A 51,023-nucleotide genomic window follows, 5' to 3' on the forward strand; every position below is an offset into this window, starting at 1 on the left:
TGTTTAACCCTTTAAACGTGTGAACGGGAAGTTTCACTGTGTTTTAGGCAACTTGGTTGATAAAAGAATAAATATGGACTACAAACCAGAGTAAATATTGTCATACTCGACACCTTCCGAGATGTCCTTTGACGACCTTTATGTATTTTTTGTTTGAAACAACACTTTTGTATATTAATTTAAAGAATGATGCCTTTCTACATATAAACACAGTCAGTACTTTTTGAATCATGCAGTTAACCCTCAAAGTTGTGTGTGATCTTTAATCATTCAAAAAACCGGCTGAGGCAGCACTCCTGACCACACAGAGTTGACAGCAAAAGGTCAAACGTTAAACTGATTGTTTTCAAAGGCAGTGTTTTTTCTCATGGATAGGACAAGTAATGTGGGGGATCTATATGACTTTGGCACCACCATGTGGTTATAGCCAGATGACATTGTGCTTCTTTTCATAGCTCTGATTTATTTCATCTGTTGCAATCTAGTTGCACAACTAATCAGTGCTTTATCTCCATTTACGATTTGTTACAACAGTCCAGTGATTGAAGGCAATGGAGTCACATTATCAAGGTGAAACAATGAAATACAACAAAATGTTGCTGATTGCATTACTTGAGGCAGTTCAAGGTGAGAGTATCGCCTTACTATTGTAACTTTTCTATGCATCAGAAGACTTTGGTATGATTGCAATGCCTCAAATCCTTTAGGTGGGGATAGTCATATGTCTGTGCAATTATAATCTTGCTGAAAAATTTTAAATATTTAATATTGTATGAATTTTGTGAGTTTTGAGTATCAGAACTGATGTTCATAGGTCAGTTGTAATACTTAGCAGTCATCTTTCTTTTTATTACTTACATTCAGTTTTGTGTGTTTATGTGTGTCAGAGGCCCAATTTTTGATCCTTTTACTAACTTATTTACATCTGTAATAAAAAGTGTTTGAGGGGAAATATCCTTTGGATTAGAATGAAAGAAGGAAATGCTTCATTTCAAAGCCTACTTAATTTGTACAACAAAGCATTACCTGGTATTGTTAGATGACTCTCTCATATAACACTGTGTACTTTCATTTCCCATTCATTGAAGATGGAATTATAGAACTAAACAGAATGTTTGGAATAGCACACTAACTCTCCTTCAATAGAGACCTGCCCACATTTAATATGTCATGTTTGAGTGGCAGCAGTAAAAAGAAAGGGAGAGAGTACACACTGCTTTCTATGCACTTATCTTATCAACTTTTCGCCAAAACAAATGTGTAAAAACCACACAATCTGTAAACTGCAAACACTTTAGTCTCACTTACTGTACATTACAAATACTTTTCTATGGTCTGTGAGTTGCAAATGGCGAGGACTTCTTATGTGACACCATCTGAAATGTTATGAAGTATAAGAACACCCATCGGGCTAGCATTAACCTTTCCTATGAACTGGATTTCAGCCAGCAGGACTGTTACGCCTCTGTGTAGATAAATATGATGCAATTAGTTGATAATGATTAATACTCATATGGTTGTCCGCTGCAAATCTTTAACAACACAAATGCATCAAGGTTTTCCAGGATCAGTCAATTCAGCTTTGGTTGATAAGGACTTCACTTCTACCACCCAGGTTTCACAACAGGTCAGATTCTACAGTTCCACTCATTATTTTATCAGCACACTTATAAAACATAAAGAACTGTATTTGTTCTTTGAAATTTTGGATCAACGAGGAGAGAATTTAAATATAGCTCCTCACATGACATCATTAACTTGTTAAAGAATAAAAATCCTTATACCATTCAGTTCATGTCACAAACCCCTTTTGATTAACCGTGATGCGTATAAGGCAATCTCAACGTCTGCACATTTAGTCAGATAGTTTTGTACAAGGTAATAAAAAACTTTAGCACAATAGTTTCTAATGAAAGGTTGTTTATTTTTTATTTTTTGTTTTTTTGCATGACTTCAAAGCAATTAGCAAATGAGATGTCTCTTGTTTTTATTTTTATTTTTTCAAATCCCGTTGTGAATGAACATTTTGTAATAAAATGCTCAACTTGCAAAATAAAAGTAGACAAATCCCTAAAAGCAGATTGTCCTGCATTATTGAGATGAAATGAATTATGATTTTTACTTTGAGGCAGATATTAGTGACAGGCATCATATCGCCTGCAACAGACAAATTAGTCAGTCTTCTTGTTTTACAAAATGGTAGATTGTATCAGGTTGTTGGTATGTTGTAAGACTTGTTAGGGATGGATCAGCGGTGTTCATGAGCAGGTTAGAATTTCATTAATAATAATAATATTTACTATTTACACAGCTTCTCTATGAGCTACACGTCAATACACTGCTGGAGCTGAAACTGTTAATTACATGAGATCTGTGCTGTTGTAATGGCATGCAGTTTCCCATGCACCTTGTCTTATGGTCACACACACACACACACACACACACACACACACACACACACACACACACACACACACACACACACACACACACACACACACACACACACACACACACACACACACACACACAATCCCATATTCTCAATAAAAAAGCCTGATCTAAACAGGAAAGCCTTGTGTGGTTTGGAGGTTTCACATTGTAACCTTTGTTATTGCAGAAAAATATGACCATGGCATATTCTTAAACTGTATATATCCCTGCTGTCAACACAGGAAGTGTTTCAGCTGCATTTTTCCATTGTCTGTCTCAGAGAGAACAGATACATTTTAACCAAAGCTGTCTACACAGCTTCAACATGTAAATGCAACCCAAAGTTTATGATTCTGTTTTGGCTATGAGTGCTGTCAAAGCACTTCTGCATGCACAACAACATTGTTACTGAACCTTGACTCCTTACACTGCTCTCACGAAGTAGCGTGCAAGACTGGATGGTGGTTAGTGTTGGCACCTCCCACTATGGTAATAACACAACAGAAGTGGATGTGAACATTGTCATACTACTCTTCCAGAAGATTAGGGGACATTAATATAAAAAGTCATACTCTGAACTGGCTCATGACTCTAATACTGTTCCATATCCTCCTGTAGTCAGGCACAGAGTCAACAAAACAAAGTGAAAAATGTTTTAATGTGGAGAACCGCTTATAATCAGATTAGTTTCTGGCCACAGACTTTTGTTGCATGCCACACCCTTCTCTCTGTGTGGGAAATATTTTTATTCCCCAGGTCATTCGCTGGTCATTTTCTGAGCAGTAGATCATGACCTGTCATGACCCTGGGATATAGGATAAGGATCGCTGGCTGTCTCCTATGGTAACCAGGGTCAGGTGGGGAAATTCTGTGCTTTGTGCAGATGGTCAGACTGGTTTCCTCATAGAATAGATAGCAAGTAACCTGTGTACAGACTATGTGACTTCAGGTAACATTAGTCAGCATAGATGTGTGAAGGATACATTTATTTGGAGGTAGAAAGAGTAATAATTTGGTGAGGGGTTTAAATAAAAATAGTAGAAAAGGACATTAGAGGGGGTGAACAGAGAGACTACTCCAACGTGAGATCTTTTGGATGGAACTGTTGATGGTGACAGTGATTTTGTAGTCACTATGTGGTTGTAGCCATTAACAGAAACATATGGAACTTATTAGGTCTACATTGGTGCAGTAACCGCATTATATCTATCCTCTTTTTAAAATGTAAGTGTGCCCCCTCCCCACGCCATCCCCCTTCACATCCCTTTCTCTTGCCCAGTCCTTTCTTAACCTTTCTTTTGATGATGTGTCACTTCCTCTTTTTTTGACTGGTAGCCTTGCATATTGATTGAGAACCATTAAACTCAACTCATTATACAATTGTTGTGTTAATTATTGGGTTTAAATACTCTTGTCCAGAAGTAGCCAGCAGAATTGAGAGGCATTGATCTTGATGTATTTAGTTTAGTTTAGTTTAGTGTAGTTTAGTTTAGTTTAGTTTAGTTTAGTTTAGTTTAGTTTAGTTTAGTTTAGTTTAGTTTAGTTTAGTTTAGTTTACATATGTTCTGAGCCAACTGAGGGCTGTACCAGGTAAGTCCACACACTTACCATTGTATTAATAAGTACTCTTTGGTCAACAAAGAGTACTTATTAATCAAAGGCTATCAAAGTCTGCACAAAGATCAATCATCATCAAATCTAATCTTTTTATTTGAGTAAGTACTCTGGCAAATGTTATTTATCACCTTTATCAGTGCAGTCAGTTAAAAATTAACAATAAGCCCATCACAAGATTAAATATGCACAGTACACCTGAAACATCCAAAGACCCAACAGCACTTCTCTGCCATTGTCTTCCCCTTCAGCAGGAGTAATTTTTTAGGCATCTTCAACATGGTCTTCAATAACACATTTTTCTTTACTAATGAACAAGGCAAAAACATAATAGTGCAAGAAACTGTTAGATATAGAAGCCAGTGGCCAAACAATTGATGTGAGAGAATTATATCACATTCTGAGGAAACTTTAAGAAAAGGAGAAAAAGTTGGATTTACACACAATCATATTATAAGACTACTGGAGAGAGGAGATAATCCCAAGGGTAATGAATGAATAATCCTGTCATTAGACTTTGACAATACCAAATTCAAAAGAAAATGGGTAAGTGACAGAAAGGTGACCTACAAAATATCAGAAATAAAGGAAATCGAATCACTAAGAGTCCATCGATCCCTCTGAACAAAACCCTCAAATTTGAGAACAAACTAAAGGAGGAGATGGAAAATAAAAAAATCACTGTAAAGAGACAAACTGGCCAAATTTCAAACGGCCCAAAATAATTACAAAGAGAGCAATGTGTATTCTTGGACCCAACCCCCTCATAAGAACAAAAGGGTCTGTTCTGTCTCATCCATCCCATGTAACAACCCCTGGAGACAGTAACAACAACCCTGATCCAACCAAAACAAAAAATGATGAGGGGGAAAAGGAAGAAGAATGGGACAACTCAAGGGAAGGGACAAACACAGAGACCCCACACATGCAACATCCACTGGAGGATACACTGCAGCAAATGTGATCGACATCTTTTTATATCCTTTTCCAATGAATGCATGTCAGTACTATCTAAAGAACTAAGCTAAGCTCTACTTGGACAAAATGAAATGGTTTGGACACTACATAGACACTCTAATATTCTTTATGCAACATGAAGAACATGTTAAGGGCTGACAGTTTCCATCCAAAGACTCTTATCAGTACCATTTCATTTGGCCAGTTCCAATGACTAAGACATGTGACAAAGAGGCATAGTTATATGACAAGGCAGACTTGGCAAAACGCTTGACTGCATGTGGATACAAAAGAAATAGTGGATAAATCACTTCAAAGAGTCAAGTCCTTGAATAGAAAACAGTTACTCCAACCAAACCAAAAAGAAACCACACCAGTCCTCACAAATTATTTTGTGACACAAAACAGCAACCAAGCATCTCATATAAGAAACATCATTAAACACAATTAGAGCATTCTTTAGAGTGATGTATTTCTTCAACCACTGTCGACAGAACCACCTCAGTTCTCATTCAGACGTGCAATGAATCTGAGAGACTAGGTGGTACAGGGCTATCTTCCCCATCCCAAATGAACAACATGGCTACAAATGCTCCATGGAACCATTTTCAAGACGGGAGCACATCTCATAGATGTCAAATGTGACATGTTGCCAGTTGCAACACTGCACATCTGTTTATCTCCTGTTTAGAGACAGGAGTGCCATTGTGGTTCTTTCAATATAGGACAAACATGAAGATGACTGAGAAAGAATGAGTTGCAGAACATAGAAATGCCATCAGCACAAAAAGTGTTGATTATGCTAAAGGCTTCACATTATGTGCAATTGGGACGTGGAAACCCTAGTACACTAAAAGCCATGGTTTTTAAAATAGTAGAAAAGGACATTAGAGGGGGTGAACACCAGAAAGACTACTCCAACATGAGATCTTTTGGATGGAACTGTTGATGGTGACAGTGATTTTGTAGTCACTATGTGGTTGTAGTCATGAACAGAAACATATGATTAGGTCTACATTGGCTCAGTAACCACATTATATCTATCCTCTTTTTATAATTTAAGTGTGCCCCCTCCCAACGCCATCCCCCTTCACATCTTTCTCTTGCCCCGTCCTTTCTTAACCTTTCTTTTGATGATGTATCACTTCCTCTTTTTTTGACTGGTAGCCTTGCATATTGATTGAGAACCATTAAACTCAACTCATTATACAATTGTCGTGTTAATAACTGCTAACAATGATCCTGATGAAGACCTAAGAGGGTTGCAACACATTGGTCATGTTAAATACAAAGCCATTTTAATTTTGCACAAACCCTCCAGTGTGTCTTGGATCTTTTTGATGGATTTTTGCTTTTGACATTTTTGATTAAGACCATATTCCACTCACGCAAGGAGCCCTACAGTCACTTTCATAAGAGGTTTCCAGGGGTAAATTCCACAAATTACATTGTTTTGATGTTATCACCCCCTCCGAAGAGGACGGTGTCAGGTTCCTCCTACAAGAGGCTTTGCACGCCACTGGTCTCATTTTACAATGGTTGTAGGTATGTGTGTGCGTGCTGGTGTGTGTGACTAGAGAGGGTGAAAAAAAAGAGGGCAGTTTCAATAGCCCATTAAGCACGCATGTGTCTCTGTTTCCAGGAGAGTAGAGAAAGGAACAGCCAAAGTAAACAGAGACTTTACACGACTTTGCACTAATCACAGTTCAAGCTGGAAGCAGAGTCATCATGAGTTGCAACTCTAACCCTGATCTTTAGCCTACTGTTGAAAAAAACTAAACAAATAAGACTACAAACAGATATTGAACTTAAGTAAACTACATTTCATTAAAAAACTACTACTACTACTACTACTACTATTGGTATCACAAAAGTGTAAACAGTGTATTTATAGTACTTTTGCACTATTTTACATACCATGAGAAAAAACTGAATCACAACTTACAATATAAAAGGTGAAAGTTAATTTATGTCAATTGCAAACTGCAATTCATGTCAACTGTAAATGTGCCAAGTGTTAATGAATACACAAAAACAATAATCAAAGTCATGTTAGACAATGATTAACCGATTAAGTCAGACTGTTACACTTTACCACAAGTTCCACTGGGAATCTTGCTCTCCCCGTCTTCCTGTGGTTATGTAATAGCTTGTGTGATAACAGAGCTTGAACTTCCTACAGAATTTACACACTTACTCACTCACTCACGCACGCACCCACACACATAAAACCACCTCTTAACAACAGCCACAACTACTTCTTACAACAAGTCGGCTTGCAAACCAGAGAGGAGGCAATGAGCAGTGGGGTGTGGTTTCCTACACTGGGGCTGATGGCCTGGCTGTGCTGCCTCAGTCTGGGGCCCGTTCAGGGGGGGAAGGTGCTGGTTATGCCTGTGGACGGGAGCCACTGGCTTAGCATGAAGATTCTGGTGAAGGAGCTCACCCGCAGGGGTCATGAAGCTGTGGTCCTGGTACCTGAAAGCAGCCTGTTGATCCAAGGCTCGGAGAGCTACAGGACAGAGATCCACTCAGTGCCCTTTACCAAAGCTGAGCTGGACGGAAAATTCGACGAGCTCAAAGATGGAGTGTTCATCAAGCCACCACAATTCACAGATTTGTTTATCAATATGGAGCGTTTGGTTAACTTTACTTCTCTTCAGGTGACAGGTTGTGAGAGTTTGCTTAACGACAAACCTCTGATGAGTCGAATGCAGGGAGAGGGCTTCGATCTTGTGCTAACAGACCCCTTTCTTCCCTGCGGCACCATCCTGGCTCATGTCTTTTCCATTCCAGCTGTTTATTTCCTGCGTGGAATTCCATGCGAGTTGGATGCAAAGGCTAGACAGTGCCCTTCTCCTCCCTCCTACGTGCCTGTGGCTTACTCTGGTAATGTAAACACCATGACCTTCCCACAGAGAGTAAAGAACATGTTAATGCATCTTATGGAGTCCTACATGTGCCGCATAATATATGTCCACTTCGACGACCTGGTCAGCCGATTTTTGGGAGATAACATGACCTACAAGGATCTTTTAAGCCGTGGTGCCATCTGGCTTCTCAGATATGACTTTGTTTTTGAATGGCCCAAGCCTATCATGCCCAACATGGTTTTCATTGGAGGTATCAACTGTGCAAAGATAGCTCCTCTGCCAGAGGTGAGTATGTAAAGAATGTATGCCAGAGTGAACAAACATGCATCACATCTGGATTCACTTAAAGCAAATCAGATACTCTAGTTTTGTTTTGAGTCAGGCTAAAGTAAAACCCCTTAAACCGTGACATAATGAAATACAAAATCTGCAGTGAAAAACAGAGAAGTGTTCAGACATTACAACTTCAGAAAGTAAAGCTTTTATTTATCTGGAGAATCTATAACTCAATATTTTCCTCAGCAGTTAGACAAGACCAAAACTAAAAGGAAAGTAAATATTGAACTTAGATTTGACTCCACATGAATGTTGCTCCATGTCCACATGATCTGTAAATAGGTAGCTGTTTGCTAACGTTAGCCAAATAACTTTATAAGGTGATATTATGTCCAAGATATACACTAAGGTCGCTAAAATTATAATAAAATAAAAGAGACTAATGCAGCTTACAGTCTTAGTTGGATGTCTTTTTCGATGGCTTAAATATCTAAAAATACTTTAGTTTTTTGTGCAGTCAGGAACTATCAAAGTGTTTTTGGAAACACACATAATAAGTGCGAAAGGGACAGGAAACAGCTGTGTGAATGTACAGACCAGCACCTTGTTTCCTTGTATTATTTCATGTCCCATACATTAAAATACAGTGGGGACTTGTCAAGTATTTCCTTTATTTTGTATGGGGAAAGAAAGCCTTTACATTTTTGAATTGAAATACGGTGATAAATGTGTCAGGAGATATCTCAAGAATGAAAAACGGGTGAAATGATTCATTTAACTGTTAATTGTATTGATTCATTAATTTATTGATTAAACACTGTGAAAAAAAGGCTTTGTCAGCTATCCTGGAGTGTGATATCTGAATCATGAATGAAGCACATTCATGGACTATGATCTGTGTAGAGAGGAAGTGAGGGGCCCTTTTGTGTTGGCAGGTATCACATACTCAACAAAAGCACCAGATTTGTTGATAAAAGCACAAATAACATTTTATCTAGTGGATCTATACTACATAAAATGTTGAAGAAATTGATTCTCTTAGATATATTTCACCTCTGCTGCACATTTTAATGTTGTGAATGCCAAAGCCTGAAAAAACATTTATAATATATTATTGCAACATATCATATGGTATTTGCTGTGAGATTACACACACACACACACACACACACACACACACACACACACACACACACACACACACACACACACACACACACACACACACACACACACACACATACACACACAGTATATACTGTATATAAAGATTAACAATAAAGATCATCACTGCGGGTTTTCAATATAGTTTTTATACTTTAACTTCCATATTCTTTTTTTTTTGTTTTTCTAAAATTCAGTTTTGCTCTAACCTCCCTGCAGGACTTGAAGGAGTTTGTGGATGGGTCAGGAGACGACGGCTTTATTGTCTTTACCATGGGCTCAATGATCTCCAACATGCCTCAGGAGAAGGCTAAACAGTTCTTTGATGCTTTTCGGCAAATTCCACAAAGGGTAACAATGGCCTTAACAGTTTGAACCTTTTCACTCAGATTGACTCAAATCACCAACATCAGTCACTGCAACTTGCTACTGATTACATTTATTAGATGTGCCATTTGTTCTTTTCTTCCTCTTTTCTTTTCACAATCAACACCCTAGTCAGACTAAATTATACAACCTTATCCCCTGCCTTGCCTTGCTGTAAAAATGTCAAACATTCCATACATGAATAGTCTGTATATTTGTATTATACGTTTCAGGTTGTGTGGAGATACACTGGAGTGGTTCCTGATGACTTACCCAAGAACGTCAGACTTATGAAGTGGCTGCCTCAGAATGATCTCCTAGGTGTGTTATGGTTGAAAAGCGTGTGCTGCTATTGTGTCACAAATCATACCCTAATAATGAATCAAATGGTCATAGTAATAGATGTGTTGATGTATTTACACAACTTCAACATGATCATTTGGAAGCATTTTCTGGAAACACATTAAACGGATTATACCAAATGACCACGAATACCTATACTTATGGCTTTTCCTGTGCTCCTCAGCCCATCCCAAGGCTAAGGCCTTCATCACTCATGGAGGTACCCATGGTATCTATGAGGGTATCTGTAATGCTGTTCCCATGTTGATGTTTCCACTGTTTGGGGACCAGGGAGACAATGTACATCGCATGGTGGCCCGCGGTGTTGCAGTGAAACTCGCTATATATGATTTCACAACTGAAAGCCTGTTGGAAGCCTTAAATAAAATAATCCATGACAAAAGGTAAGACATCTGGATGTTAATTCAGCAGAATAAAGAAAAGAAAATCACTATTAAAGAAAATGTGCAAATAAGGCAGGCAGAAGAAAAACCTGAACTGACAAAGAAAAAAAAGATAAATAATGACTTTTGTTGTTATTTGTTCTGAGGATGAATTATGTTTATCTACATATTGGAATATAGCATATATTCCGTTATTTTTCTGCCCTGTCACTGCTCATTCATGGTCCACCCACATAGGAGTTTTCAGTTATGTTGTCTGATTAAACCTTTTATCTGGACTGTACAGGGACTCCTGTCTCTCCTGTTAGTTGTGTTGATGATTTGTGGAGTGTTGCACAGAAACAAAATGTATGTTTACTTTGAGTGTTTCATTCCAAACACATTGTTTCCTCACACAACATTTGCAAATCCAATTTTTTTTAAATGCATTTTTTGGATCAACTTATGACTTTATTAGTTAGTGACAGACAAGCACAAACATGACAGGAAACAAGGGGAGCGAGAGTTTGTCTCTTATTAACTTTTCCCTTGTTGAACAACTTTTTCTTTCACTGTTAATGTGAACAACAGAATAAAACTCTATTAATACCTTCCAGGAAAGACAAAAGACAAAATGTTTACTGATATCCCCGTGTTTAAATTATATGTAGTCTTTCCCCTCTACATGACATTCAGCTTTTCCCCCCTGCCTTTGAGAGTGGCCATTTGGAACCACTATAAACACATCCGATTACACAAAACATCATAGGACTTATTTATTCTCCAGTAAAACCTGTATAACATTACACCTCCATCATTCTGGGGTTTGGTGAACTGTTGAATGTAATTCCCAGTAGCATGAATAAGTGAAAACACCTGTGTGGTTGCACAGGGGCTTTAAAAACTACAATAATAAACTATTTGTGTAGGTATTTATATTAGTTATTAGACTGTAGATGTTTGTTGTTGCTGCTGTTGTTGTTAAGAGACAAGCAATTTTATTATTACCTAGAATAGTTTACCTACCTTGTCTTTAATTTTACATCTTACATCTTATTTGACATATTTATACTATAAACAGCATTGCAGTAAATATTAATGTGATGTATGTGAGAATATACTGTAGGTCTTCTGATTATCATTAACTGGAGATCATACCATTTACTATTTCTTTTTTAAAATTTCACCACAATGTTGTCTCTCCCCAGCTACAAGGACAAGATGGTGGAGTTGTCTCAGATACACCTGGACCGTCCTGTTGAGCCTTTAGACCTGGCAGTTTTCTGGACCGAGTTTGTCATGAGACACAAAGGAGCTGAACATCTAAGGGTGGCGGCATATGATCTGAACTGGATTCAGTACCACTGCCTGGATGTCATTGGCTTTCTTATCATAATTATCTTAACTATTCTCTGGGTGACACTCAAATGCTGCTTGTTCTGCACTCACAGGTGTTGCAGAAAGGGGACTGCAAAGAAAAAATCAGAGTAAAGTTTCTAAATGCAACATTTGTTTGGTTTTCTAAATTCTGTATTGAAGTGAATAATGAAGTCAAAACACTGCATTCCTTTTTGAGATTGATGTAGTGTAAGTACTGTATGTGTCTCTGTGTGTTTGACCTATGAAAAAGCAATCTTCAATGCTAATAAAATTTGTTTTTTTAACTAAATGGTCACAAAAATGTACTTAAAACTACTAGTAAAAACTACTAATTACATTTTAGGTAGTCCCTCTTTTTAAAGTTTCTGTTATCCAGTCCTCTGATTGATGAAAATGGTTTACGGAGATAATTTTGGTTATTAAGTGGTTGGAGTAATTCACTTTTAGCTTTTTAACTGTTTAATTATTAAATTAACACATGGTCTGACAGACTTTTCATGTAACTGAACACGTCAGGAGATATGACACCCTTTAGCAGCCATATTGGAGGTCCACAGCTCTTTGAAAAAGTTCCAAAGAACAGCTGATTAGCTTTCTGAACTGAAGCCCCAAAAGTTGATGTTTCACTTATAAAAGAGAGATAAAGTAAGATTAATTTGAGTTTTGCTTTTAGTCTAAACATCAATTGGACTGATACGTTTACATCATAAACTTACCTACTTAAAATCGGCTGACCAGGGTGCTATAATGTTAGTATATTTTACTAACAAGAGCTAACAACACATCCGAAACTTTAGAGCATGAACTAATCCAGAAGTTTTCAAAGTGAAGCGAAAAATTATTAAAATAGTTATCAAAAGAAGATCACATAGAAAAGCTGAAATGTGTGTGATTTGGTTAAGCTAAATGTTGAGTGTCTATGAGATCAAATAACATAATCATGCTTGGGGTCAGAGGACTTGTATGATAATCACCCAACTCTGCAGTTTTTCTAGCTCTTGTTATATGGAGTTTTATAAAGTATCAATCTCATCTCTCTCAAATGTGTCATTTTCAGTTGCTGAAAGCAAATGTTTTAAATGGAAAGGCTCTAAAAAACAAAACAAATACGTTTTGTGCTACGCCTGCATACACTTAACAGCAGATAGACAAAAATTAGTGACTAGATGTTGAACATAATGAAACTCAAGAGAGTCCTCAAGAGTAAGTGGATACAAAAGATGAGCAAAAAGTACAGTACTGTACTTACATTCATTAAATGGCCAGAAACACAACTCCAAATAGACGCTGGTGTCATCTGCCTGATGGATCTGTAGGTAACCATTATGGTCATGTCAGTGTTGTGTTAATAGCGCGTTTCTGCTGCCCCCAAGTGGCGTAAAGTATTTATTGCAGGTTTCAACCACAGCATTTGACTGACATATCTTTCTTCTTCGTTGCATCATCTTGAGGGATTAATCCCTGGTGAAGCAAGTGTAATACCTGGAAGCTGATTACTACAACTCTGCTGTCACGTTTTGCCAGACAGCAGTAGTTTTCAGGAATGTAGCAAAGCACACTTAAACGCTGTTATTAAGGAAGTCAAGGACTGTTAACTGTTGATGCAGGAATTTGAACCAATGACCTTTCAGTCACAGTTTTATTTCAGATCCTGAGGCCACTTGCCATAAAGTTAAAGCTGTGAAGAAACATCATCTAACAGCCAATCATATTGCCTCAAGAATATTTATGGGAGACAGCCTTGACTTTTCTCCACTCTGACTTCATCTCTTTGATTTATATGGAAGCTATGTAGATATACTGTAGCTTAAATTCTTCAATTCCCTGTGCTCCATCAACTTTGTAGCAGCTAAGCTCACCTACCAGAGACAGGGAAAGAAAATACATTTTATCTTGAATTTGACTGGGGTTGTATTGACTTCAGTGAAATTTACCTTCAATTCATCCAGCTCAGTTATATGAGCTAAATTGGAATAATCTTACACATGAATGCCTGGAAAGGAAATGTGTCCCAGAGTTTGTCATTATACACCACACAACAAAACTCTTCAATCGAATAAAAAATAGGGCTACTTTTGACATTCATACAGTGAAAAGTGTAAAATGTCAGGGATAGATTGTGAAATGTATCCTGAGGGTGAAGTCAGAATAAAGGACACGTTAGGACCTGCTCTATTTGTGATAGCTTTCTCAAATTTAAGGCATTAAAGTTTTTTATGTGCCTAACCAGCACAGACAAATGTCAAATAACTATGTAGTCTCGCAATTATTTGTACGGTTTTTATCATGATTATTATTAATACATTTATGCATTAGGATATGCCATCCCTTTTTTGTCACTGAGCAGAGTGTGACAGTAGGTCATGTACTGATGACATTGTGCCTGAAAATTAAATATTTGTTTATGATTTATGTCGATCAACTGCACACCAGATATTTTAATAGTACTACGTCTAGTATCATAGTTACCATTGCCATTGAGGTGAATGCACAGTAAAACTTGAACTACTGCAGTACTGTAAACTAATTGTCAATGCAAAGTGCCTCTATAGTCTTAGTTTGAATGTTGCTCCCTCCTCACTCACTACTGAAATAATAGTGATAGTAGCACTTGTATTGTTCACAGTCTGTGGTATACTGACACCACAGTAGTTGCAGATTGTTCTATGTTGGTTACCCTGCCTGTCTTCCTTGCAAAGGTTGGGGTAATGCTGGTGGAAACATTGTTGCTCTTCTAATACTCTGCACAGCTTCCTGTTTATAGGCTTCTGTGGGTTGCCTTAAATGCACTGCATGTGTACATCTTACATTTTCCATTTAATAATTTCTCTAAGCTACATTTAATAATATAGTCATATTAAGTGTCCGTCATTTGAAACTGAATGAGTTCATCTGAGTTCAACACATAATGAAACCAAAATTAATTTGTATTAGACTATGTACTGTTTGCACAGATTAGAAGCTGATGAATTGAAGACTGACTGCTGAGGGTGCCTGCCTGCTATCCCCAGCAAATCAATGGCTCAATTTCAAAATCCACCTGAGCCGTTCATGTTTCTGGAGAAAGTTGTCACCAACACTCTCGAATGAAATGAAAACAGCATGGCCTTATCATGATGGCCCCACTGAGCTCTTTCTATGGCAGCTGAGAAACTGTAATAGTACATAACCAATCCTGGTCTAATGTTACACTATAATGGAAAGCCCCTCCTCCATCAAAACCCCTAGCTGCACCTATTCAAAGGAATACTGGGAGAACATTGTCTGGACCATCTGTGCAAAATTGCTTTTTATACTGGTCCATTAAGACCAGTACTTGGCGAATCAAACCTTCTAGAAATCCCTAGAAAATCCCACAATCACAAAACCTGTTCATAACTCTACAGCACTCTGAGCACAATTTCCTCCGCTGCATAGTAATGTGCAGCTGTAAAACACATGTGTTGTGAATGTCACTGCCATCTGTGGGGTAATGTGTACTGTATAGACAGCTGTTACTGTCCTCCATGTGGCCTGAGGTCATCTGCTGCTGGTCTTTTAGAAGTTGGAAATTAGGCACATAATGAAAATGAAAAGGCTGCGTTTTTTAAACTATGCCACACAATTCAGTAACCTTCCTCAAATGTTCTCCATTTCTGACTATAATCTGGATGATCTTCTTTTTTTTCTTTAAAAAAAAGTTTATCATAATTGACAAAAGCTGTGCAGTAAAGTTAATCTCCCTAATACTGAGTTGAAGGCAATAACAACAAAATGTTTTCAACTTGACAAAAAACGGTCATGTGGAAAGTATTTGTTTTGATTTGTCCTCCCACTGGGGGTTGACAGCCATCCTTATAAATACTGACATTTTGTCAGATGCTAGAATATATGAATACTGGGCTGATCGTCATCACTCACAAATGCATCTCATGCAGACTGAAACATCTGTAGCTCCATCTGGTGTACAGTATAAAAAATACAACATGCTCTTTGATGCTTATCTTTTTTTTTTAAATCGAAAGACACTTGTGTGAAGGGTCAATCAGACATCATACGCCCAAATTCGTCTAATACAGCATGATGAGTCATACAAACACCCATTGGCATTTTCTTTAGTAAATGCTTACATGCTGGTTGTTGAAGGCATATTATTTTTCAGAAATTAGCAACTAATATTAAAAGCTTGAATGAACTTCTAATCATCCCTCTGCATATTACACCAAGATAGAGAAGTTGAGTGCATATCTACATTGTACTCGGTGACTATTACACATTACAGCCTTATTTGTGTTATTTTTAGGGACTTGTCTGATTTTCAGGCCATTATCAGATAGATTAACTGCTAATTAGACATCTTTCATTACTCATGATACTTTTCACTACAACATAGATACATAATACAGCAAATATAAGCATAAAGAGATTTACACTCAGTGACTCAGTTCCAGTGAGGAACAACTACAACAATGAAATGGATGCCACCACAAATGAGGTCAACAGACATAACTTGATTATCCCCGATCTGAAGGGTCTCGCTCATGCTGCAGAGAAAAAGGTGTGATCTTAGTTCCACTGTGCAAGAATGATTTAGACGCTTGCTCACAAAGTTTCCGTTGTGCAAATTGGAAGGTTGACTACAAAAGGTGATGGTGTGAAGCGTCAATCAGACATGATACGCCCAAATTTGTCCAAAACAGTATGATGAGTTATACAAACACTCAGTATTACTCAGTATTACACATTACAGCCTTATTTGTGTGTGTAGTGTGAAGTATGAAAACCTTTGCTCACACTGTGGTTAATGTGATGTTGATACAGTTTCCACATGGTCATTAACCACTTACCACCACTTTTTTCCTTTAGAGGAAATGCAGACCATGAATTAAAAGAATGAGTCAAGCATCTATAATTATTATTATTATCTAAATATGATCACTCATAGCTTATTACAAAAATATGATTTCTCAAAGGTTATTTTGAGGGACTTGTCTGATTTTCAGGTTAGTTGCAGATGGCTGAACTTCTGATCAGAAATATTTCATTCCTCATGATGTTTTTCACTACAACATAAAACCACAATACAGCAAATATAAGCACAAAGAGATTTACACTCTGTGAGTAGTGAAGAACTACAACAATGAGATGGATGCCAACACAAGTAAGAGGTTAACAGACATAACTTGATCATCCCAGATCTGAAGGGTCTCGGTCATGCTGCAGTGAAAAAGGTGTGATTTCAGTTCCACTGTGCTGCAAGAGTAATGTTGATGTTTGACCACAAAGTTTCGGTTGTGTGAGTTGTCAGGTTGACTACAAAAGGTGGTGGGGGCAGCAAAGCCAGACAGACTGTTCAACTTTTATTCCTGTACAACAACCATGATGCATGCATGTTGCCTTGTATTTGTCTTTCAGCTGCTCTCCATTTCTGGTAAGATCAGATGAAATGCTGAGGATTTTGTATGTTTCAATCAGTGTATTTACTTTACCCTGTCTCCTCATGTCAGCGGCTATGGAGAGCAGCATCGTGGGTGGTAGGGTCGCAAAGCCTCATTCCAGACCCTACATGGCATCACTGCAGGTCCATGGAAGCCATACATGTGGTGGGATACTTATTCGGGAGGACTTCGTCCTAACTGCAGCACACTGCAAAAAGTGAGTTTATTTTACATCAATGCAGTGAAATTAATTTTGTGGCATGCAATCTTTGGTGCAACAAGCAGAACACAGATGAACTTATTCTCAATTGGTCTGTATTTATTATTTCTAACAGATTTTAAATCATTTGTGACATATTATTGACACATCATGATATATGATATGACATACAGTATCTGCCCTAGCCTGAGGTTAAGGATGACACAATGAAATACTTCAATCATTCAATCAAAACTATTTTTACCACTGCATTAATGCAACAAACAATTTTGATTGACACTTTTTGTATACTAATTATTGCTTCAAGATGTTGATGTCTGTAAGTTCCTTAAAATGTCTTAAGTGTTAAGTATATGTGTACAGTACAGATAAATGATTTACATCATTTCTTTCTCATGGTTTTCAGGGATGAGCAAATGACAGTGGTACTTGGAGCACACAACATAATCAAGGAAGAGAAAAGTCAGCAAAGGATTAAAGTACTAAAGTACCATCCACATCCAACATTCAATGGAAAATATGATAATGACATCATGCTACTTGAGGTAAAATAAAATGCTGCATAAATTCATATTAAAGCTGCAATTATGTGTGTAAAAACTTAAACCTGGAAAGTATTTTGTATAATATTTAGCTGCAGTTAATGCCATCATTTCAATTTCATTTAATTTCATTTCACTTCAACTAAATCTGCACTAATTTCACATATTTGCAATGAAGCAGATGAGGATGTGGGAACTCAATGTTATAACTAAAATCTCAATGACGTTTTAAAAGGACGAACACAAACTGAAGTTTCTAATATATATGTTTACTGTGTTGTGCCACACAGTACAAAATAACAAATGAAGCTCTGACTCTGTTTTATTTCACAGTTAGAAAAGAATGCCACACTTAATAAGTACGTGAAGCCCATTGGACTACCTAAGAAAGATGGGAAAATTCCAGCCAACATCCAGTGTGCTGTTGCAGGCTGGGGCCTAACTGGAGACACAAGACATCGATCACCTGTTCTGAGGGAGGCCACGGAGATGATGCAATCCAGCTTTGAGTGCAAAAATATATGGGGAGAATACTTCAATGCTGATCACATGATATGCACCACATTTACCAAAAAGAAGGGAGGGATTTGTCAGGTGATCAAACAGACTAACAAATAAACCTCTAACTATTAAATATAACAAAATACACCTTAATGCTGCTAACAGGAAATCATATTACAAACTTGTTTCCTTTATTCATGAAAAACTGATGTAATCTTTTCATGGACTACTAAATCATGTATTTCTGTTGTCTTTTTCTTCAGGGTGATTCGGGTGGACCACTTATCTGCAACACCAAACCTCAGGGGATAACAGCTTTCACCTTCACAGATGATTGTAATGATCCCAGGTATCCCCATGTCTTCACTAAAGTCCACACTTTTCTACCGTGGATTAAGAAAGTGATGCAGGGATTGGGGGATGCTGAATGAGCCAGAGCTGCTAATCAGAGGCCAAGAATACTGCCCTTTTTTCTCTTTATTATTGAATAATATAAGCAAATATTAAGGAAATCAATCTGTTTAAAACATGTATAAAGCTTATATGTGTGATTGTTTTACATGTAAGAAATAAAAATATGATTGAATGCATTATTTTAAAATGTGGGGATCAATATTTTATCACAAATTTTACACCATACGTTCATCTGCCTATGATCTTTAACACCATGTAAGTTTTGCCATTTGTGCATATACATTTGCTAATTTTTCTAAACTAATTGATAATCCAATGTTTTTTTGACACACGTTTGAATCTTAGAGTTAATATTAAAGTTAGACCATACAGACACGTTCAGAGGGTTTTTTTATTAAGGAAAAATACCAGCAAAAATGCGGTGGGTTGTGTGTGGGGTCAGGTTAGGGCTGCAGCTATCCATTATTTTTGTAATCGATTATTACATCGATTAATCGAGTTATCAAATAAATTCTTTTGCCTAATTAAATAGCTCTGTCACTGAAAATGAACAATCAATTGGGTTTTACTCCTGGACATTCCTTTTTAAAATAAAAACCCATTTATTGCATTTAGTGCATTTAACTTCAGTGCCTTCTGAAACAAATAAATTAAAATAATAATACAGTAAAGTCAAATGACTTTGAAACAGGACATATTTAAGATGTATAACTTAGACAAAGGCTATTTGGTCTGAACATTCCATTTTTACATCAAAACTAAACCTATTTATTGCATTTAGTGCATTTAACTTCAGTGCCTTCTGAAAGAAATACATGAACTTACTTACTTTTAGTGTGACCGATTTTAACTTTTGCCTTATGAGACTACCTTACAAATTAAGTGCACTAGATTTCATCAGTCCTCCTGCCTCAGACTTTCAGTGTAGACATCTGAGATCAACCTCCACCTGCTCCTCTCCTCGTCTCCTACTGCTGACTGTGAGATCTCAGCAGGTAGAAGCTGATAGTTCACTAACTACAACAAGCTTAATGATCCACACGGTGACGTTAGAAAAAGGAGACGTGACGGGCAAATAAGCGATAGAAAACCGATCGTTTTGTATGTGTGTGTGTGTGTGTGTGCGTGCGTGCGTGCGCGAGCGCGCCGTGTCGTCCCCGACTACATGCGGCACACACTTTGTAGTTTTCTCTAGTAAACTGCTCCGCAACATAGCGAGTGACGCGATGTGCGTCAACCATCCGCGTAAAACACAAGCAGAGCATAATGCAAGTGAAATGAATAAAACTAAGCTTCGATTCATGAAAAATTGCCTCGATCATTTTTTGTGTAATCGTTTAAGCCCCAAGTCAGGTATCTACATATGTGAGTAAGTCTGTTGGTTAAATTGTGTTGTAAAAGCCCACAGGCAGTGTTAAAGTGAGACCATACAGACACATTCAGAGGGGGTTTCATTAAGGAAAAATACCAGTGAAAATGTGGTGGATTGTGTGGGGGGTCAGGTATCTATATATGTGAGTAAGTCTGTTAGTTAAATTGTGTTGTAAAAGCCCACAGGCATCATGGTCAAACCACAGGAAACTGCTGCTGTGCTCATGGTTTGTCAGACATAGTGCAAGCTTTTGAAGTTGGACTGTTTTCTGTGAAACCCTTCATCTGAAGAGAAAGTGAAAGAGGTGTGTTGTTTTAATGGAATGGTTCACCATAAAATGAAAACATTTGTACTTCACGACTGAATTGTTATTTTGAAATGAAAAGCCCTTTCACCAATATTATCATCACAGCATTGTGATTTATTAGTGTTATTTCGTATAATGGAAATAAAGGCAGGAAATGCAACACTAACCTCAACATTAAGACCAATACTTGGCATATCAAACCATCTAGGAATCTCTAAAAAACTTAAACAATCACAAAACCTGTTTATAAGCCTACATGAAACCAGTTTCCTCCATGACAAAGTAATGTGCAGCTGGAGAACACAAGCATTGTGAATGTCACTGCCATCTGTAGTGTGATGTAGTGTACCGTACAGCAAGTTTAACATGTCACTGTCCTCCACGTACCCTAAGATCATCTGCTGCTGGTCTTTAGAGGTTGGACATTAGGCCCATAATAATAGTGGCAATGCTGCTTTTTTAAAACAACGCCACACAATTCAGTAACCTTCCTAGAATTTTCTCTATTTCTTACTATAATCTGTAAGATTTTTTTTTAATGAGCTTAGATCCTAATTGACAAAAGCTGCACAATAAAGTTATTCTCCCTAACACTGAGTTGTAGGCAATAACAACAGCAAAATGTCTTCAACTTGAAAATAAAAAGTCAATTGGACATTATTTTGACCTTTTTTGTCCCACTAGGTAACATTGAGGGAGGTGACAGCGATCCTCATAAATACTAACATTTTACCAGATGCTACAATATATGAGGGCTGGGCTGATCTTCATCTCTCAATAATGCATCTCATGTAGACTGAAACATCTGTAGCTCCATCTGGTGTACAGTAGAATGAATACAACATGCTCTATGATGCTTATTATCTGTCTTGTGAAGACAATGCTGCTCTTTTTTATTTCATATTTTTAAAGACACTTGTGTTAAGGGTCAATCAGACATCATACGTCCACATTCGTCCAAAACAGTATGATGAGTCACACAAACACCCATTGGCATTTTCTTCAGTAAATGCTTACTTGTTGAAAGCATTTTTTTTTCTTGGAAATTAGCAACTAATATTAAAAGCGTGAATGAACTTCTAATCATCCCCCTGCATATTACACCAAGATAGAGAAGTCCAGTGCAGATCTACATAATAATCAGTGAGTATTACACATTATGGCCTTATTTGTGTGTGTAGTGTGAAGTATGAAAACCTTTGCTCACACTGTGGTTAATGTGATGTTAATACAAACTTTCTACATGGTCTTTAACCACGTACCACCACTCTTTTCCTTTAGAGGAAATGCAGACCATGAATAAAAATAATTAGTCAATAATAGCAATAATAATATTGATTCTTATCATCTAAATATGATCACTCATAGCTTATTACAGAAATATGATTTCTCAAAGGTTATTTTGAGGGACTTGTTTGATTTTCAGGCCAGTAGCAGATGGATTAACTGCTAATTAGAAATCTTTCATTAATCATGATATTTTTCACTACAACATACAACCACAATACAGCAAATATAAGCACAAAGAGATTTACACTCTGTGAGTAGTGAGTAACTACGACAATGAGATGGATGCCAACACGAGTAAGAGGTTAACAGACATAACTTGATTATCCCAGATCTGAAGGGTCTTGCCCATGCTGCAGTGAAAAAAGGTGTGATCTCAGTTCCACTGTGCAAGAATGATTTGATGTTTGACCACAAAGTTTCCGTTGTGCAAGTTGGAAGGTTGACTACAAAAGGTGGTGGGGGCAGCAAAGCCAGACAGACTGTTCAACTTTTATTCCTGTACAGCAGCCATGATGCATGCATGTTCCCTTGTATTTGTCTTTCATCTGCTCTCCATTTCTGGTAAGATCAGGTGAAATTTCTTTTAAAATGATTGAAAAATGACTCTAACTTTTAAATAAGCCTTAATAATGGATAATTATTAGTTTGGATAAAAGCATATTTTGTCTCTAGTATCTATTTGTAAAAATGTGGCTGCTGAAGAATTTTGTATGTTTCAATCAGTGTATTTGTTTTACCCTGTCTCCTCATCTTAGCGGCTATGGAGAGCGGCATCGTGGGTGGTAGGGTTGCAAAGCCTCATTCTAGACCCTACATGGCATCACTGCAGGTCGGTGGAAACCATACATGTGGTGGGATACTTATTCGGGAGGACTTCGTCCTAACTGCAGCACACTGTAAACCGTGAGTTTATTTTATATCACTGCAGCAGCATAAAGTAAAATGAATTTTGTGGCATTCAATCTTTGGTGCTACGAGCAGCACAAGGATTAAATGATTCTCAATATGCCTGTGTTTATTATTTCTAATATATGTTAAATGATTTGTTACATATGAAGCATCATGATATATGATAAGACAAGCAGTATCTGCCCTAGCCTGAGGTTTTTTGATTGACACTTTTTGTATACTAATTTTGCTTCAAAGTTTTGATGTCTGTAAGTTCCTTACGTCTTAAGTGCTAAGTATATGTGTACAGTGTAGTGGAGAAATACTTTTCATTATATACATATGCATTTTAGTATTCTGTTAACCTGTGTTAGGCCTTGTTAGCATGTCCTAGTGTATCTCTCGCATAGTGTGTGTGAAAGGGCTGTGGACTGGGCTCCCACTAAGGCACTGATAAGACACCACCTGTGAGGCCTTGTTATGTCTTAGAAGAATGGGCTGATTCTCAGAGAAGTGTGGGATGAGCCGAAAGAGATTATAACTTTGGTTCTGTTTCTTTATACAGGCAGTTCTCTGTACAATACCTTATGTGTACTGTGTGCTGAACTCATCTTGTACAAGATATATTAAAATACTAGTTTGTGATTTAAATTCATTTACTGGACTCTTGATTTTGTGTCTCACTCTTTATTAAGGAAATCTCCATAACAACAGTACAGATAAATGATTGACATTATTTTTGTCCCAGGGGTGTCAGACCTCAGCAATTGACGGTGGTACTTGGAGCACATGACATAACCAAGAAAGAGAAAAGTCAGCAAAGGATTCAAGTGAAGTACCATCCACATCCGAAATACAATGGACAATACGATTATGACATCATGCTACTTGAGGTAAACTAAAATTCTGTAAAAGTTCATATCAAAGCTGCACTTATGTGTTTAAAAACTGAAACATGGAAGGTATTTAACTGCAGTTAATGCTGTTGTTTCAGTTTCATTTTCATTTTCATTTTTTCAGTGTGTCTTCTATCTGATTTAACACATAATTTCACACATTTGCAATGAAGCAGATGAGGATGTGGAAACTCGATATTATAGCTAAAATCTCAATAAAGCCTTACGAACACACACTGAAGTTTCTAATAGATATGTTTACTGTGTTGTGCCACACAGTACAAAATAACAAATGATGCTCTGACTGTTTTCTTTCACAGTTAAAAAAGAATGCCACACTTAATAAGTATGTGAAGCCCATTGGACTACCTAAGAAAGATGGGAAAATTCCAGCCAACATCCAGTGTGCTGTTGCAGGCTGGGGCCTAACTGGAGACACAAGACATCGATCACCTGTTCTGAGGGAGGCCACGGAGAAGTTGCAATTCAGCTTTGAGTGCAAAAATATATGGAGAGAATACTTCAGTGCTGATCACATGATATGCACCACATTTACCAAAAAGAAGGGAGGGGTTTGCCAGGTGATTAAACAGACCAACAAACAAACTACCAACTATTAAAGACAACAAAATACACCAATAATGCTGCTAACAGAACATTATGCAAATTAGTTTCCTTTATTCATGAAAAACGGATGTAATCTTTTCCAATTACTAAATCAAATATTTCTGTTGTCTTTTTCCTACAGGGTGATTCTGGTGGACCACTTATCTGCAATACCAAGCCACACGGAATAACAGCTTTCACCTTCAGAGATGATTGTAATAATCCCAAGTATCCTCATGTCTTCACGAAAGTCCACGCCTTTCTACCGTGGATTAAGAAAGTGATGCAGGGATTGGGGGATTCTGAATGAGCCAGAGCTGCTATTCAGAGGCTAAGACTACTGCCCCTTTTCTCTCTTATTGAATAATGTAAGCAAACATTAAGAAAATCAATTACTTTTTGAAAAACAAACCATGAAGTTTTAAATTTGAGAAATAAAAATACAATTGAACATGTAATTTAAAATCTGGGGGATGAGTATTTTATCACAACATTTATACTGTACATCCATTTGCAGATATTCTTTAACACTATGTTAAAAACCTATCTTTAAATTTTGGAATTGTTCCCTTATGCAAATTCTTGTGTAAGTTTGGTCATCTATGCATACACTTCTGTTTATTTTTCTAAACCAGTTGACAATCCAATGTTTTTGTGAAACGCGTTTGAATCTTACAGGAAATATAAAAGTTAGACCATACAGACACATTCAGAGGGGTTTTCATTAAGGAAAATACCAGTGAAAACATGGTGGGTTGTGTGGGCAGTCAGCATATCTACATATGTGAGTAAGTCTGTTAGTTAAATTGTGTTGTAAAAGCCCACAGGCATCATGGTCAAACCACAGGAAACTGCTGCTGTGCTTGACGTTTGTCAGTCATAGTGCAAACTTTTGAAGTTGGACTGTTTTCTGTGAAACCCTTGTTCTGCAGAGAAAGTGAAAGAGGTATGTTGTTTTAAAGGAATAGTTCACCAAAAAATGAAAAAAATAGTCCTTTGTGACTGATTTGTTACTTTGGGATGAAAAGTCCTTTCCCCAATATTGTCAAAAAAGCATTGTGATTCATCATTCTTATTTCTTATAATGGAAATAAAGGCAGGAAATGCAAAGTTAACCTTAACATTTTCTGTGTAACCTTTCTTCTGTGAAGCTCGACATGTTACTGCCCTCCACTTACCCTTCGGTCATCTGCTGCTGGTCTTTTCGAGATTGGAAATCAGGCTCATAGTAAAATTGGAAATGATGCTTTTAATACCCCTCAATTCAGTAACCTTCCTTTTACTTTCTCTATTTCTGACTATTATCTTGACAACGGCAGCATTTTTCAACTTGACAATGAAAGGCCAAGTGGACAGCATTTTTTTGATCGGTCATCAAAAAGATGACAGCCATTCTCATAAATACTAACATTTTGCCAGATGTTTTCATATAATATATGAGTACTGGGCTGATCCTCATCTCTCACAAATGTTTCTTATACACCTTGAAACATCTATAGCTCCATCTAGTGTACAGTAGAAAGAATACAATATGCTGTTTGAGGCTTATTATCATTCTTGTGAAAACATTGCCACTCTTTTCTTATTACATATTTTAACTGATTTCAACTCATCTTTTTTTAAATTGAAAGACACTTGGGTGAAGTCTCAATCAGACATCATTCATCCAAATGCAGGTCTACATTGTACAATGTAGGCCTGCGTAGACCTCCAGTAAACAAGTGCCTGGGCTTATTAGGCTCCGTCATGTTGCATGCTTGGTTTTAAGATTGAATTAAAATATTGCAGTATAAAATTCTAACTTGGGCTATCTGTTGAAAAGCAATGCAATTAATGCTGGCAATCCTGAATTCTGAAAAAAAAATCAAAGAAATTACAGCCTTATTTGTGTGTGTAGTTCAGTATGTGAGGTGTGAATACCTTTTTTTGTATTGTGATTAATGCAGTGTTAATACACAGTTTTCATATGGCCATGAATCTCTCACCACACTTTTTTTGAATTAATTAAAACGAGAAGGATTTAATAAATTAAATGGTTTTAATCCAAGCAGACTTCACCAGTGACACTAAACAGAGGTTGAACCGTAGAAGCAGTTTATGGCCTCCCCTTTTCCCCTTTTTTCACTACAACATAAATCCATAATCCAGCACAAATGAGGTCAACAGACATAACTTGATCATCTCAGATCTGATGGGTCTCACTCATGCTGCAGTGAAAAAGGTGTGATCTCAGCTCCACTGTGCAAGAATGATTTTGACACCTGCCCCCAAAGTTTCCATTCTGCAAGTTGTCAGCTTGACTACAAAAGGTGGTGGTGGCAGCAAAGCCAGACTGTTCAACTTGTATTCCTGTACAGCAACCATGATGCATGGGTATTGCATTATATTTGTCTTTCAGCTGCTCTCCATTTCTGGTAAGATCAAATACAATTCCTTTCAAATAATTGTTTTGTCTCTAGTCTCAATCTGTAATAATGTGGCTGCTGAGGACTTTGGATGTTGTAATCAGTATATTTATTTTACCCTGTTTCCTCATGTCAGGGGCTATGGAGAGTGGCATTGTGGATGGTAAGAAAGTAAAACCTCATTCCAGACCCTACATGGCATCACTGCAGGTTGATGGAAGCCATAAATGTGGTGGGATACTTATTCGGGAGGACTTCGTCCTAACTGCAGCACACTGCAAACTGTGAGTTTATTTTACATCAGTGCAGCAGCATAAAGTGAAATGAATTGTGTGGCATGAAATCCTTGGTGCCACGAGTAGCATAAGGATTAAATGATTCTCAATAAGCCTGTGTTTATTATATCTAATAGATTTTAAATGATTTGTGACATATTAATGATACATCATAATATATTATATGACATGTAGTATCTGCCTTAGGGTAAAGAATGAAATAAAATGAAATACTTCACCCCTAAATCATTTTCTTAAAACTATTGTTTGCCACTGCATTAACATTTCTATTGACGCTTTTTAGCTTTTCCAGTAATTATTGCTTTAAACTTGTAATGTTTGTACTTTACAAAGTTATTAGTGTTAAGTATAGGTTAATAATTACATATTTTTTGTCCCATGGTTGTCAGGGATGAGCAAATGACAGTGGTACTTGGAGCACACGACATATCCAAGAAAGAGAAAAGTCAGCAAAGGATTGAAGTGGAGTACCATCCACATCCGAAATTCACTGGAGAATTTGATAATGACATCATGCTACTTAAGGTAAATTAAAATTCTGTAAATGTTCATATCAAAGCTGCACTTGTGTTTAAAAACTGAAACCTGGAAAGTATTTTGTATAATATTTAGCTGCAGTTAATGCCATCATTTCAATTCTGTTTGTTTGTGTCTTTTTTCTGATTTAACACTGCAGTAATTTTACACATTTGTAATGAAATAGATGAGGATATGGGAACTTGATGTTATAGCTAAAATCTCAAGAAAGCCTTAAAAAGACGAACACAAACTGAAGTTTCTAATAGGTATGTTTACTGTGTTGTGCCACACAGTGCAAAATAACAAATGATGCTATAACTTGGTTTTCTTTCACAGTTAGAAAAGAAAGCCACGCTTAATAAGTATGTGAAGACTATTGGACTACCTAAGAAAGACGAGAAAATTCCTGACAACATCCAGTGTGCTGTTGCTGGCTGGGGCCAAAAAGGAAAAAAGAAACTTCCAACACACATACTGAGGGAGGCCACGGAGAAGACGCAATCCAGCAATGAGTGCACAAAAATATATGGAGAATACTTCAATGCTGATCACATGATATGCACCGCATTTACCAAAAAGAAGGGAGGGTTTTGTCAGGTGATCAAACAGACCAACAAATAAACCACAACTAGTATTAAATATACAAACTTATTTCCTTTATTCATGAAAAACTGATGTAATCTTTTCATGGACTACCATGTGTTTCTGTTCTATTTTTCGTATAGGGTGATTCTGGTGGACCACTTATCTGTAACACCAAGCTTCAGGGGATAACAACTATGACCAGGGAATGCAGTAATCCCAAATTGCCCCATGGTTCCACTAAAATCCAGGCCTTTCTACCTTGGATGAAGAAAGTGATGCAGGGATTTGGGGACACTGCATAATTCAGAACAGCGATTCAGGAGGCCAAGAATATTGCCCTTTCTTCTCTTCATTATTACGCAAACATTAAGAAAATCAATTAGTTAAAAAAATGTATATGTAAAAAACGTGTTTGAATGTTTTACATGTGAGAAAAAAATCAATTTTATGCATTATTTAAAATTGGGGAAAACATTTAAATTTAAAATAAAACTTATGCTTACTTACTTCTGCCACCTGCCTATGTTCTTTAATACTATGTTAAAAGCCTAAAAGCAAGTTTGGTCTGCTTTGAATATGCTTTTGTTTATTTTTCTAAGTCAGTTAATAATCCAATGTTTTTATGACATATGTTTGAATCTTACTGCAAATAAAAAAGTTACAGACTACAGACACAGTCGAAAGGGTTTTCATTAAAGGAGAAATGGCAGTTAAAACGTGTTGGGGTGTGTGGGCGGTCAGGTATCAAAGTATGCGAGAAAGTCTGTTGGTTAATTTGTCTTGTAAAAGCCCACAGGCATCATGTTCAAACCACAGGAAACTGCTGTCACGTTCAGTGATTGTCAGACATCGTGCCAACTTTGGAAGATAAACCAATTTCTGTCTTTGAAGCCCATCACCTGCACAGAAAGCGAAAGAGATGTGTCGTTTAAAAGGATTGGTTCACCATTAAATGAAAACCTTAGTCCTTCATGACTGAATTAAAAGACTTTTTAAAAAATCAGTTTGGATGATAATTGACAACAGTCATACTGTAAAGTTCAAGACTCAGTTGTAACCAATAACAATGGCAAAATGTCTTCAACTTGACAATAGAAAATCAAGTGGACGCTATTTGTTTATGTTCTATCGTGCTGCTTGGTAACAACTGTAGCGGACACAGCATCAGTACGGCTCAGAACATCATCTGGTCAGAGTCACCTTTGACCCTGAGATGAGTAAATTGGACCAGGTTTGATATAGAGACTGACACGGTCTCTATCTTGGACAAACAAAGATCCATTAACATTCCATGGAGCAACCCAAAATGACAAGAACTACATAAAAGTAACAAAAGACAGATTTTGGTGTCTCCTTCGGACGTCATAACTTATCGGAGAGACTTCACTCCCCCTTTCTACCATGAGATTGACCGTCATAAATTAAAAGACACTGCACATTCCCGACTTCCCTCTCTGTGTCTCCTGAAACCACACAGAGAATGAAAGTTAGAAAATGTGTTAAAAACTTAAACAAGAACGTCTTAGTAAATAGTATGGTTTAAACAACACCAATTACTTATATCAGTATCAATTACCTCAAACAACCAATTCAATATTTCCGGAAGCTTTCCGGGGGTGTCCCCGATTACGAGAGCTATTTTTAATATGTTTAAATATCTTGTAATATCTATAATTTGCTACACAACCTAATGGGAGTTGACAGCCATCCTCAAAAATATTAACATTTTACCAGACACTTTCATACAATATATGAGTATTGGGCTGATCCTCATCTCTCACAAATGTATCTTATGCACCCTGAAACATCTGTGGCTCCATCTGGTGTACAGTAGAAAGAATACAACATACTCTATAAGGCTTTTTATCTGTCCTGTGAAGACATTGTTGCTACACTTAAGCATACGCTTGTTTGGTTTAAAGCGCTTCTTGCTTTTCCGATCTCTTAAAACCCACAGTTTTAAACTTCTGTTGCTTTAGCTCTATTGTTAGCTCCGGTTAGCTCCACAGCTAATCTTGGTTAGCGGTTAGCCATGGCTTCTCTCCCCTCTTCTCACTCTTCTGCTCTATCTTGCTCGGTGTGTCACATGTTTAGCTACTCCTCTGCCTCATTTGACGGTAATGATACTTGTACTAAGTGTAGTCTGTTTGCAGTTTTGGAGGCGAGGCTTAGTGAGTTAGAAACGCGGCTCCGCACCAAGGATAGCCAGTTAGCTCCAGTTATTAGCCAGGCCCCAGTAACCGGTGCGAGCCGTCCTGCAGCCAGTGTTAGCATAACTGCTAATAATAGTTCTCAAGCAGCTGGGAAACCAGGGCAGGTGGGTGACTAATCGAAGGAAGCATAGCCCCAAACAGAAGCCCACGGTTCACCACCAACCACTTCATGTTTCAAACAGATTCTCCCCACTCAGCAACACACCTGCTGAGGAACAGACTCTGATCATTGGTAGCTCCATAGTCAGAAACGTGAAATTAGCGACACCAGGGACCATAGTCAAATGTATTCCTGGGGCCAGAGCGGGCGACATAGAGTCAACTTTAAAACTGCTGGCTAAGGATAAACATAGATACAGTAAGATTATCATTCATGCTGGTGGAAATGTCACCCGATTACGCCAATCGGAGGTCACTAAAATTAATGTTGAGTCGGTGTGTACATTTGCTAAAACAATGTCGGACTCCGTAGTTTTCTCTGGGCCCCTGCCTAATTTGATCAGTGATGACATGTATAGCCGCATGTCATCATTTAACCGCTGGTTGTCGAGGTGGTGTCCAGATAATGATGTGGGCTTCGTTGATAATTGGCAAACTTTTTGGGGAAGACCTGGTCTGATTAGGAGAGACGGCATACATCCCACTTTGGACGGAGCTGCTCTCATATCTAGAAATATGGCCGAATTCATTGACCCAAATCCATGACAACCCAGAGTCCAGACCAGGAGACAGAGCTGCAGTCTTACACGCTTCTCTGTGCTTCCACTAGAGCAGTTACCCACCCAATTACATATAGAGACTGTGTCTGTCCCCCGACCTCCTAAACCAATTAAAACAGCTTTTAATAGAAGAGCGATACATAAAAACCTGACCAAAATTAATACCACTCCAGTAATGGACCATCAAAATAAGAGAGTTAAATGTGGACTCTTAAACACTAGATCTCTCTCCTCTAAAGGTGTATTAATCAATGATATAATATCAGATCATCATATTGACTTATTCTGTCTTACTGAAACCTGGCTGCGTCAGGATGAATATGTCAGTCTAAATGAATCCACTCCTCCCAGTCATATCAATACCCACATCCCTCGAGACACCGGCCGAGGAGGTGGAGTTGCAGCCATTTTTAACTCAGACCTAAAAATCAACCCTAGACCTAAACTTAATTATAAATCATTTGAAAGTCTTGTTCTCAGCCTTTCTCACCCAGCCTGGAAAACTTTACAGCCTGTCTTATTTGTTGTAATCTACCGTCCTCCTGGCCCGTACGCCCAATTTTTATCTGACTTCTCAGAGCTTTTATCAAATTTAGTCCTTAGCACTGATAAGATAATTATAGTAGGTGACTTTAACATTCATGTGGATGCTGAGAATGATAGCATTAACACTGCATTTATTGCATTATTAGATTCAATTGGCTTCTCTCAAAATGTGAATGAGCCAACTCACTGTTATAACCACACCCTCGACCTTGTTCTGACATATGGTATTGAGGTTGAACATTTAATAGTTTTCCCTCATAATCCTTCTTTATCAGACCACTACTTAATAACATTTGAATTTTTATTACTGGACTATACACCACTGGACAGACATGTTCTTACTAGATGTCTGTCTGATGGTGCTGTCACTAAATTTAAAGAAACAATTCCATCAATGTTGAGCTCAATGCCATGTATCAATACAACAGAGATGACTTATTCTGATTTCAGTCCCCCCCAGATTGACTGTATTGTTGATAGCGCTGCAGACTTACTGAGAACAACTCTGGACTCCATCGCTCCTTTAAAAAAGAAGATAATTAAACAACAGAAAACAGCTCCTTGGTATAATTCCCAAACTCGACAATTAAAACAAATTTTACGAAAACTAGAAAGAATATGGCGCTCCACTAAATCAGAAGAATCTCACCTAACCTGGCAAGACAGTCTTAAAACATATAAGAAGGCCCTCCGTAACACCAGAGCTGCCTACTACTCATCACTAATAGAGGAGAATAAAAATAGTCCAAGGTTTCTTTTCAGTACTTTGGCTAAACTGACAAAGAGTCATAACACTACTGATCCATGTATTCCTTTAACTCTCAGTAGTGATGACTTCATGAGTTTCTTTAATGACAAAATCTTAACTATTAGGGACACAATTAATCACCTCCTGCCCTCAATAAGCACTGATTCATCATTTAACACAGGAAACTCAGAAACTGCTGTTAAACCTGATATTTATTTAGACTGTTTCTCTCCAGTCGACCTTATAGAATTAACCTCAATGATCACTTCCTCTAAACCATCAACCTGTCTCTTAGACCCGATTCCAACTAGGCTGCTTAAGGAAGTCCTTCCCTCTGTTAGTACTTCCTTATTAAATATGATCAATCTGTCTTTAGTGACAGGATATGTACCACAGTCTTTTAAAGTAGCTGTCATTAAACCACTTCTTAAGAAGCCTACTCTTGATTCAGAGGTTCTAGCTAACTATAGGCCCATATCGAACCTCCCCTTTCTCTCTAAGATCCTCGAGAAAGCAGTTGTTAATCAGCTGTGTAACTTTCTAAATAATAATAGCTTATTTGAGGATTTTCAGTCTGGATTCAGAGCTCATCATAGCACAGAAACTGCACTGGTAAAAGTTACAAATGACCTCCTAACTTCATCAGACAATGGACTTCTCTCTGTCCTCGTCCTGTTAGATCTTAGTGCTGCCTTCGATACTATTGATCATCAAATCCTGTTAAAGAGACTTGAACATTTAATTGGTATTAAAGGAACAGCATTAAATTGGTTTAAATCCTATCTGTCAGATAGATTTCAGTTTGTAAATGTCAATGATAAATCCTCCATGCAAACAAAAGTAAAACACGGTGTTCCTCAGGGTTCAGTGCTTGGACCAATACTATTCTCCTTATATATGCTTCCTTTAGGAAATATTATTCGGAAACACTCAATAAATTTTCATTGTTATGCAGATGACACTCAATTATATCTATCAATAAAGCCTAATGAAATCAACCAGTTAACTAAACTACAAACATGCATCAAGGACATAAAGGCCTGGATGACCTGTAACTTCCTGCTGTTAAACTCAGAAAAAACTGAAGTTATTGTGCTTGGCCCTAAACACCTTAGAAACACATTATCCAATGATATAACTACTCTGGATGGCATTACTTTGGCCTCCAGTACTACTGTAAGGAACCTAGGAGTTATATTTGACCAAGATCTGTCCTTTAATTCCCACATAAAACAAATTTCAAGGTCTGCCTATTTTCATCTGCGTAACATTTCAAAAATCAGACATATTCTGTCTCAAAATGATGCTGAAAAACTAATCCATGCATTTGTTACTTCTAGGCTGGATTATTGTAATTCATTATTATCAGGCTGCCCTAACAAGTCTCTAAAGACTCTCCAGCTGGTCCAGAATGCAGCTGCACGCGTTCTGACAAAAACTAGAAATAGAGATCACATTACTCCTATTTTAGCTTCACTGCATTGGCTTCCCATAAAATCAAGAATAGAATTTAAAATCCTTCTCCTCACTTTTAAAGCTCTTACTGGTCAGGCTCCATCATACCTTAAAGAGCTCATAGTACCTTATGTACCTACCAGAACACTGCGCTCCCAGAACGCAGGCCTACTTGTGGTACCTAGTATCTCTAAAAGTAGAATGGGAGGCAGAGCCTTCAGTTTTCAGGCTCCTCTCCTGTGGAACCATCTCCCAGATTCGGTCCGGAGGGCAGACACCCTCTCTACTTTTAAGAGTAGGCTTAAAACTTTCCTTTTTGATAGAGCTTATAGTTAGCAAGCTCCTAGTTTATGCTGCTATAGGCTTAGACTGCCGGGGGACTCCTACCTCCATGATGCACTGAGCTCCTCTCTCCTCCTCTCTCTCTCTCTATCCATCCATCTATATCCAATAACATTCATGTACTATTAATGCATTCAGTAACCTACACTTCTTCCCCGGAGTTGTCTGTGCTTTCTCATCTCACAGGCAATCTGGGCCTGTAGACGTCCGGATGACAGATTCCAGTCCCGGACCTTCTAGCTTCAATGTTTATTTTCAATGTGCTTCTCTCTCTCTCTCTCTCCTATTCTTCCTCTCTCTCCCCTCTACCCCAACCGGTCGAGGCAGATGGCCGCCCACTTTGAGCCTGGTTCTGCCTGAGGTTTCTTCCTGTTAAAAGGGAGTTTTTTCTTGCCATTGTCGCTAAATGCTTGCTCATGTGGGAATGTTGGGTCTGTTTAAAATTAAAACTTGAAGAGTACGGTTTAGAACCTGCTCTATGTGTAAAGTGCCTTGAGATAACTTTGTTGTGATTTGGCGCTATACAAATAAAGATTGATTGAAGATTGATTGATTGATTGCTCTTTTTTATTGCATATTTTAACTGAGCTCCACTGATCTTTTTTTCTTTCTTTTTTTTAATCAAAAGACATTTTTGTGAAGGGTCAATCAGACATCATATGTCCAAATTCGTCCAAAACAGCATGATGAGTCACACAAACACCCACTGGCATTTTCTTTCTATATTGTTGACGGCACTTTCTTTTTCAAAATTCAGCAACTAATATTAACAGCTTGAATGGACTTCTAATCAACCTCCTGCATATTACACCAAGATAGAGAAGTCCAGTGTAGATCTACATTGTACTCAGTGAGTATTACACATTACAGCTTTATTTGTGTGTGTAGTGTGAAGTACGAAAACCTTTGCTCACACTGTGGCTAATGTGATGTTAATACACAGTTTCTACATGGTCTTTAACCACGTACCACCACTCTTTTCCTTTAGAGGAAATGAAAACCATGAATAAAAAGAATAAGTCAAGCATCTATAATGATTCTCATCATCTAAATATGATCACTCACAGCTTACGTATTACAGAAATATGATTTCTCAAAGGTTATTTTAACTGAGGCAAAAAGAAATGTAGACTCTGTGAGCAGTGAAGACCTATACAACAATAAGATGGATGTCAACACAAGTGACAAGTTAAAAAACATACCTTGATCATCTCAGATCTGAAAAGTTTCACTCATGCTGCAGTGAAAAAGGTGTGATCTCAGCTCCACTGTGCAAGAGTGATTTTAACACCTGCCCCCAAAGTTTCCGTTGTGAGTTGTCAGGTTGACTACAAAAGGTGATGGGGGCAGCAAAGCCAGATAGACTTTTCAACTTTTATTCCTGTACAGCAACCATGATGCATGCATGTTGTATTATATTTGTCTTTCAGCTGCTCTCCCTCTCTGGTAAGATCCGATGATATTCTTTTGAAATAATTGTTTTGTCTCTAGTCTCAAACTGTAATAATTTGGCTACTGAGGATTTTGTATGTTGTAATCAGTGTATTTATTTTACCCTGTCTCCTCGTGTCAGGGGCTATGGAGAGCAGCATTGTGGATGGTAAGAAAGTAAAACCTCATTCCAGACCCTACATGGCATCAGTGCAGGTCGATGGAAGTCATGAATGTGGCGGGATGCTTATTCGGGAGGACTTTGTCCTAACTGCAGCACACTGCAAAATGTAAGTTTACTTTAAATCAGTGCAGCAGCATAAAGTGAAATTAATTTTGTGGCATGAAATCATTGGTGCTACAAGTAGCATAAGGATGAAATTATTCTCCATAAGCCTGTGTTTATTATATCTAATAGATTTTAAATGGTTTGTGACATATTAATGATACATCATGATATATGATATGACAATATAGAGTATCTGCTCTAGATTGAGGTAAAGAATGACACACAATGAAATACTTGACTCTTAAATAATTCCCTTAACATTACTGCATTACCACTGCATTAATGCAACAACACATTTTGATTGACATTTTTTTGTACAGTAATTATTGCCTCAAAGTTTTGATGTTTGTAAGTTCCTTACAATGTTGTAAGTGCTAGGTATAAATACATGTTTTACATTATTTTTTTCCCAGGGGTGTCAGACCTCAGCAAATCACAGTGGTACTTGGAGCACATGACATAACCAAGAAAGAGAAAAGTCAGCAAAGGATTAAAGTGAAATACCGTCCACATCCGAAATTCATCGGAGGATTTGATTATGACATCATGCTACTTGAGGTAAACTTAAAATTCTGTAAAAGTTAATATTGAAGCTGCACTTATGTGTTTAAAAACTGAAACCTGGAAAGTATTTTGTATAATATTTAGCAGCAGTTAATGACATCATTTCAATTTTTATTTGTTCCACCATCTTTTCCCACCTTCACCATTTTTTGTGATTTAAAGCTGCACTAATTTCACATATTTGCAATGAAGCAGATGAGGATGTGGGAACGCTATAGCCAGCCCCTAATGTTTTCTCAAAAGCCACAAATCTTTTTTTTATTTTCTTTTTTTTATCTTGTTTTCACTTTTTCTGAACAGTGACTTCAATCAGATGCTGACTAAATCTGAGTGAATTCATAACAGTTGTGATAAAAGTGGAACTTCGGGAAATTTCAGTTATGGCAGTGAAATGTAATTGAAAATTAATGTGATATTTTTTAGTTTTCCTTTTAATGCCTTCTTTTTATTTATTTATTTACATGTGCATTATTTTTTGGAAAATAGTTAATAAGGACCAAAATAAATTACTACTACTACTACTACTACTACTACTACTACTACTAATGTTTGCAGGCATCATAAAATACAGTAAAATGTAATTCAGAGCATGTGACCCATCCAAAAAAAGAAATAAAGGGCCCTGGCTCTGGATGCTCTGGGCTTAGCCCTGGAGCTTGTCAACTCCTAGATCTGCACCTGGCTATAGCTAAAATCTCAATAAAGCTTTTAAAAGATGAGCACAAACTGACATTTCTAATAGATAAATTGACTGTGTTGTGACACACAGTGCAAAATAACGCTCTGTTTTCTTTCACAGTTAAAAAAGAATGCCACACTTAATAAGTATGTAAAGACCATTGGACTACCTACGAAAGACAAGAAAATTCCTGACAACACCAAGTGTGATGTTGCTGGCTGGGGCCGAGAAGGAAATAAGAAACTTCCGTCACACATACTGAGGGAGGCCACGGAGAAGACACAATCCAGTGTTGTGTGCACAAACCAATATAAAACAAAAATCATTGCTGATCACATGATATGCACCGCAATTACCAAAAAGAAGGGAGGGGTTTGTAAGGTGATCAAACAGACTAACAAATAAACCACCAATCATTAAATACAACAAAATACATCAATAATGCTGCTAATAGGAAATTTAACAAACGTGTTTCCTTTATTAATGAAAAACTGATGTAATATTTTCATGGACTACTAAATCATGTATTTCTGTTGTCTTTTTCCAATAGGGTGATTCAGGTGGACCACTTATCTGCAACACCAAGCTTCAGGGGATAATAGCTTTCACTACCAATGATTGTAATGATCACAAGTATCCCCATTTCTTCACTAAAGTCCACACTTTTCTACCGTGGATAAAGAAAGTGATGCAGGGATCGGGGGATGCAGCATGATCCAGAATTGCTATTCAGAGGCCAAGAATACTGCCTTTTCTATTCTTTATTATTACACAAACATTTAGAACATCAATTAGTTAAAAGAAATATACATAAAAAGTTTATATATGTGGGTGCGCAGGTGGTCGAGTGGTTAGAGTGCATGCCATATACGCAGTGGACCCCGGTTCGAATCCCGATCAGAGGTCCTTTGCTGCATGTCACACCCCCCTCTCTCTACCATGTTTCCTGTCAGTCTACTGCTAAATAAAGGCCTCTATGCCAACAAAATCTTTAAAAAAAAAGAAAAGTTTATATATGTGAATGTTTTACATGTGAGAAAAAATACAATTGAATGCACAATTTAAAATTGGGGGCGGGGGGTGAAATTTAACACAGAATTTATGCTGTACATTCATAGCATCTGCGTATGTCCTTTAATATCAAGTTAAAAGCCTAAAAGCAAGTTTGGTCTGCTTTGAATATGCTTTTGTTTATTTTTCTAAGTCAGTTAACAATCCAATGTTTTTGTGACAAATGTTTGAATCTTACTGCAAATAAAAAAGTTACAGACTACAGACATAGTCGAAAGGGTTTTCATTACGGAGAAATGGCAGTTAAAATGTAGTGGGGTGTGTGGGCGGTCAGGTATCAAAGTATGTGAGAAAGACTGTTGGTTGAATTGTGTTGTAAAAGCCCACAGGCATCATGTTCAAACCACAGGAAACTGCTGTCCCATTCAATGATTGTCAGGCATCGTGCAAACTTTACAAAATAAACTGATTTCTGTATGTGAAGCCCATGATCTGCACAGAAAGCAAAAGAGGTGTTGTTTTAAAGCAATGGTTTAACATAAAATGAAAACCTTAGTCCTTCATGACTGTATTAAAATACATATTTTTGAATTCAGTTCGGTACAGTATTTTTTTGATCTTCCGTCATGCAATTGTATATTATGCATAACATGCTGTATGAGGCTTAGTGTCTCTCTTGTGAAGACATTGTTGCTCTTTTTCAATTTCATATTTTAAATCTAAAGACACTTATGTTAAGCGTCAATCAGACATCATTCCTCCAAATTCCAGTATTAAGTGTGTGTGACGTAGCAAGATGAGTCACACAAACACCCACTGGCATTTTCTTCAGTAAATGCTTACTTGATTGTTGAAGGAACAACTCTTTTTTCCCAAACATTGGCAACTAATATTAACAGCTTGAATGGACTTCTAATCAACCCCCTGTATATTACACCAAGGTAGAGAGGTCCACAAAGTCTGGGTATTACTCAAAAGAAGGTTTATGCAGACGTACCTTGTACTAAGTGAGTATTACAGAGAAATTACAGCCTTATTTAAGTATGTAGTTCAGCATTCATATCAATTAACAAGATGCTCCATCTTTCCCCCAGCAATGCTCCCGCCGAGTCATATTATCATAATATTATTTCTCACAGGTTAGTTAAAGTAAGTTGGATGATTTACAGGCTAGTAGTAGATGGATGAACTTCAGAAATCTGTCATTACTCATTATTTTTTTCACTGCAACATAAAACTACAATCCAGCAAACCGAGGCACAAAGAGATTTTAGACACTGTAAGCAGTGACGAACTACAACAATGAGATGAATGTCAACACAAACAATGGGTTAAAATATGTAACTTGATCATCTGATGGGTTTCGCTAATGCTGCAGTGAAAAAGGTGTGATCTCAGCTCCACTGTGCAAAACTGATTTTAACACCTGCCCCCAAAGTTTCCATTGTGGGAGTTGTCAGGTTGACTACAAACGGTGGTGGGGACAGCAAAGTCAGACAGACTGTTCAACTTTTATTCCTGTACAGCAACCATGATGCATGCATGTTGTATTATATTAGTCATTCAGCTGCTCTCCCTCTGTGGTAAGATCAGATGATATTCCTTTGAATATTTGTTTTTTCTCTAGTATCTATCTGTAATAATTTGGCGCTGAGGATTTTTTATGTTGTAATCAGTGTATTTATTTGACCCTGTCTCCTCATGTCAGGGGCTATGGAGAGCGGCATCGTGGGTGGTAGGGTTGCAAAGCCTCATTCTAGACCCTACATGGCATCACTGCAGGTCCGTGGATACCATGTATGTGGTGGGATACTTATTCGGGAGGACTTTGTCCTGACTGCAGCACACTGCAAAAAGTGAGTTTATTTTAAATCAGTGCAGCAGCATAAAGTGAAATGAATTTTGTGGCATGAAATCCTTGGTGCCACGAGTAACATGAGGATTAAATGATTCTCAATCACCCTGTGTTTATTATATATCAAATATTTTAAATGATTTGTGACATATTAATGATGCATCATGATATATATGACATACAGTATCTGCCCTAGCCTGAAGTTAAGAATGGCATGCAATGAAATACTTCAACTTTACATAATTTCCTTAAAACAATTTTTTACCACTGCATTAATGCAACAAACAATTTTGACTGACACTTTTGGTACACACAAAGTTTTGATGTTTGTAAGTTCTTTACGTCTTAAGGACTAAGCATATGTAAAGTATAGATATTATTAGTGTTAAGTATAGGTTAATAATTACATAATTTTTGTCCCAGGGGTGTCAGGCCTGATCAAATGACAGTGGTACTTGGAGCACATGACGTAACCAAGAAAGAGAAAAGTCAGCAAAGGATTGAAGTGAAGTACTATCCACATCCGAAATTCAACGGAAATTTCGATTATGACATCATGCTACTTAAGGTAAACTAAAATTCTGTAAAGGTTCATATCAAAGCTGCCTATAAGTGCAGTTAATGCCATCATTTCAGTTTCCTTTTTTGTGATTTAAAGCTGTGCTTATTTCACATATTTGCAATGATGCAGATGAGGATATGGGAAGTTGATATTATAACTAAAATCTCAATGACGCTTTAAAAAGACAAACACAAACTGAAGTTTCCAATACATATGTTTACTGTGTTGTGCCTCATAATTCAAAATAACAAATTATGCTCTGACTGTTCTCTTTCACAGTTAAAAAAGAATGCCAGGCTTGATAAGTATGTGAAACCCATTGGACTACCTAAGAAAGACAAGAAAATTCTAGCCAACATCATGTGTGAAGTTGCTGGCTGGGGCCAAACTGGAGACAGCAGAGCCCTGTCAGATGTACTGAGGGAGGCCACGGAGAAGACGCAATTCACCTTTGAGTGCAAAGATAAATGGGAACAGGACTTCAATGCTGATCACATGATATGCACCACATTTACCAAAAAGAAGGGAGGGATTTGTCAGGTGATCAAACAGACCAACAAATAAACTACCAACTATTAAAGACAACAAAATACACCTTAATGCTGCTAACAGGACATTTTACAAACTTGTTTCCTTTGTTCATGGAAAACTGATGTAATCTTTTCCAACTACTCAATCATGTATTTCTGTTGTCTTTTTCCTATAGGGTGATTCTGGTGGACCACTTATCTGCAAAACCAAGCTCTATGGGATAGCAGCTTTCACCAGCCCAGAAAATTGTAAGTATCCCCATGGCTTCACTAAAGTCCACACTTTTCTACCGTGGATAAAGAAAGTGATGCAGGGATTGGGGGATGCTGAATGAACCAGAGCTGCTATTCAGAGGCCAAGAATACTGCCCTTTCTTCATTTTATTATTAAACATTTAGAAAATCAGTTATAAAAAATATAAATAAATCCCTAAGCTTACATGTGAGAAATCAAAATACAATTGAATGCATTATTTAAAGTTTGGGGGGGGGGGGGGGGGGGTTGAGTATTTTAACACATGATTTACACTGTACATTCATCTGTCTATGTCCTTTTAATCCGTGTTAAAAGCCTATCTCTAAATTTTGGAATCGACCTTTTGCAAATTCTTGTGTAAGCTTGCTCTGCTTTGAATATGCTTTTCTTTATTTTAGCAACACAATGTTTTGTGATACACATTTGAATCATACTGTAAATAAAAAAGTAAAGGATTTTCATTAAGTATGAATACAGCAAGTGGGTGAGTGTGATGGTTGAATTGTGTTGTAAAAGCCCACAGGTGTCATGCCGAGACCACAGAAAACTGTTGTTGTGTTCACAGTTTGTCAGTCGTAGTGCAAACTTTTGAAGTTGAACCGTTTTCTGTCTGTGAAACCCGTCATCTGCAGAGAAAGTGAAAGAGGTGTAATGTTTTAAATGAATAGTTCAACATAAAATTAAAACCTTAGTCCTTCACTGAATTCTTATTTTAGAGTGAGAAGTGCTTTCACCAATATTATCATAATGGCATTGTGATTTGTTATTTTTATTTCTTATTATACAAATAAAGGCTGGAAATGCAAAACTCACCTGGCTTGGATCTCTTGTGAAATATCTCTTCTCTATTACCTGTTTAGAGATAGGTTAAGATTTTAATGACATTGAATCTAAATTAAGACCAAACTCACATACTTCTGTGTAGATTGAAAGAGGGAACTTGGCACAAAAAAGAAGAAGAAGATGCCCACTTGATTGGCATTTCAGGGCAATGTCAGACACAGTTTACATATTGGGTATAAAACAATACATTTCATCAGGAATTGTCATAATTTTCTTATAAAGAGTATGTTATAAATGAGGTTATTATTATTTAACTATGTTAAATGTTAATTAACTCAGTGTCATATTTGTGAAATGTTTTATAAAAAGGTAATGGTCTCTGCCAAAGTTGTCCTTTTGAATGTTGTACTGTATATTGTACTTTATTATTCACACTGACAACCAATTCACCAACAATCGTGCATTAAAAAAACAAACACTGTTAAAATGAATTTGTGTGAACACGTTATATTATATACATATGTATGTATGTATGTATGACAATAGGCCTCTGCCCGAGGATCTCAAGTTACGGACTGGCGTGTAGGGCATTAATAGGTCAGAAATTTAGCAGGGGGCAAGACCATGAAGAGCTTTATAAGTAATCTGTGAATGTTCTCATTCGTCCAGGTCATCGTTATCTCTTGGCAATTGAATCGAAAGCAACTGGACTTGTTATATGTCTATGAAGATGTTTTGTCTCTTATCCAAGGGGGTTTATCAGTTCTTGCATGCTAGTCCGAAAGTCTTTTATTGATTTAAAAGTAATCAATGAAATCTTAAAATCTATCCTAAAACATACTGGGAGCCAGTATAACGACGCTAAAATAGGTGTAATATGATCCCGCCTATTAGTTCTGGTTAAAAGCCTGGGAGCTGAATTCTGTAAAGTCTGCAGTCGATTTATAGACGTTTGGCTCAGGCAGGTAAAAAGACTGTTGCAATAATCTAGGCGTGATGAGATAAAAGCATGTAAAATGGTCTCAGTGTCATTAAAAGTTAAAATTTGTCTAATTTTGGAGAGGTTTCTAAGATGATAAAAACACGATTGCACAAGCTTTGTGGTGTGCTGCTCAAAATTTAAAAAGGTATCAAACCACATACCGAGATTTTTTGAAACAGTCTTCATGTTATTTGAAATGGCACCAGCAGATGGCAGGATTTGTTCTCGCACATGCTGGAACCCGATGACAATGAACTCTGTATTATCAGAATTTAGCTGTAGGAAATTGTTTGCCATCCAATTATTCAGGTCCATAAAAGCAGTCAATGAGAGAACTAGGAGATCCAGGCTCAGTGGGTTTCACAGGCAGGTATTACTGGGTATCATCAGCATAACAATGAAAATAAACAACATTATTTTCGATGATCTGTCCAAAAGGATCTTGTATAATGAAAATAAAATTGGTCCTAAAACTGACCCCTGAGGCATACCATATTTGACACTGGAAAATGAAGAGACATGATTGTTAACTGAGGCAGATAATCTCTTATTAGACAGGTAAGAGTCAAACCAACTCCAAACTGTGTCAGATAATCCCACCCAAAGTCAGTCTGTCCAGCAGGACAGTGTCAAATGCTGCAATAACGTCCAAAAGTACAAGCACCGAGCACATGCCTTCATCGGCAGCCATTAAAAGATTGTTGGTACCCTTAAGTAGGGCAGTCTCAGTGCTGTGATATTTGTAAACTTTTCAAAAATGTTCTTATTTTCCAGGAGAGAGAGAAGTTGCTTTGACACTATTCTTTCTAAAATTTTAGATATAAAAGTAATTTGGAGATCGTCCTATAGTTTTGATGGAGGGAGGGATCCAGTCCAGGGTTTTTTAGCAATGGCTGAATACAAGTAGTTTTAAAATAATCAGGGACACAACCATTAGATGGAGAACTGTTAAAAACATAGAGTAAACAGGGCCCAACAGGTCCCATTACTTTCAATAAAAACTTTGTTGGTATCACAAAAGGGCTGGATGACACTGTCATATGTGATACTGTCTTTAAATGCTCAGGTAAAGTAATGGGGTAAAACTGCTTAAAAGTCTCTTGATGTGGTTGATTGGCATCAGAGGAAGTGGCACTGGGGGGAAATAGAAGATTCTCTAATGGACTCCACTAACAGAGAGAGATTTAGACTATGTGAGCAGTGAAGAACTACAACAATAAGATGGATGTCAACACCAGTGACAAGTTAACAAACATAACTTGATCATCTCAGATTTGAAGGGTCTTGCTCATGCTGCAGTGAAAAAGGTGTGATCTCAGCTCCACTGTGCATGAGTGATTTTGACACCTGCCCCCAAAGTTTCCGTTGTGCAAGTTGTGAGCTTGACTACAAAAGGTGGTGGGGGCAGCAAAGCCAGACTGTTCAACTTTATTCCTGTACAGCAAGCATGATGCATGCATGTTGTATTATATTAGTCATTCAGCTGCTCTCCCTCTCTGGTAAGATGAAAATTCTATCAAAATGATTGAAAATTGACTCTAAATTATCATTACAATTGTAATAAGCTTTTTTTAGAGTTAAGGTAGGTGATTTTTCTTTTTTTAATAAGCCTTATTGATGGATAATTATTAGTTTGGAGTAAAGCCTCATTTTTTCTCTAGTCTCAATTTATAATAATTTGGCTGCTGAGGATTTTGTATGTTGTAATCAGTGTATTTAATTTACCCTGTTTCCTCATGTCAGGGGCTATGGAGAGCGGCATCGTGGGTGGTAGGGTTGCAAAGCCTCATTCTAGACCCTACATGGCATCACTGCAGGTCCGTGGATACCATTTATGTGGTGGGATACTTATTCGGGAGGACTTCGTCCTAACTGCAGCACACTGCAGACAGTGAGTTTATTTTACATCAATGCAGAAGCATAAAGTGAAATTAATTTTGTGGCATGACATCATTGGTGCTACGAGCAACACATGGCTTAAATGATTCTCAATAAGCCTGTGTTTATTATATCAAATGGATTTTGATTGATTTGTGACATATTATTGACACATCATGATATATGATATGACAATATACAGTATCTACTTTTGCCTGAGTTTTAGCATGAAACAAAATGAAATACTTCACTTCTAAATAATTCCCTTAACACTATTGTTTGACACTTTTTGTACAGTAATTCCTACTTCAAGGTTTAAATATTTGTAAGTTCCTTACAGAGTGCTAAGTATATGCGTACAGTACAGATAACGGATTTACATTATTTTTGTCCCAGGGATGTCAGACATGGGCAAATGACAGTGGTACTTGGAGCACACGACATAACCAAGAAGGAGAACAGTCAGCAAAGGATTGACGTGGAGTACCATCCACATCCGAAATTCACTGGAGAATACGATTATGACATCATGCTACTTAAAGTAAACCAAAATTCTGTAAATGTTCATATCAAAGCTGCAATTATGTGTTTAAAAACTGAAACCTGGAAAGTATTTTGTATAACATTTAGCTGCAGTTAATGCCATCATTTCCGTTACATTTTTTTCACTGTGTCTTTTTTTGTGATTCAAAGATGCACTAATTTCATATTTGCAAGGAAGCAGATGAGGATGTGGGTACTCAATAATAAAGCTTAAATCTCAACTATGCTTTAAAAGGACGAATACACACTGAAGTTTCTAACAGTTACATTTACAGTGTTGTTCCACATAGTGCAAAATCACAAAAATGCTCTGACTCTGTTTTCTTTCACAGTTAAAAAAGAAAGCCACACTTAATAACTACGTGAAGCCCATTGCACTACCTACAACAGACAAGAAAATTCCAGCCAACATCATGTGTGAAGTTACAGGTTGGGGCCGAACTGCTACGAACAAAAATCTATCCACTGTGCTGAAGGAGAACAAGGAGAAGATACAATTCAGCTCTGATTGCAGCAATAAAATGAAAATTGAAAGACGGAACTTCATGCCTAATCGCATGTTATGCACCACATTTACCAAAAAGACGGGTGGGATTTGTCAGGTGATCAAACACACCAACAAATAAACCAACAACTATTAATGAACGCAAAATACATCAATAATGCTGTTTACATAAAATTGGCAAACTTGTTTCCTTAATGAAAAACTGATGTAAACTTTTCATGGACTACTAAATCATGTATTTCTGTTTCATTTTTCCTTTAGGGTGATTCTGGTGGACCACTTATCTGCGAATCTAAGCTTTGTGGGATAGCAGCTTTCACTGACAGATGTGATTGTAATGATCCCAAGTATCCCCATGGCTTCACTAAAGTCAGTTTCTTTCTACCATGGATTAAGGAAGTGATGCAGCGATTGGAGGATGCTGAATGAGCCAGAGATGCTATTTGAAGCCAAGAATACTGCCCTTTCTTCATTTTATTATTACGCAAACATTTAGAAAATCTATTATTAAAAAATCATGAAGCTTACATGTGAAAAATAGAAATACAATTGAATGCATTGCTTAAAGTTGGGGTGGGGGGTGGGTGTGGTCAGCTTTGAATTTGCTTTTCATTATTTTGCTAAGTTAATTGACGATTCCAATACTTTTGTGATACACATTTGAATCTTACTGTAAATGATAGAGTTAGAGAATACGGACACATTCAGAGGGATTTTCATTAAGGAGAAACAGCAGTGAAAATGGGATGGGTATGAAAGTATGAATAACAGCAAGTGACTTAGTATGATGGTTGAATTGTGTTGTAAAAGCCCACAGGTGTCATGCTGAGACCACAGAAAACTGTTGTTGTGTTCACAGTTTGTCAGTCATAGTGCAAACTTTTGAAGTTGAACCGTTTTCTGTCTGTGAAACCCGTCATCTGCAGAGAAAGTGAAAGAGGTGTAATGTTTTAAATGAATAGTTCAACATAAAATTAAAACCTTAGTCCTTCACTGAATTCTTATTTTAGAGTGAGAAGTGCTTTCACCAATATTATCATAATGGCATTGTGATTTGTTATTTTTATTTCTTATTATACAAATAAAGGCTGGAAATGCAAAACTCACCTGGCTTGGATCTCTTGTGAAATATCTCTTCTCTATTACCTGTTTAGAGATAGGTTAAGATTTTAATGACATTGAATCTAAATTAAGACCAAACTCACATACTTCTGTGTAGATTGAAAGAGGGAACTTGGCACAAAAAAGAAGAAGAAGATGCCCACTTGATTGGCATTTCAGGGCAATGTCAGACACAGTTTACATATTGGGTATAAAACAATACATTTCATCAGGAATTGTCATAATTTTCTTATAAAGAGTATGTTATAAATGAGGTTATTATTATTTAACTATGTTAAATGTTAATTAACTCAGTGTCATATTTGTGAAATGTTTTATAAAAAGGTAATGGTCTCTGCCAAAGTTGTCCTTTTGAATGTTGTACTGTATATTGTACTTTATTATTCACACTGACAACCAATTCACCAACAATCGTGCATTAAAAAAACAAACACTGTTAAAATGAATTTGTGTGAACACGTTATATTATATACATATGTATGTATGTATGTATGACAATAGGCCTCTGCCCGAGGATCTCAAGTTACGGACTGGCGTGTAGGGCATTAATAGGTCAGAAATTTAGCAGGGGGCAAGACCATGAAGAGCTTTATAAGTAATCTGTGAATGTTCTCATTCGTCCAGGTCATCGTTATCTCTTGGCAATTGAATCGAAAGCAACTGGACTTGTTATATGTCTATGAAGATGTTTTGTCTCTTATCCAAGGGGGTTTATCAGTTCTTGCATGCTAGTCCGAAAGTCTTTTATTGATTTAAAAGTAATCAATGAAATCTTAAAATCTATCCTAAAACATACTGGGAGCCAGTATAACGACGCTAAAATAGGTGTAATATGATCCCGCCTATTAGTTCTGGTTAAAAGCCTGGGAGCTGAATTCTGTAAAGTCTGCAGTCGATTTATAGACGTTTGGCTCAGGCAGGTAAAAAGACTGTTGCAATAATCTAGGCGTGATGAGATAAAAGCATGTAAAATGTAAAAATTTGTCTAATTTTGGCGATGTTCTAAGATGATCAAAACACGATTGCACAAGTTTTCTGGTGTGCTGATTTAAATTTAAAAAGGTATCAAACCACATACCGAGATTTTTTGAAACAGTCTTGATGTTATTCGAAATGGCACCAGCAGATGGCAGGATTTGTTCTCTCACATGCTGGAACCCGATGACAATGAACTCTGTCTTATCAGAATTTAGCTGTAGGAAATTGTTCGCCCACCAATTATTCAGGTCCATAAAAGCAGTCAATGAGAGAACTAGGAGATCCAGGCTCAGTGGGTTTCACAGGCAGGTATTACTGGGTATCATCAGCAAAACAATGAAAATAAACACCATGCTTTTCGATGATCTGTCCAAAAGGGAGCATGTATAATGAAAATAAAATTGGTCCTAAAACTGACCCCTGAGGCATACCATATTTGACACTGGAAAATGAAGAGACATGATTGTTAACTGAGACAGAGAATCTCCTGTTAGACAGGTAAGAGTCAAACCAATTCAAAACTGTGTCAGATAATCCCACCCAAAGTCAGTCTGTCCAGCAGGACAGTGTCAAATGCTGCACTAAGGTCCAAAAGTACAAGCACCGAGCACATGCCTTCATCGGCAGCCATTAAAAGATTGTTGGTACCCTTAAGTAGGGCAGTCTCAGTGCTGTGATATTTGTAAACTTTTCAAAAATGTTATTATTTTCCAGGAGAGAGAGAAGTTGCTTTGACACTATTCTTTCTAAAATTTTAGATATAAAAGTAATTTGGAGATCGTCCTATAGTTTTGATGGAGGGAGGGATCCAGTCCAGGGTTTTTTTAGCAATGGCTGAATACAAGTAGTTTTAAAATAATCAGGGACACAACCATTAGATGGAGAACTGTTAAAAACATAGAGTAAACAGGGCCCAACAGGTCCCATTACTTTCAATAAAAACTTTGTTGGTATCACAAAAGGGCTGGATGACACTGTCATATGTGATACTGTCTTTAAATGCTCAGGTAAAGTAATGGGGTAAAACTGCTTAAAAGTCTCTTGATGTGGTTGATTGGCATCAGAGGAAGTGGCACTGGGGGGAAATAGAAGATTCTCTAATGGACTCCACTAACAGAGAGAGATTTAGACTATGTGAGCAGTGAAGAACTACAACAATAAGATGGATGTCAACACCAGTGACAAGTTAACAAACATAACTTGATCATCTCAGATCTGAAGGGTCTCACTCATGCTGCAGTGAAAAAGGTGTGATCTCAGCTCCACTGTGCAAGAGTGATTTTAGACACCTGCCCCCAAAGTTTCCGTTGTGCCAGTTGTCAGCTTGACTACAAAAGGTGGTGGGGGCAGCAAAGTCAGATAGACTGTTCAATTTTTATTTCTGCACAGAAACCATGATGCATGCATGTTGCATTATATTAGTCATTCAGCTGCTCTCCCTCTCTGGTAAGATCAAATTAAATTTCTTTTAAAATGATTGAAAATTGACTCTAAATTATCATTACAATTGTAATAAGCATTCTTAAGAGTTAGGGTAGGTGATTTTCCTTTTTTTAATAAGCCTTATTAATGGATAATTATTAGTATGGAGTAAAGCCTCATTTTTTCTCTAGTCTCAATTTATAATAATTTGGCTTCTGAGGATTTTGTATGTTGTAATCAGTGTATTTATTTTACCCTGTTTCCTCATGTCAGGGGCTATGGAGAGCAGCATCGTGGGTGGTAAGAAAGCAAAGCCTCATTCTAGACCCTACATGGCATCATTGCAGGCCGATAAAGACCATACATGTGGTGGGATACTTATTCGGGAGGACTTCGTCCTAACTGTAGCACACTGCAAAAAGTGAGTTTATTTTAAATCAGTGCAGCAGCAAAAAGTGACTAATTGCATGAAATCCTTGGTGCTACGAGCAGCAAAATGATTAAATGATTCTCCATATGCCTGTGTTTATAATATCAAATAATTTTTGAATGACTTATTACATATTAATGATAATAATATTAATAATGATGCATCATGATATATGATATGACATACAATATCTGCCCTATCCTGAGGTTTAGAATGACACACAATGAAATACTTCACTTTTAAATAATTCCCTTTACACTATTTTTTGACACTGCATTAATGCAACAAACAATTTTGATTGACCGTTTTTGTACACAAAATATTGCTTCAAAGTTTTGATGTTTGTAAGTTCCTTACGTCTTAAGTGTAGTATATGTACAGTACAGATAAATGATTTACATTATTTTTGTCTCATGGTTGTCAGACCTGAGCAAATGACGGTGGTACTTGGAGCACACGATATAACCAAGAAAGAGAAAAGTCAGCAAAGGATTGAAGTGAAGTACCATCCACATCCGAAATACAAAAAAGGGAAATATGATAATGACATCATGCTACTTAAGGTAAACTAAAATTCTGTAAATGTTCATATCAAAGCTGCACTTATGTGTTTAAAAACTGAAACCTGGAAAGTATTTTGTATAATATTTAGCTGCAGTTAATGCCATCATTTCATTGTATCGTCTTTTTTTCTAACTTAAAGCTGCACTAAGTTTAACCATTTGCTATGAAGCAGATGAGGATGTGAGAACTGTTGAATGTTATCACTAAAATCTCAATAACACTTTAAAAAGATGAACACACACTGAAGTTTCTAATATATATGTTTACTGTGCTGTGCCACACAGTGCAAAATGATGCTCTTACTCGGTTTTCTTTCACAGTTAAAAAAGAATGCCACACTTAATAAGTACGTGAAGACCATTGGACTACCTAAGAAAGACGAGAAAATTCCTGACAACACCAAGTGTGATGTTGCAGGCTGGGGCGAAACTGGAAAGAAGAGATTTAAGTCTCCTGTACTGCGCGTGGCCACGGAGAAGATGCAATCCAGCAATGAGTGCCAAAAAATATGGGGCCAACCCTTCAATATTAAACAAATGATATGCACCGCATTTACCAAAAAGAAGGGAG

At 37.2% G+C, this 51,023-nt stretch overlaps 8 protein-coding genes across 8 annotated transcripts in view; all 8 read left to right on the forward strand.

Moving 5' to 3' along the window:
- The first annotated feature begins 7,143 nt into the window (after positions 1 to 7,143).
- LOC133992563 (UDP-glucuronosyltransferase-like) lies at positions 7,144 to 12,077 on the forward strand. Its single transcript, XM_062431227.1, has 5 exons — positions 7,144 to 8,162; positions 9,537 to 9,668; positions 9,917 to 10,004; positions 10,210 to 10,429; positions 11,617 to 12,077. Exons 1-5 carry the CDS (start codon positions 7,302 to 7,304, stop codon positions 11,897 to 11,899), a joined length of 1,584 nt encoding a protein of 527 aa, XP_062287211.1. The 5' UTR covers positions 7,144 to 7,301; the 3' UTR covers positions 11,900 to 12,077.
- A 5,069-nt stretch (positions 12,078 to 17,146) lies between these two features.
- LOC133992629 (granzyme B-like) lies at positions 17,147 to 18,899 on the forward strand. The gene is made up of 5 exons (XM_062431315.1): positions 17,147 to 17,198; positions 17,275 to 17,422; positions 17,832 to 17,970; positions 18,301 to 18,561; positions 18,732 to 18,899. Exons 1-5 carry the CDS (start codon positions 17,147 to 17,149, stop codon positions 18,897 to 18,899), a joined length of 768 nt encoding a protein of 255 aa, XP_062287299.1.
- A 3,461-nt stretch (positions 18,900 to 22,360) lies between these two features.
- On the forward strand, positions 22,361 to 24,574 carry LOC133992800 (granzyme B-like). The gene is made up of 5 exons (XM_062431552.1): positions 22,361 to 22,412; positions 22,607 to 22,754; positions 23,488 to 23,632; positions 23,956 to 24,216; positions 24,384 to 24,574. The coding sequence occupies exons 1-5, from the start codon at positions 22,361 to 22,363 to the stop codon at positions 24,549 to 24,551; spliced, it is 774 nt and encodes a 257-aa protein (XP_062287536.1). The 3' UTR covers positions 24,552 to 24,574.
- A 2,029-nt stretch (positions 24,575 to 26,603) lies between these two features.
- On the forward strand, positions 26,604 to 28,708 carry LOC133992802 (mast cell protease 1A-like). Its single transcript, XM_062431554.1, has 5 exons — positions 26,604 to 26,655; positions 26,783 to 26,930; positions 27,332 to 27,467; positions 27,798 to 28,058; positions 28,187 to 28,708. Exons 1-5 carry the CDS (start codon positions 26,604 to 26,606, stop codon positions 28,346 to 28,348), a joined length of 759 nt encoding a protein of 252 aa, XP_062287538.1. The 3' UTR covers positions 28,349 to 28,708.
- Positions 28,709 to 35,483: 6,775 nt separating this feature from the next.
- On the forward strand, positions 35,484 to 38,033 carry LOC133992801 (myeloblastin-like). The gene is made up of 5 exons (XM_062431553.1): positions 35,484 to 35,515; positions 35,643 to 35,790; positions 36,203 to 36,347; positions 37,153 to 37,413; positions 37,583 to 38,033. Exons 2-5 carry the CDS (start codon positions 35,648 to 35,650, stop codon positions 37,745 to 37,747), a joined length of 714 nt encoding a protein of 237 aa, XP_062287537.1. The 5' UTR covers positions 35,484 to 35,515; positions 35,643 to 35,647; the 3' UTR covers positions 37,748 to 38,033.
- A 1,541-nt stretch (positions 38,034 to 39,574) lies between these two features.
- Positions 39,575 to 41,325, forward strand: LOC133992630 (granzyme B-like). Its single transcript, XM_062431316.1, has 5 exons — positions 39,575 to 39,626; positions 39,752 to 39,899; positions 40,322 to 40,466; positions 40,740 to 41,000; positions 41,167 to 41,325. Exons 1-5 carry the CDS (start codon positions 39,575 to 39,577, stop codon positions 41,323 to 41,325), a joined length of 765 nt encoding a protein of 254 aa, XP_062287300.1.
- A 3,133-nt stretch (positions 41,326 to 44,458) lies between these two features.
- LOC133992631 (granzyme D-like) lies at positions 44,459 to 45,591 on the forward strand. Its single transcript, XM_062431317.1, has 4 exons — positions 44,459 to 44,510; positions 44,755 to 44,902; positions 45,295 to 45,430; positions 45,583 to 45,591. The coding sequence occupies exons 1-4, from the start codon at positions 44,459 to 44,461 to the stop codon at positions 45,589 to 45,591; spliced, it is 345 nt and encodes a 114-aa protein (XP_062287301.1).
- A 3,840-nt stretch (positions 45,592 to 49,431) lies between these two features.
- The window catches only part of LOC133992803 (granzyme B-like), a 1,908-nt gene continuing 316 nt past the window's right edge, over positions 49,432 to 51,023 (forward strand). The window contains exons 1-4 of the mRNA XM_062431555.1: positions 49,432 to 49,483; positions 49,733 to 49,880; positions 50,314 to 50,452; positions 50,774 to 51,023. The exon at positions 50,774 to 51,023 is cut by the window's right edge and continues 11 nt beyond it. Of these exons, the coding sequence (XP_062287539.1) occupies positions 49,432 to 49,483; positions 49,733 to 49,880; positions 50,314 to 50,452; positions 50,774 to 51,023 (589 nt within the window). The remainder of the gene's footprint in view (positions 49,484 to 49,732; positions 49,881 to 50,313; positions 50,453 to 50,773) is intronic.

Source organism: Scomber scombrus, chromosome 13, assembly GCF_963691925.1.
Source record: "Scomber scombrus chromosome 13, fScoSco1.1, whole genome shotgun sequence".
Lineage (NCBI taxonomy): Eukaryota > Metazoa > Chordata > Actinopteri > Scombriformes > Scombridae > Scomber > Scomber scombrus.

Bases quoted from the DNA above. Each gene is read 5' to 3' on its own strand.
- LOC133992563 (XM_062431227.1), top strand. From the start codon at position 7,302: ATGAGCAGTGGGGTGTGGTTTCCTACACTGGGGCTGATGGCCTGGCTG. The intron at 8,163-9,536 runs GTGAGTATGTAA...ACCTCCCTGCAG, and splicing joins AGATAGCTCCTCTGCCAGAG to GACTTGAAGGAGTTTGTGGA. The intron at 10,005-10,209 runs GTGTGTTATGGT...TGTGCTCCTCAG, and splicing joins GCCTCAGAATGATCTCCTAG to CCCATCCCAAGGCTAAGGCC.
- LOC133992629 (XM_062431315.1), top strand. From the start codon at position 17,147: ATGATGCATGCATGTTGCCTTGTATTTGTCTTTCAGCTGCTCTCCATT. The intron at 17,423-17,831 runs GTGAGTTTATTT...CATGGTTTTCAG, and splicing joins ACTGCAGCACACTGCAAAAA to GGATGAGCAAATGACAGTGG. The intron at 18,562-18,731 runs GTGATCAAACAG...CTTTTTCTTCAG, and splicing joins AGAAGGGAGGGATTTGTCAG to GGTGATTCGGGTGGACCACT.
- LOC133992800 (XM_062431552.1), top strand. From the start codon at position 22,361: ATGATGCATGCATGTTCCCTTGTATTTGTCTTTCATCTGCTCTCCATT. The intron at 22,413-22,606 runs GTAAGATCAGGT...TCCTCATCTTAG, and splicing joins TCATCTGCTCTCCATTTCTG to CGGCTATGGAGAGCGGCATC. The intron at 24,217-24,383 runs GTGATTAAACAG...TTTTTCCTACAG, and splicing joins AGAAGGGAGGGGTTTGCCAG to GGTGATTCTGGTGGACCACT.
- LOC133992802 (XM_062431554.1), top strand. From the start codon at position 26,604: ATGATGCATGGGTATTGCATTATATTTGTCTTTCAGCTGCTCTCCATT. The intron at 26,656-26,782 runs GTAAGATCAAAT...TCCTCATGTCAG, and splicing joins TCAGCTGCTCTCCATTTCTG to GGGCTATGGAGAGTGGCATT. The intron at 26,931-27,331 runs GTGAGTTTATTT...CATGGTTGTCAG, and splicing joins ACTGCAGCACACTGCAAACT to GGATGAGCAAATGACAGTGG.
- LOC133992801 (XM_062431553.1), top strand. From the start codon at position 35,648: ATGGAGAGCAGCATTGTGGATGGTAAGAAAGTAAAACCTCATTCCAGA. The intron at 36,348-37,152 runs GTAAACTTAAAA...TTTCTTTCACAG, and splicing joins ATGACATCATGCTACTTGAG to TTAAAAAAGAATGCCACACT. The intron at 37,414-37,582 runs GTGATCAAACAG...TTTTTCCAATAG, and splicing joins AGAAGGGAGGGGTTTGTAAG to GGTGATTCAGGTGGACCACT.
- LOC133992630 (XM_062431316.1), top strand. From the start codon at position 39,575: ATGATGCATGCATGTTGTATTATATTAGTCATTCAGCTGCTCTCCCTC. The intron at 39,900-40,321 runs GTGAGTTTATTT...TTTTTGTCCCAG, and splicing joins ACTGCAGCACACTGCAAAAA to GGGTGTCAGGCCTGATCAAA. The intron at 40,467-40,739 runs GTAAACTAAAAT...TCTCTTTCACAG, and splicing joins ATGACATCATGCTACTTAAG to TTAAAAAAGAATGCCAGGCT.
- LOC133992631 (XM_062431317.1), top strand. From the start codon at position 44,459: ATGATGCATGCATGTTGTATTATATTAGTCATTCAGCTGCTCTCCCTC. The intron at 44,511-44,754 runs GTAAGATGAAAA...TCCTCATGTCAG, and splicing joins TCAGCTGCTCTCCCTCTCTG to GGGCTATGGAGAGCGGCATC. The intron at 44,903-45,294 runs GTGAGTTTATTT...CAGGGATGTCAG, and splicing joins ACTGCAGCACACTGCAGACA to ACATGGGCAAATGACAGTGG.